The sequence below is a fragment of the Lagopus leucura genome, unplaced genomic scaffold (genome assembly GCF_019238085.1).
Source record: "Lagopus leucura isolate 7727_CA_CO unplaced genomic scaffold, USGS_WTPT01 Super-Scaffold_100044, whole genome shotgun sequence".
Taxonomy (NCBI): Eukaryota; Metazoa; Chordata; class Aves; order Galliformes; family Phasianidae; genus Lagopus; species Lagopus leucura.
In genome coordinates, this window is record NW_024962291.1 from 3,597,355 (window position 1) to 3,667,236 (window position 69,882).

The window sequence follows — 69,882 nt, forward strand, 5'->3', positions numbered from 1 at the left end:
GTCAACCAGTTATCCACATTTCTGACATAAATAGAAAATATAAGTTAGTATAACTCTTAAAAAGAAAAAAAAAAACGTTTTGTACAAATATACACTTGCTTCTTTCTTCTTTGTCCTTTTTTCTTAGGCTTTTTTTTTTTTTTTTTCTTCCCTCTTCACTGAGAGATCAGCAGAGATTAAACATTTCCATATAAATGACTTTTTTTTTTTTCTCCCCTCCTTTAAAGCTTTACACTTCTGGCCAGTGTACTCACATTAGGCATAATACATTTCTGTACACAACGTCACACATTGCACACTCGTACGTTAACACTGCTCCGTGCGCAGCCGCTCCCGGCGGGCGGGCGCTGCGGCTGCGGCTCCGTCCCCGCTCCGGCGGCGCTGCGGGTCCCGGGCCGGGCGCGGTGCGGGGGGGTCCCGGCTGCCCGCAACTCCGGGGCACGGCGCCTGCGGGCTGCGCGCCTCTCCCGTGGGTGCCGTAGTGCAAAATGCTGAAGGGATAAAGAGGAGGAGGGGAGTTAGAAGCGAGGGGAGAGAGACGTGGTTAAGGCTGCGTCCGCTCCTGCCCCTCCCTTTGGCTTCCCCGGAGCTCCTCACCTGGCTCAGCGGAGCCGCTTGCGGGGGGTGTGCTCAGCCGGCACGGCGGCGGGGGGCTGCGGGCAGCCCGCGGGGCGCTCGGCCGCCGCTTTGGGCTCGGCCGGCCTTTTCCTCCTGGCGAAGAAATCTGGAGGAGAGGGAAGGGGGCCGTCAGCAGCCGCAGAGAGAGCACCGCGGTGCCGCCACCCCTTCCCCCATCGCCCAGCCTCCCTACGCACGCACCTGTGATACGGGTCGTGGGGCCGCTCCGTCGGGGCCGTAGCGCACGTCGGCGGGGCGCGGCGCGGTTCTCCCGGCTCAGGCGCGCCCCCGGCCCCCCCGGAGCTTTGGCGGCGGCGATATTGGCGATGGACGGCGGGGCCGGGGGTGCACGGCGTAGGGGAACGCGGTGCCGGCCCACCTGCAGCGTCTCCCGGTAGAATGCGGGCACGGTGCCGCCCTCCACCTCCTCCCAGCGCAGGCGGCCGGGCCCGGGCAGCGGCGTGTCGGTGTGGAAGTTGTAGTCCCAGCGGCGCTGGTCGTCCTCGCCCATCTCCCGCAGGCGGCTCCGCAGCTCCCGGCCCAGCTCCTCGTGGTCCACCGGCCCGAATAAGCTCCTGCAGACCGCGCTGCGGCCGGGCACGGGCAGCGCTCGCAGGGCCGCCAGGCGCTCCGGAGCCGCCGCCGCACCCGAAAGGTGCACGTCGGACATCGCCGCGGGGTGGGTGGGTGCGTGGCCGCCCGCCCCCGCCGCTCCCCTCGCTGCCCGTCCCGTCTCGTCCAGTCCTGTGCCACGCGCGCTCCGGCCCTGCCTCCGCCTCTGAGCCCCTTCCCCCGGCTCCCGGCTTTTAAACCCCGCTCCCCGCGAGGGTGAGCAAAACAACCATTAGCATAATAGTATTTCCCCGCCGCCGGCCCGCCGCGATTGGCGGGTCCCCCCCCGCCAGCCCCCGGCCCCCAGCGGCAGCCCTCCTGCCCGCGCCCTCCATTGGCTGCGCCGGGCAGCGCCGCGCCGCCGCCGGCCGCATTGGCCCGGCTCGGCCCCGCCGCGGCCCGGGGGGGCGGCCCCGGCGCTGGCCCGGCCCCGGGGGGGCGGCACGGAGCTCCCCTCCCGCCGCGTCCCCGCGCCTTTGTCTGCCCGCGGCCGCTGCTCCCTCCCATCTCCTCCTTTCCTCTCCTCTCGGGGCTGCTCTGGGCCCCTCCCTCTCGCCTTCCCTCTAGAGGTGTGCGCGTTTGGGGCGTCCTCACAGTCAGTTTTTATCCTTTCTTTCTCTCTCTCTCGTTTTTCCTGTTCTTCTTTTTTTCCCCTGAGGAGACGTTGCTCAGCATCCACAGGCGCGGGAGGAGGACTGGGGTGGGTTCTGGCTGCGTGGTTTGGTTGCCCTGCCGCAAAACAAAGCGGGATGCTCGCAGAGTTCAAAACAAGCTGAGGGCAGCCTTTAAAAATAGCACTTCTCGGCTGCATGGAATTAATAAGCTGCAGCCTCGCTGAGCAGAGCTACATGGAAACCGCAGCATTTTCCTCTCCTAACTTTTAAGCCCGCATAAATGCTTCCCTGACAGAACTCAAGGCCAGGCTGGATGGGGCTTGGAGCAACCTGGTCTAGAGGGAGGTGTCCCTGCCTATAGCAGGGGGTTGGAACCAGATGGTCTTGAGGGTCCCTTCCAACCCAAACCACTTTATGATTCCATGATAAGACATGGTCAGCGGCACGTGAGCTCATCTCACCATTATGCTGCCCTCCTGTTTGAGCAGCCCTTGTCTTGGAGTGGGGTGGGGAGTGCCTTTTTAAGATACTCATCTGGATGGATGTGTGTCCATCAGCAGGGAGGTGTTCAAATGGAGATCTTTTGGAACCCCACGGTGGGAGGGGTGTTGGCAACACCCAGATCAATGGCCCATGCAACCTTATCAAGAGCTGGTGCCACGAGAAGTCCTCGTGCAGCAAACCAAGTGAGAGAGCAAGTAGGACAAAGAGTTGCAAAGGTGTGCGTGATCACAGGCAGTTTGCAGCTTTGCATTTGTACCAGTGGCAGTTTTGCATGGTACTTTGGAGTTCTGAACTCCAAGCTGTACCACCAGCTCCGCGACCTTTCGAGTTATTGCAGCCTGGGTACATTCAGAACTGTAATAAAAAAAAAATGAAGGTGGATGCCAGCCACGCCTCGAGGATGCAAAATCTAGGTTTAAAAACACAACAATAACAAAACTCCTCTCTTGAAGATGCTCGCAACCCGTGCCCGGCGCCGGCCCCGATGTGCGGGGCGATGGTGCCCTCTAATGTCGGCCGGGCCGGGCGGTGCCTGGCTGCGGGACGTACCGCCTCGTACCCCGCTGTGATGCACCGGGTGTCCTACTGCTGCAGGGGAAGGGGAAATGATTTCGAACTAACAGAGAGGAAGTTTAGAGGAGATCTAAGTACGATGTTTTTTTATGATGAGGGCAGTGAGGCACTGGCAGCGGTTGCCCAGAGGGGTGGATGCTTTTTCCCTGGAGACGTTCAGGGTCAGGCTGGATGGGGCTCTGAGCACCTGATCTAGTGCAGGTGTCCCTGCTCACTGCTGGGGAGTTGGACCAGATGGCCTTTAAGGGCCCCTTCCAACACAAGCAGTTCTCTGATGATGATTCTTTAATTCTGTGAGAATAAGAGAGTTAGCTTTAGGTGAGCGGGGCCAGGAGGGCTGGGTGCAAGAGGATGCACTCATAATGGGCTCACAGTGAAGCTTGATCTCATGAATTAAAGACACTTTCATCCTGATGCTGACAGATATCCTCCTGCTCTCCAGTGAGCAGCTTTACCAGCATGAGCAGTACAGTTCTCTCAGGCATGTCATGCAATAGAATGTTCTGCAGGGAGTCCCACAGTTTGTTTGAAGCCAAAGAGAGGATTGTGTCACAGAAGTAATGGTGTTTGTTCTGGAGAGAGCATAAACAAGCGCTGATTATTTATCAATAAGCACGTGCCTCACACAGCAAAGTACACGCACATAGTTTCACATGATAGCATTTTGCACTGACACAGTACAACTTCTGAAGAATGCTGTAAGCAATGGGTTTTGAAAGAGCGCTTTTGAAAGAGTGCTTTAAAGCCCCTGGAAATTAGGGCTCATTTCTTTTTGTCTGCAGCAAATTCATTCTGAGGGCAGGTGCGGAGGGAGCAGCGAAGGTTCTCCAAAGCCTTCCTGTGGTTCGAACCAAAAAGTAGCAGGGAAACCATCCCTCTTGTAAGTAAAACCAGGACTGTGAGCATTTAGAAGTGCTGATACAGTGATGTGCTGTTGTCGGGCCACCTCAGTCAATGTCACTGCCTCTGAGCTGCTGATAAATTCATCCCCGCTTTGCTATGGCTATCCCTCCTCCTCCATTCCACCTCATCCCCATATGGGCAGTGACCACATGCCACATGAAGTCGTTCCAAAGCTGCACAGCATGTGGCACATGGGGCAGCCATCCCCTTCTCTTTACATCCCAAGGAGAAACCAACCTGGGAACGGGGCAGGGTATGTATGCACATCTTCCCTGCCTGCATGCAGGTGGGGTTTGTCTGGGAGCATCACACAGACCTCTGTGTAGGGGACCAGGGTGGGATGGGTGAGGCCTTACTGACGTGTGCCTTGCAGCTCTCTGATTGCCCTACAAAGAAACCTACATTAGCAGGAACATTAAATACACATCCGTGTTTTGTTCTGTGCCGAGTACATCTTAGCTAGACAGCCAACCAGCAGAGGGACTGCAGTTACATTGTGTTACAGGGGTCTCTCAAACGTCTGAAAGTTATAAACCGGGTGATTGTCTGATTCTGACACAGGAAAATATTTTGGTAGATGCAGGAGGCTCGAGACCAGCTGAAAGCATCTCAGGCGCCCATTGTTTGCAGAATGTAATGTTTGCAGAGGAAATCTGCAGCATTCCTGCAACAAACCACAACAAGAGGCTTCATACAGCCCAAATCATTTACAATTCTCATATAAATTATAACGGCTTAAATGTTATTTAGATGATAAACAGCTTCTGCATTCCAGACATCGCTGTGATTCCAGGAGGTGGCTGTATGATATGGGCTGAATGACACATTGCACATTGAAGGCTGACCGAGAGGCTTTCTTTGTCTGTATGTGCGTCCATTTTTGTCACATCTTGCATATTCTTTGGATATAAACGTTTGGGCTTCCTATGTACTTTGCTCTCTACAGTGACCCAAAAGGAGGTTGTGGCAAGGATTGTCCTCTTCTCGTGGGTCACAACAATAGGATGAGAGGTGATGGCCTTAGGTTGAACCAGGGGAGGTTCAGGTTGGACATTAGGAAAAATTTGTTGTCAGAAAAAGCGGTGATGCATTAAGAACAAGCTGCCCTGGGAGGTGTTGGGGTCACCATCCCTAGATGTGTTCAAGAAAAGGATGGATGTGGTAGTTGGGGGCACGCTCTGTAGCAGTCAAAGGCATGGGATGATGGTTGGACTGGATGGACTTATTGATCTTTCCAACTGTCATTGTTTTGTGATGGTTCTGTGATATTTCTGAGACACACAGTATGTGCATCTTGGAAGCCAGAACTTCAGATGCTGTCCAGCAGCAAGTCTGGGGACAAGCATCCTTTGCCCGAAGGGGCAGAGCCATCTGGAGGTCCTGGGGAGGTCTGGGTAGGTAGAGGAGGCTGTGATCATTGCAGCCCCACGTGACAAGATGAGGAGTGACCTCAGCAAGGTGTCATTTAAAGCAGGCACCATTCTGTCCCAGCAGGGCACTGCCAGAGCTGATGTGATGGGATGAGTGCAAAGAGCCGTGTGTTCTCTGCCTATGTGGTCATGTTATTCTTGGTGTGACTCCTGAAGTCAGGCCACAGCATTTTTCCAAAACTCGTTCACAATTGACACAGTCTCTACCCCATCTGCATATGTGTTGATGTCAGACTCCAGCATTCAGAAATGTTCTCTTTTGGTTTGATTTATCCAGAGAGGAGAAGCTGCCCTGTGGTTAAGCAGCAGCACTGGAGGCCAAAGGATGACCAAATCTGATTCCAGTCTCTTCCACAGACTTCCTTCGTGATTTCGAGCCATCGCACCCTGCTGGCTGTCGGAGCACCAGCTGTGAGCCAAGGCGGATCCACTTCTTTTCCCTCATCTGAGTCTGGAGCTCTTGTTTTGCTTGCAGGGCACCAGACAGGGTTTCAGTATTAGATGGAGCTTTGGGGCTCTGCCATTAAAAAGTCAATTAGAACCAGCCCTATTTCAGATAAAGTGTGATTTGCAGTTTAATATGCTAAGTAACAAAGACTTTACCAAAATAATGAACAATGGTCTTTTTCCATTTCACAAAACAATTCGCCAGGCAGAATAAGCACACCCGCATTTTTATAAAAACAAATTACAAATAATTGCTTTTTGCAATTTAATACACATGTAGAAAGAGCCAAAAGAGTCCTGCAGCCACTGGGAATCTGATTTCATTGCCGATTTGGACCATTTCTGTAGTTCTTATGAAAATCCCCAAAGACTGTGCTATTTTGCTATTTTGCAAACTAAAGAAGGCTCTTTTTTTTCTTTTTTTTTTCTTTTTTTTTTTTTTCCTTTTTTTTTTTGCTGGCCTTGTGGATTCTTTTTCCATTCATTAGCAAGCTGCTTTTTTTTTCTTTTTTTCTTTGTGAACACAATTAGACAAAAGAATAAATCAGTCGACAACTGTGGGACATAATTCTGGCCATACCAGGGCTGTATGTGCTCTCATTTGCTCAACAGTGCAAATCTTTCAGCACAGCACAAGTCAGAGCCTTCCACTCAGGTTGGAAAGGGAATGATGCCTTGTGTGAGCAACATGAGCCCATACAGTGCTTTGGGTTCCCATTATCAGAGTGTTTCTCCACCAGGAGCATCCCAGTCTCCTTCCTGGAAAGGCCTGAAGGCCTTTGGGAATACTTCAGGAGGTTGCTTCCCTTTCCCCTACCACACTTCTGAGCTTCAGAAGCATCACTAGGAGGATGGTTCCCTGGGGGTTGTCTCCCAAAGGGATCTTTTGTTGTTGTTCTGGAGCAGAATCTGGATGATCTCACTGCTTTTTTTCACAGCTGGAGGGACCACCAACTCACTTTGACAAAGGATTTGATTCCTGAGAGCTGCCCTTTGTTGCTGGCCAGCACTTCTGTCCCTTTTAAAGGCCCTTCTGAGATTGTAAATCCTGTTCTGACAGGTGGATCCCACCCAGAGCTCTTGGCATTGCTGCAGGTCACATTAACCTTCCTCTGTCAAAAAAAGTCAGGTGAAGGGAAGGATCTAGGATGGATTTCCTCACGGTTTATCCTTTCTCAACCAACATTTCCAACTGCTGCAGTTGCCGTGGGTGGGTTTCCCCTCCCCAAGTGCTTTCAGCTGGCCAGGCTTCCCATTTCCAGTGATTTAAGAAAGATTTCTTCCCGAGTAACATAAACACTAAGTCTTTGCAAATTTCTTTTGTAAAGTTGTTCTCGGGTTTCCCCATCTATTTTTCCAGAGATTACCAGATAAATAGGCCTCAGGAAAGATATACCAGGGAGGGCAACTGTAAATACGCCAAAAATGTTGAGAATAATTGTCAAGGCTTAATGCATAGCTAATGGCCTAATCTGCAGTATAATCACAAGGCATTCACACTCATCTCCTTGCTTGCTTTCAACACAGTCTCCCTGGGATATGCATCTGTTTAAAGTTTATTTATCGTACCCAAGAAAATTCATCTTCTATTCTTAATGTGTTCTCCCCTGCTTTAAAAATCAGTCTCTCTTATTTCCATGTGACTCGTCAGTGACGTGATGACCCAGAACAGACCCCTTAGAACAAAATGCAGTACCAGTGTGGACAACCCATTGGGAATGATGTGTTAGCACTGCAGAGTAGCCGAGTCATGGCTGGATTGGGCTCCTGGGCAGGATGAGGCTGTCTGTGGAGGCAGAGGGTGGCTGATGGAGAGCAAAACGTATGCAAGTCATTGCCTCCCTGGAATCCCTTTCCAGTTGCTGCAGAGACAAATTTACCAGTCAAAATATTGCAGCTTTTCACGTCCAAGTCAGCAATGTTTCCTGTTAGCACTGTTTCACATTGTATTTCGTGAGCTGTTTTCGTGATTGTCTCAAAACCTCTGGAAAGAGAGCTCTGTCATTAATTTTACTCTTCTATTCAATGTTGGCAATTTGTGCATTGTGCCTGCCCAGTGCAAACCAGGAAGTCTTACTTGACAATGTTGCTGCTGTGTGCAGGAAACCCAAAGCGCAAAAAAACCCATTGTTTTGCACTTAGACAAATTCAATGCCCAGCACCAATCCTTTGCTAAATTGGGATGCACTCTGGGTAACCTTCCTTCTTTAGTAACAAATGCGACGTCTAAGCTGTCCTGAGCTGGGTCTGCATCGCCATAGGAGGGTCACTCTTTAAAAGTGCTTTTTGACTCATGCTCTCTCTGAATTTGTTTGCAGAAGGCTGTTCCTTGCAGCCTCCAGCAGCACAGCACCAGTCCCTGGTGAAACATTAAACCGTCGATCCTCCCTACATTCACCAGGAGGCGGAGCCTGACAGCCCTCTCCAAAACACTGGGCTCCCCCCCTGCACTCCACCATGAGGTGTGCCTCACCTTCTCATCATCTGGTTGTGTGCCATGAGAAGGTCCCTCGCTCCTCATCCCTCGGTTTGGCTGGGCTACCTGGGAGGTCAGGGGGTCTGCAGGACTTGGTAGAATTGTAAAATCACAGAATGGTTTGCATTGAAAGGGTCCTTAAAGATCATCTAGTTCTAATCCCCCTGCCCCCAATGTCTTTGGCAAAGAGTGGTCCAGGGGGATCCAACAGCAGCCTGCAGCTGCTCCAAGCGCTTGGAGGTGATCCAGCCAAATGCATCTTGATGGTGGCAGCTGATACCTCAAGGGACAGTGGCCACTGGCTGCAGTTTGAGAAATGTGGATTGGTCATTAGGAAAAACATCTCCCCAGGTACTGGAAAAGTGGCAGATCTCTTTCCCTGGGTGTTTTCGAAGCTGGCTTGGGGAAAGCCACAACTGAGCTGATGTGTTCAAACAGGAGGGAGGACATGATCTCTTGAGGTCTCTTCTCACCAGAACCCCATAATCTACAAAGCCAGGGTGCTGGAATTTCTGTTTTCTGTTCCTCTTTAAAATAAAGATAATACTGAACCAGTCCTCCAGGCTTCAGCAGATGAGCAAACAAGTAAAACTGAGAGCAGACAAGCAAGGAAACAAAAACCCAAGCAAGCAAGCAAACAAACAAACAAGGAACAACCAAACAAAAAGGACAAAAGAATTTTGTTTGTTTGTTTGAATTCCTCAGTTTGCAGTCAGCCTCCTAATTTGTGTGAATTTAATACTTTTTTCTTTTTATGTATGTTTTGGGTTGGGCTATTAATCTGTAGTCTTAGTGGAGTCACACGTGAGCACTTTGTAGTGCAGGCAGTCTCTCAATTTGCAGCATCTGGTTCAGGGGAGAAGGGGGTTCAAGTGGAGATTGTGGTGAGAGTAATGGTAATTCTGTGTGGGGTTGATGTTTGATCAGAGGCTATATGAGTTTACTGCAAGAAGCACAAGGACAGAGAGGTAGTTGCTTCACTGTAGGCTTTGCTTGCTTGCAACCTCCAAAACTAAAATTAGTATTCTTTCAATGAAGAATCAAAACAGTTATCTTTTCTGGGCCACTAGAGGCAACATTCCCTCCCAGCTCCCAGCCTTGGTTCCATACAGTGTTGTTTAGCAGCAGCTGTAAACATTGGTGTGTTATCAGCATTGTTTTTCTCCTAGAACTAAAACATAGCATTATACCAGACGGTCTGAAGAAAACAGTTCTGTTCCAGCTGAAACAAAGACAAAAGTGAAAGAAGGGAAGGAGTTAAGGAGCTGAAGAATTTGCCACGTGTTCTTGCATGGGGCAATGTCCAGGTTAGCCTTGCTGGCATTCCCAAGCTGGTCTCTGCATGGCCCTCCACACAGCGATCCCACCAGGACAAGGCTGAGCAGTGAGATCTGGGGCTCAAGTGAGAGTTTGCCTCTGATCCTGCTTGACAAAAGGGGAGGAGAGAAGGAAAAGGTAAAGACAGTCCCCGGCCTGGTGACTCAGCATCTTTACACTGTTAAGCTTTGGACTGTAAACACAGCTTTTGCACCTTTCATATTCTCTGCGTTCCCAGTCAGAACGCACCTCCATATCCTATTTCAGCCTGCCTTAAGTCACTCCATGAGCACAATGAGTGGAAAAAACAGTCCAGAGGGTGAAGAAGGAGCCGGGAGGATGAAGAGTGAGAGCTGGGGGCAGAGCAACGCTATGGGAGAGGTCAGGAGGGGCCAGGTGATCCTTGCTGCCTACCTGATTGTAACCCTGGATCTGACCTTTCTGTTCATGCAGTTTGGAGTCATACCTGTGAGTATGGATTGCTGGACACAACATTTCTTGTCTTTGGTGCAAATGGCTCTTCCAGGTTTACTTTGTTCTTTTTCTGAAGGCTGTTTAATACCCCATGCTTGCTGTGTTAGCTGTGTTGGACCGTGAGCATGAGAAGTGATTCTGATTTGTCACCTGGTGCAAAACTGATGGTTTTGATCACATCCTGCTGATTTTTCTTAGTAGATAGTGTAGGCCAGAGACTTAGTATTTATTCACCAGCTTTTCTGAGAGAAAGGTGATAAACTGGAACAGGCACAGGGAGTTGGTGGAGTCACTGACTCTGGAGGTGTTCAAGAAACATGGAGATATGGCACTGAGGGCATGGTCCAGTCCACATGGTGTGATGCATTTATGGTTGGACTTGATGACCTTGGAGATCTTTTCCAACCTTAATGATTCTATGACAAAGATTTCATGTGTAGATAGAGGAAGCTGAAGAAAGCAACTTGTCAGAATTTGGAGCTCTGGTCCTTTACATGGGCCATGAAACTCTTTATTCAGAAATGTAACATGTTTCATTTCCCCTGACCCATTGTTTTTTGTATTTTTCTTTTTTTAGTACTTGGCAAAGAACCTGGGTTTGGATTCGGTGGGGTTTGGGTACCTTCAGACAATCTTTGGTGTCCTCCAGCTCGTGGGAGGTCCTGTTTTTGGAAGGTGAGAACAATACTCATGACCCTTTTCATGGCTGAAAAAGGCCAATCTCTTATATTTTAATAATAACAATAAAAAGTTTAGTTCTGTTTCATGGCCCCGCTGAAATATTTGAAGATTTCATAACAGACCAAGGGGAAAATAAATACACTCTAATTAGAAATACTGCAACATAGAAGCAGCCTTTATGTTAACATAGCTATGTTTTAATGGCACACATTTAAGTGTAACAATATACTGGGAACAGGCTTAAGACATCGGAGTCCTCAGAGCCTAGGTCCTAATGGCTTAATCTTGCAAGCATTTTATAGCCACTTGTAACCTTAGAAATGTCCTCTGACTGGGGAACCTAGGGGAAAAAAAAGGGTATTTATTCGTGTTAAGTAGAGCTGTCAATGAAAAGACTGTAGGTCATGTTATTTCTATGGCCACATTTCCCTGAATTTAAGTCAGAGTTTAATAGAAAGTTAAAATTCCTTTGAGTTTATGTGCATTTTTAAGAACTGCTTTATCTACAAGCTCATCTACAGAAAGAGGAAAAAAGTGGGAAAAGCCTGTCTCATGGGACATGAGCTCCTGTTCCTAAAGTATGAATAGCAAGAAAAAACCTAGAATGACTGTAGGGAGCCTCTTCCCAAAGGGCAGAAAAACTTGAACAAGCAGTGTGGTGATGGGAAACTGAGGAAAACTAGCTTTTCTCCTTCGCCCTGCTACTGATCAGCTGATACATGTATAAGGTGCTGCTATGTGCTTTGTTGTCCCTTCATGGGATTCTGGTCTGTACCTGGCACATCCAAAATCTGTTTTCCCTCCAATGTCCAGAAAAGGCACTGAAGGGAATAGGAGAAGACAAAGATTCATATGTGTATGGATTGCCAATGGTGTAGATGAGTTTGAGGGTGTATGTTGCCAGACTGAAGCCAAAATTTTTGATGTAGGTTTGAGAAGAAAAGGATTTTCCTGCATGCAAGACTGCTAGAAATAAGCTGGAACAGCTTCAGTTATCACTGAATCTGGACTTAAAAAAAAAAATAAATAATCTAGCCTGATTCCTTGATCTGAACAGACTCAGAGTTGCAAAGTAAACTCACTCTTGGAGGCCCCATCAGCTCTTGCAGGGGACCAGTGAATGTGGCCAAGGTCGCTGAACAGCTTCATCCCCCTGGAACTGCACAATCCCACTCCTTACAGCCTCTCACCAATTTTGCTCTAGGTTTGCAGATCAGTTCGGCAACAGAGCTGCCTTAACTCTCTCCTGTGCATCTGCGAGTGCCTTCTTTCTGCTCCTGTCCATCTCCACCAGCATCCCCATCCTCTTTCTCTCCAGGCTGCCATCAGTGTTCATGCATGGGCTGCCAGGTAAGGTTGGTTGGGGATGAGGGACTTCCCAGTTTTTATTGCTAGAGTTCTCTTTTTGTGCCCATGTTACTGGAAACCAGCAGCATTAAAGAACATCTGTTGGGCACTAGGACTGAAACAATGAAAGTGTGAAAGAGCTATAATGGTGCTTGTAATGGAAATGCTAAGTCAAGGCCTGAAGCAGTGATTGATCACCTGGTAGGAAGGCAGGGCTAATCCAGGGGAGCTCATGTTTATGCAGTGCACCTGAGTGACTGGAAGGGGTGGAGCCAGGATCCACCCCTTCCCAGACCTCTTTTAAGGGTTGGCAATGGAGGCAAAGAGATCTTGTTGGAGATTCCTGCCTACCTGAGGGCTTCTGAGGGTAAGCAGATTCTTCTCTTTATTTCTGTGCTCACAGAAATAAATGTGTTTGAGCAAATTCTCACTTGCTGCAGCTTAGGACCTTGCTGCTCTGCTGTTATTGCTCCGTTTTCCATCACGTTACAGTGCTGTAGCACTGTAGAACCCAGAGTAGTGGCTCTGGAAAGCAGGGCTTCTTCTCTGTACGTCTGTTCTCAAGAATGATCTTGAGAATATTGCTTGGGCGTTGACATCTGAACACAGACAGCAAAATGTTTCCTGCAGCAGCCCTATCCTGAACTTCCCTGCTGCTTTTTTGCAACCAAAAGTTTTGTAGGAGAACTTTTTCATTTCTGCTGTTAAAATAAGTGAATTAGTCGCATCAATATGGGGTCACAAAAATGGCTTTTATTTCCAACACTTCCCACCAAGTTGTTCTGCTTTAGTCTGACTTTCCTAGATGTTTCTAGTAAAAGCTGTACCGCCAGCTTTAGTTGCTGGAAGACTGTGCTGGTAGAGTGTTAGCCTCTTATTGCCACTTGTGAAAGGGTTGGAGTGTCCCTTTCTCCAGCTTATAGATGGAATGAATTTCTTCTGGTGGTGTGTGTGAGAATAGGGCTTAAAGGACAGTTCTGTGGCATGTGCTGATGAGACACTGGCACAGGTTGCCCAGGAAGGTGGTTTAAGAGCTGTGGAGATGCAGCACTCAGGGACATGGTCAATGGGAATGGTTGGTGGTTGAGATTCATAATCTTAGACACCTTTTCCAACCTTAATGATTTTATAATCATAATTCATTTTGTTTTATAATTCAATGGCTTATATGCTTGTACACATTTCTTGGGCACTGCAGCAGGCTTCTTTGCAGTGATTGTTTCCTTACAGGTGCTCAGAAGGTCATCACAGATCTGACAGCTCCTTCTGAACGTGCTGCTGCCTTGGGGAGGCTGGGCCTTTGCTTTGGAGTAGGAGTCATCATCGGCTCTGCCCTGGGAGGGGTCATTTCCACCAAATTTGGGTGAGTTTGTTTGGTGTGGCCTTGCTTGCAACATGAACAAAGCTTGTAAGATTTAGAGCGTCTAGAAGGCTTCTCTAACTTGTGCTAACAGCTTTTTGCTAGCGTTTAGGGTTGATTAGGCAAAGAATGCTTCAAACCTGACCCCTGCTGAAAGGCATCTTTGTGTTCCATTGTGAATAGCACTCGAATTGAGTAACTCAGCTGTAGACCCTTCCTTGCCATGCTGGTGGCAGTAGAGGTTCACACCAGAACTCAGTATTTTGCTATCCATGTTGCTGTGAAGAACTACTTGCTGTTTTTATGGAGGCTTTTTATTATGATTTAAAAAACAAACAACAACAACAACAAAAACCAACAAAAAACCCCATGTTTTTCATAGTAGCAAAGATGTGTAAGGAAAGAAGTTGAAGTGAGAAGTGGAGCCTTTCTCCCTGCTTTTCTCTGGAGCTACGTGTGCTGAAAAGCAGCATGCACTGCATAGCCTACTTCTAACGATGTTGTACAATTGAGAAATGGAAACCCGATGCAGAGTGAAACTCTTGCAGGGATTGATGCTCAGTATGGAGAAAGATGTCAGGGAAAGGGAAAGCAAAGCTGGGATGTGGATGGGAAGAGATGGAGGAGGTCGAAGCACACACCTGTTGCTCTTCTGTATGCTTTCTAGTGCGTGGCATGATGTAGTAGGCTGTCACCTTCTGTGTGCTGCAATAGAGAAGAAATTCCTGGTTGTATTGAATTTTAGTGGTTGTTGTTTGTTATTAGTAAAATACGCAGGGAACTCTGCAGGCAGGGAAATGCATGTAGCTATTATCTTCTAGGGAAAGTCCCCCTGTATTTCTGTAGATGGTGAGGAGAAGCCTTTGCAACCTTCTGAGCATTAATTTGACTTTGTTTTTCTTACGCACTCTTGCTTTTGCAGACTCATTTTTAGCATGGAAATGGTTTATTTTTCAACCTCTGCCAGCATTGTAGCTGTTCGGTAGTGCAGGATGAAGGGTTTTCATGATATATATATATATGGACGTGTGTGTGCATACATAGACGGGTGAAGCCGGTTTCCAGGCACGGCGCTTACCTCTGAAGCAGGCTGTGCCCGCTAGGTGTCACCGTCGGCTCGTTCTGCAACTGATGTCACTAACAAATCCCCTCCCATCCAAGTCCGTGCGTCCGGCGGAGGGCAGCTTCAGCCCACAGTTCATGCGTGGCCGATGGACCATCCCATTACGGTGCCTTGGGGGCTGCTGCTCCTGCCATCTCGTAGAACGGCCCCTGCAGCATCAATAGTGACCTCCGGCTGTGTCTGTGACATTGTCCTGGAGGGAAAGGAGTGGGTGTCATGTTAAGGAATCCAGGGATCATTGTCCCTGTTGGTGCATCCCTTCCTGTTTCCCATAGTGAGACAGGAAGACTCCAGCCGTACTTGGAGCTGTGTAATCGCTTCCCTTTCTCGCACACAAATGCCCCAATTGACTTCTTTGAAAATAAATATTTCTGCCACATCACAGATGAGCAAAGCTGGAGAGTTCTGTCCATTTGGCATTCTTTGCCCTCCCTTGCTACAGAGCGTTCCCAGACATGCATGTTGACAGCATTATTCATATGTTAGTAGTGGTTTGTATACACGAGAGGGGGTAGAAGTCATTCTTGGTTCCTCGGCTGATGTCATTTTGCTATTATTCCACTGTATTGTATTTACCATTGATGTACTTGACCTAAAGAGCTGGTCTGTTATTGTTTTCATTGTTAGGCTAATATTTATTGGCTCTTATTTACCAAGGGAGCCCCAAGAAGGAAAAACTGAGTGACTTGTTCTGATCTGTTTGCCCTTTTTGGATGCCAAATCCAGATCTCCTCAGCTGTAGCCACCAGCTCCAGTCTTTCCTCTTCTCTGAAGTGCTGTGGTTTTTTTTCCCCCCCATTTTCCAAAGTTTTGAATGATGTTACAGCAAAGAAATCATCTGTGAAATGTAGCTTTGCCTTTTGCAAATGAAAGAGCTGCTTGCCAGTTGGTTTCACCCTCTTGAACTTAATTTTTAAAGGCTTACTCTTAATATGTAGCCCTGTCCTCTCACCTCTGAACAAACTGCATGCAGCCGTGGAGAATGAGCTTTTTGTGGGCAGAGTGATGGTCAGACAGATTTAAACCACCCGAGGATCAGATATAAAGCAATTAGTTAAAATTACAACTGCTTGTGATCATTGTTTGGGGAGTGTTTTTCATGTTGATGACTTTTTAATTGAAGTTTTCTGGTCATTTGACAGCTGGATGAGGATAGTGGATATAATACCCAGCTTGAAACCAACTCCTGTAGTTCACCTGAGGTCTTCATGTTATTAGCGAGCATGCAGAGTCCATCACAGCCCAGCCACAAAAGGGGCTGAGAAAAGCATCTCTGTGGTGCGCAGCACAAAGTTTACTATGCTCTGGGCACTCATTGGAAAGCTGCAGCAGATCTGTGTGCACCACGGGAGAGGTGACCGTGTACTTCTAGCAAGCTTTCGTGTTGGTGCTGCAGGTGAAGGGTGAGAGAAGGAGGCTGGATTAGTTTTCAAAAGCAGAAAGATGAGCCTAAGGTAGTTAATTAGAGAGATCTCATCCTTTCTTCTGAGCCAGTGATTAATTGCATTTGGCTCCTCTTTCTTCTTTCTTTCTAACAAGGACATACGGAAGCGTTGCAGCACAACCCAAGATTTGTTTGCTTTCTATGGACGAGGAGATGTTTCTTCATTTCAGTGACTCAGCTTTAGGCTTAAATCTCTCAGAGCAATTATTCTTTTGAACTTGGGATTTTCCTGGCCAAACCCCTTTGGTCTCTTATTTAATATTATAACAAGCTTTGGGGATGGTTGGGTTTTTTACTTCCCTTCCTGGCTGTGCTATTACCCTTCTTCCTCAAGGGGAAAGGAGGGAACTTGTTCACCCAGAGTAGGGAATTGCTTTTCTTTTCAATAACCCATTTGAACCGTGTCCTCTGGCAGGGAATTTTTCATCACTTAGCGGCTGAGTGGAAAGACTGTGGGTGTTGAAAGGGCTGAAAGTTGGGAGCTGGGAAGGCGGGTGGGAGAGTGGCGGAGGGAGAGGGGGGTGCATTCTGCTCCTGCACAAAGCCAGGCATTCTGCTGCCCAGAGCCGCTCCTGCTCGTTCCAGAAGAAACTGTGACATTTTCCTGCCTGGAATGATGTCGTTTGGTGATGCTGGCACAGGCCTTGCTTTGTCTTTTGTGCCAAGGGGCTCTGGGGAGAGGGAGGTGCCTGAGCTGCAGCGTCTGCCACCATCGGTCAGGCTCTGCGGTGCGTAGGAGGCATGGGGAGGGAATAAGAAATGGGCTGTTGGTCAGTGAGCTGACGGATTAGGGAAGGTGCAGAAAATAAATAGGAAAAAATAACACCAAAACAAGAGAACAACAACAAGGTCCAGGAGATTCAAGCCATTTCTTCTCACCTACTCTGCATGATGCTGGTTCTAGCTTTGGAAACCATCGTCTCAAAGACTGTCTGTACGGTCTATGTTAAACATCCTTGGACAGAGTATCCTGCACCTCATCTCCTAGCAACTTGTTGGATCAAGGCTAAAGTCTGGGCTGCTTCTCCCTTCCATCTCCTACAGCTCAGCTTTCCATGCCCGATGACTTGTTTAACCTATTCCTGAGCATGAGGAATGTCTCTGTGCAGGTGGAGTTCACTTAAGCTCAGACATCTACAGGGGAGGCAGCTATACCTACATCTACTGTTCAGGCTCTAGGTGGCCAACAGAGAGAAATGGGATGTTCCTTCTTAGGAAATGTGCCTGAAACAGCTCAGGGAAGTGTGTGTCTGGCTTATGGGCCCAGTGATCACATCGTGAGCTGGCTTTCTGCAAGGTTGTGTTGAGAAGGAACAAAACAACAGGATGCTGTAGGAAGGTACCGAGGTATTTTGGGCCTGACCTCAATAGAGGCAGCATGGAGGGCAGGAGGTGACCCTGATCGCTCTGCTTGTACAATGAGACAGTGTCTACTAATGACTCATTGGAACTTCATCTGCTCTTCCCAGTCCTGGAACTTTTCATGACTGGGCAGCAAATCCAGCAGTATCACTCAGGACTGAAATCCGGGGAAATACTGTTTTCTTTGTTAACACTAAACAGAAAGCACAGAATAGGCTGAGGTTGAGTCCCTGAAGTGGGATTTGGGACTTGGCTCTGCTGCAGTTTTCCTGTGATGTAAGTTGTCCCTTCCTTCTGCAGTGGTGCTCCTCAGGCATAGAATGGGGGCAATTAGATTTTTTTTTTTCCCCTCCCTCTCCTAATTCATATTCTGTACCGCTATTTGGATTACACAGCCTTTGGGGTGCTGACTCTTTCCATCACGAGATGTACGCATGCAAATATCTCCTACCTTGGAGGAACACAGCCAGTTTTTCTGGTTGTATCCTCTCCTGAGCGGGCAAAGCACAGCTGACATCCCATGTTTGGGACGCGTTTCTTTTTATTGTTTATGAGAAGCATGTGCCAGCATTTTGCTATTTCAGAAAAGCAGCAGAAAAAATGAATCCCAAACAGCCATAAAGCTCGGTGTGGTTGAGGCCGCCAGAGGAGGGGGCAAAAGAGCAGGGCTGAGCCCAGCAGGAGTTTGGAAGCACCTGGAGGGCACCGTGGGATGGTACAACCTTCCTCAAGTCATGCACGCACGCACCAACATATGCAGCGTTCTCCTTTACATCTCCTAATCCTACAGACTCTAAGGGTTGTGCTTGCACTGAGTTCTGACCTGCCCCAGTGAATGACCCAGCCCTGTGGTGGGAGTGTGGGGAGCTCAGGGCAGGAAGGATGTGTGGGAAGGATTGTTGGACAGGGAGGGGATGAAAGGTTGGGATGAATGTAAGGGCTTGGCATGGGAAGGTGGACTGGGTGGAACTGGGGTCTGCAGGCTGAGACCTCTGGCTCAGGGAGCTGAGGGATGAGGTGTGTGGGGAAAGGATTAGTGCTTTTAAATCTATCAAGGCCTCTGGAAAAGCAGACTGGGAGACCTGAGGGGCTGAGGTTGGGCAGAAGTAGCATTTCCTAGATGGGACCTTCATTGGCAGTGGAGGGAAGGAGGAGCTTCCTCCTGTTTTCTTGAAATAAAGCTGCTGTGTAGGACAACTAGAAAAGCAGCCCTTTGGGGAATCATGGAGTTGGGCATTAAACTTTTGGCCAGGCAGATGAGGCAAACAGCAAGCTGCTGGATGGACAGGAGGTGCAGCACCCTCTCATGTGTGCTGGGCTAATGCAGGTGAAGGTCAGACATGCTCAGGTGGAAATAAGTGTTGTGACCTGGGCATGAACTGTACCAGCTTCCGTGGCCCCACCCAGGGCTTTCATTTCATGGCAGGCTCCTTGTGAAACCCTGCTCACAGCCTCTCCACCAGCAGCAGAGCTGAAGGTATGCAAAGCATCCTGGCACGGAGCACTGCCAGAAGGCACAGGAGGCTTGCAATGACCATCTCCAGTTTGCTGGGGCTTGTCCTTTCATCCTGGCAAACTGTGCATTATCTCAACCAAAGGAAAAGGTGCTTCCAGTACCTTCCAGTCCAGAAATGACCACGACTTTCCTTCCGTCTCCTACTGATATCTAAGGTGAATTTTCAAAATAAGAGAATTCGGCACAGGTAGAAATCTGGTTCATTTTTTGTATGAGTTCAGGATGTAAAAACATTACCTATTTTTGAGCATCTGAGGCAACATCTGAATTTTTTTTTTTTTTTTTTTTTTTTGCTTGTTTGTCATTGCAGCAAGTATTGCCTGAACTTTAATGTATTTTTCTCAATGGCGATGACTTCATACATCTAATCCTTTGTGGTCTGTGTGCAGTATTATCTTTCTTGGTCTCACTAAATATTCCTTTATTCCCTGTATGTCCTAAGATGAAATTTTTGGATTAACTGCTTTATGAGATCTAACTCTAAACCCTTTCAAAATCTGCATCATCTCTGTTTTTATGGGATTTGGTTCATTTCTCTTTCACACTGGAGAATATGATCTGGGACTTACTGGAGTCTTGAAAGGGTTGCCTTTCAGTTTTATTCCAAATCAAGCTCTGGGTAAAGAAATTTGTAGAGGAGGGAATGAAACCTCCCAAACCCTAAAAGGTTTCTGCAGGATAGTTCTTTAAAAAACAACGCAACAATAAAAAAAAAAAAAAAAAAAAAAAAAAATGATTATAAATGGCTTTGGAAAAGCTATCTAGGAGCTTGTGAGAAATGCCTGTGGGAGGCCAGATTCTTAGAAGTTCAGGCTTAAAAAAGGTGGAACTACAGACACTAATGTTTATTAAAGCTGAGAAGAGTGAAAGGTTCGTGCATCAGATTTGCTTCCTATAGAAGTGTAGAAAGGCTCTTTCCTGACATAAAGCTGTGTAACAGATTATCTACAGCCTGCATTACTTGGACTTCTTCCCCTCCTTTTGTACAGACAAAACTGGATGTTAGATGAGGGAGAATTCTGGATATTTTCCAGTCTTCATAGAACCATTAAGGTTGGAAAAGACCTCTAAGATTGTTTGGTCCAACCATCCACTTACCCCCAATATTGGCTGCTAGCCACATCCCTCATGCTACACCTTCACAGTTCCTGAACACCTCCAGGGACAGTGCCCCCACCACCTCCTTGGGTAGCCTGTGCCATTTCATCACCACTCTTTCTGAGGAGAAATTTTCCCTAATATCCAACCTGAATCTTGTCCAGTGCAACTTAAGGCCATTACTTCTATTGCTTTTAGGAATTACTGTTCGTAGTAGGAAGAAATCTATTTCTATCTAGATCAGATAGAAATAGTTTAGTCTAGATAGTTTTCTAGACATCAGGACCTACTGATGTCTAGAAAAGATGTTTTTAAATCATTTGATGAAGAATGACCATAGGATAACCTGAGAAGACTGCACTGGCGTGCGGTGTATTTTCACGTTGGTGCTGGTAACAGCAGGCTTGCGCCTCGAGTTATGCTATGCCCACGTGTGCTCTCATTACATGTGATTGATTACACAGCCTGGGATGTCTAATTGCCTGACTATAATCTGCCTGCCCTACCAAAAATTGCCTCATTCTGCTTTTGCCTCGGTGTTTCATGACAAATACACTTCAGATGGAGTCTCCTGGCCTTCTAAGGATTCAAAGTTTTTCTCATGCTTTTAATACAAAACCTGTATTATATTTTTTTATATTGTTTATAAATAAAATTGTTTTATGGCTTTGAAATGGAGGTTTGGCTGTGGCAGGGAAGAATTCACAATAGCTAGAAAAGTACAGTAGTAGTGTAAAAGTGCTTGAAATAGCAGCGGAACTAAATTTTTCCAAAGGTTTCCAAAAGATGAGCTCTGCCTTGGCTATTGCAACACTCATTGTGAGCAAATCCAAATCCCATCTGTGCTTCAGCTATGCCTCATAATGTATAGGTGAGAGGCTAAGAGCCTAGTGGGAACGGGAAAGCAGAATTTAAAAAAAAATCCCCATGCCCTTGTGGAATATCTCAGCCTAGTAGGACCCAAGGTCAGATGATGCAAACCCCTCCTGTTTAACAACTACCAAGAATAGTCTGCGTGGGAGATAAGGCCTTGCATATCTGCAGGTCTGTGAGATGAGAGCTGCAGTGAGCTCGGCGCCAGGCAGCAGTTAGACAGTGTGAAATGTAAAGCAAAGGAATGCAAATGGCACGCTATAAAGGGGCAAGGAATTGATTTGATGGCACACCCAGGCACTTTGTAATTGTGGGCAATGATCTATTTCTGGACTTTGGAAGTGAGCCATCCAAAAGGAAATGTTTAGTCAGCCCAGTGAGTGGCCTGCAGTACATGACGTGTGGTGGCAGGGAGGTTTGGTGGTGATGGAGCTCACCTCTAAAGAGAGCACCAGATGGGATTGTGGTGTGAAGAAACAGAAAGGTGTAGATGCCCAAAGGGATGGTGGATGCCTCATTCTTGTAGACACTCAAGGTCAGTCAGGACAAGGCTCTGAGCACCTGATCTACTGTGAACGTTCCTGTTCATTGCAGGGGAGTTGGACTTGATGGCCTTTAAAGGCCCCTTCTAACTCAGATGATCCTGTGATTCTATGAGGTATAGCAGCTCTCCATCCTGGAGACCTTTGAGGAGATGGGAAGAAAGCAGGAGAAAGAGACCAGCCTGCTATTTGTGAGGCTTTGTACATGGCGTGGTGGGGCTTTCCCCACCATGGAAGTCAAATCTCTTAAACAAGCCCTAATTCTGGGACTTTCGCAAAAAAAAAAATGAGGATCACTGACAATTCTTGGCTTGCAGATGTGGTACAGCTGCTTGGCCTTTGATTGGGGTGGCTTTTTTTTTTTGGCCAGAACTGGGCAATGCCTGAACTGAGCATGGGGCTGAGTGAGAGGGATGTGAGGCAGCAGCTTGACCTTAGTCTGGTTGAAAGCAGGAAACTGGATCTCAAATCTTTGGCTGCTGGGGACCCCTGTGAGATTGCAATAGGAGGCTGGGATTTTATTCATTGGGATGGGAGAGTTACAAAATGTGGATCTGGGTTCAGGTTGCGCTTTGGCTCCCCAGGGCTCTTCCAGGTGTTCAAGTACAGACTTCTGGCTCAGGCCCATCTCTAATTAGGCATATTATTTAAAAGTATTTTCCTTCCTGAGCTCTTGGCTCGTCTCCACTAGCCTTTGCTGTGCTAGAGCCCAGTGTGCTGGATGTATTAATTGAACTGTTTACACACCTGGTTTCCCGCAAGAATAGACACCCAGCTCCTGCTTTTGAAAAGCCTAGCCCAGAGGCTGTAAACAGGAATTGTGCTCTGTCTGGAAAAGCTGAATGGCTGCCTATCTCCCCTCCCTGGAGCGGTGGGAGTAGCAGCAGCTGCAGACATGGGTCAGTTGAGCATGGAAACCAGCTCCAGCCCTTCCCACCAGTCCTGTCCTCCACCTGGCCCAGGTCCCCAGCAGCTGCAGAGCCACCTTGTCCACAGACTTATTCTCTTTGTTCCTCACAGTGACAGGAGAGGTCCCACTTGGGTTTTGGGGCAGCTCAGAGGCATTTTCTTCCTCAAATATGAAAGCCAGCTTAGTGGTTGAGCACTGTCCTGTGTGGAAATGGAGGTTTGACTTATGTCCAAACTCCCCAGAAGCAGTGGTAGGTTTTCCACACCTTATTTTCTTCAAACTGTGATACAGGGAAATCTTTCATAACCAAATGTGTAGCTCAAAGAATAGCCATGGCAAGAAATGTTGGTGGTTACAATAAGGCAGAATAGTCCGTCGTGATCCTTTGGGCTTCAAATGTGTGAGCAGGTTCTGGCGCACACCTTTATTTCAAAGAATAGGAGAAGAAAGGCAGCGGAAAACCCCTTGGTTGATGCTGTCAAGGAACTTTTCTTCTCAGCCAAGTAATATTGGAAAACGCCATAGATGCTGAAATGGGACTTCACATTCTGCTGGGGAGTCCCCCTTCATGCAGGCATGCGCTCTGTGCAACCTTAACGTGCCTCTGTTTTGTAAATCTGCTATGAGCTTCAGAATACCACTTTGCGGCAGCATAAGGTTTTATTTTTGCTGCTTCATTTTTTTTTTTTCTGAACATTCCCTCAGCTCAATTTGGGAAATAGTAGCTTATCCATGTGCAAGTCCCAGAGTATTGAGCACCAGGATTGGGGCATCGTGCTGTTGTGCTTCTTAGGGCATGGAGTGTGATGATGACATGCTGGGAGTTGGCATGGTTAACTGTCTGTACTTCTTGAGGTTTCTAGAGCTGTTGGTGTGGGGCCCTGGAGGAGTCTCCCCAGGGCAGGTCCTGTGCTGCTCCTTGGAAAGGAACGTCAGATGGCTGGGAACAGGGAAGAGGAAATCCAATACACCATAGGGCCAAATTTGCTATCCAAATTCCAATCCAGCTCGGAACTGGAATTGCTGTTCCCAAAGCACTGAGCTGGGCTGGGATTTTTCCAGCAAGCTTCCAAAGGGGCACCAAGTGGGGAAGGAAGGATGCTGTGATATCTGTTTATGGGTACTTATGCTATCAGAGAACCCCAGCAGCTCTGGCACAGCTCAGCAAGCGCTGATTGCTGCTTGGCTGTGGAGTTTTGGTTATGTGCCATAAGTGAGTGTTAAAGCTGCAAGGGCTGGGAAATCTCAGTTAGCTATGGAAAGGGCCCAAGGGAACAGACCAAGGTGGTGGGCACATTTGTCCATGTTTGCGTCAAAACTTTCCACAGAGAAAGAGGAGAGGACTTATTACATCCCTCAGTTATCTATCCCTCCTGTGTAATTGTGCCTGTCTGCCAAAAAAAAAAAAAAAGTAATCGGGGCTTTTTCTAGAAGCCATTGGCTAGCTGGATCTAGCACAAGGCAGCATGACTGCTCATGCTGCGCTCTGCACTCCTGCTAATGGTATCAAATCAAGCAGGAAATTATTTTTGAAGCAGCAGAGCATGTTGAAACCCAGCAGAAGGCAGCTGTTTGCGTAACTGGAGTTTGGGGAGAGCTGTCTCACTTGTTGCCAAGCGCTTGGCTTCCTATGCTGGTGAGAAATGGTTTCCCCACTCCCAGCGGCTGAACATACCCCCTGGGGCTCCAGAGACTGGGCTTGGTCCAGCACCATCATTCCCGCAGTGCCTGCTCTGCAGCTCTGGAAGTCCCCAGCTGCTTTTCCGCAGCAGGGCTGAACCTGCCTGCTTTGCATCACTGCTCAGCCCTCTGCATCACAACGAATGACCTACAGAACAAAGGGCTTTGTCCAGGGTCTCCAAAGTGTTTTTGGTGAGCTCTCAGCTGGGTTTCCAGCACAAGTCCGGTGGTACCAGTAGCGCTTGGTCTGCCTTCCCAAGGATGTGCCTTGGATTCTTTCCTCCCATGTAACTAGCAATAGGACTAGAGGAAATAGCCTCAGGTTGTGCCAGGGAGGTTCAGTTTAGGAAAGACTTCTCCAAAAGAGTGGTGATGCATTGGAACAGGCTGCCCAGAAGGCGGTGGAGTCACTGTCCCTGGAGGTGTTCAAGAAACATGGAGATGTGGTACTTAAGGGCATGGTTTAGTGGGCAATATTGGTAGTACACGTGGACAGTTGGACTAAATGAGCTTAGAGGTCTTTTCCAACCATAATGGTTCTATGATATTCTGGGTGTGATTGGCATCTGGGCTGAGCTGTGGTGTCCATCGGGGAGCTGCAGCCTATAGCAGTCTATTAAAAAAAAATAAATAAAAGGAATATTAATGAGGCTGGGGCTGTGTGAATATATATAATTTCCATTATCTGATTCTTTCTCATTCTGTTGTTAGCTGATATCCAGAATGGGAGCATTTATCAAATGGCATTTTTTCATTCCGGTCCCATCTGCATAAGGGGAAATGCTGATGCAGATGGGGCTGAAATTCCTGTCCCCAGAAGGAGATGCTTTGGCACAGAAGGGAAGGACCGAGTCAGCGCTGGAAGATTTTGAAAGCCGTGGTAGGGGTATAATGGCTTTTTTGTTTGCAGTCTTCTTATGTCATCACTCGGTCATGCAAATGTCGCCCCAGAAGAAAGACTTTTTCACACTAGTGCCTTGTTCTGGAAAGTTCCCTCCCTGATTATTCATGACTGCCTTCATCTGTAGGCCCCTTTCCTGACTGCTGTGGAAAGAAATTCCTTGACATGGGGAAAGGGAGGAAAAAGTCTAGTGCACAAAAACTGAGTCAGACTGAAGTATTTGCAGCTTTCCAGTGGGATAATGAAGTTCTCATTCAGCCTGGTTATAATTAGCAAAGTTGCCTGTATTTCACAGGGCTAGAGTTTATTCCTTTTGCATGACTGGAAACCAGTAGTGAGGCATCAGGGAGTCCTCTGGGGATACGCAGAGCTCCCAAAGGTACAGAGCTACTGGAGAGGGCAGTTTTGATGAAATAGTCTTGAAACAATACAAAAAGACATTGCTTCATTATTTAGTAACCTTACAACATAATTGCTTGATGATTTCTGGGCAGTTTAGTAATAGATTACAGGGCCTTTTATTTCTGCCTATCTTGTTCATTCATGTCTAGGGCTGTAGTGGTCGAATATTTCACTGTCTAGGGCTGTTGAGCGTGTAATGCTTTTAGTCAGCGGTAGAAAACCTCTAGTTCTGTTAAGCGATGAGATAAAGACACCTCTGGCTGCAATTCCAGTTTTTTTTTTTTATTTTTTATTTTTTTTTTATTTTTTCCCTCCCCTTGTTGCTTTATTGCTTCCTGGGGCACCATCACACCCTGCTCCATCAGTTTGTGTTAATCTAACTTGGGAGGGAGGTGGGATTGGGCAGTGCTCTCTTGGACACCTCACAGATGTTGATCCACCCCAAGCTTGCTCTTTGCTCTGCCTTTCACCTCTCCTTGTTTTCTTTATGGTGCTAAGCTGACCCAAGCTGCCCTCAGTCTCCTTTTTTTTTTTCCCCCTAAAAACTTGGCCATTGTAATTCTTGCGTGGAAGGGGCACATCTAAGGTCCTGTCCATTCCACCACTGAAGGTGAAAAAGCTGTACCATGATCATAGATGCCTGGTTGGGGCTCCTTATTTCTATGTAGAAGAGAGAATTAAAGAAGCAGTGGGAACCTCAATTTTGGTGGCTGCTCAGATAACTGACTCCTTCCCAAGATGTCTTGTGATATACAGAACTCCAACCCAAATTTCTCAGGACTGTACCCCCAGAAGGGTGACCCATCTCCTGGCAATAAAATACCATGTCTTTTAAAACCACAGCGTAGGTCCCACTCCTTTGAGTGAAGGCAGGAGCCACGTGCACAGCGGTGCTTTTATTTCTGCACTGCCATTTTCCCAGCGGCAAGCTGCAGGGAACAGTTTAACTTCCTTTGTCGCCTTATCTCCAGGAGTCATTTCAGTTCCGTTTCAGTGACGTTGCTGCCAAGCACAAGACTAAAAAGGGTTTTATTGTCTCTTTGAACTGCATTTTGCTCTGAGGAATGAGGATGTAATTGTACCGCGGCGAGCTGGGCCAAGAGCTGACGACAAAGCTGAGCATGTTGAGGCTTGTACTGCCTGATCTTTTTCCTATGTCTTTTTTGTTTTCTCCTTACCTCTTCTACTTGTGATTGGGAATTTCCAATGAATAGCCCAGGGCTAAACCACTCTCAGCAAAGGTGCTCTGGCCAGCAGGATGTGCTATTCCTTTAGATACCAGTCAAGGTCAGGCTCTGCATCTCTATCAATTAGTATTTAGCTGTTGGTATCCACAGAGGGACTCTCAAGCAGATATTTCCTCTGGGATATATATATTTTTTTATTTCATGTGCTCGTTGGTTTTTCACTACTCTTTTTTGGGTCATGCTTGGGTTTTCCAAAAATTAAGTCCATGGGACAAATTAAGAGCAAATTTTGACTGAAAAGAAAGAGCATCCCTAAAGTCTTTGAATACTATAGTGGCTTCCTTTTGATAAGTCTAGTTACTACTGTAGTAAGAGTACAGGGTTTGTTGGCTATATTTGTGAATACAGCAAGTTGTACTTAGTTTGCATCATTTAGCAAAAAACTGGCTTTGTTGTGAGGCCAGTGAGCAATCAGTCCTGATGTCAAACAGGGAGTAAAGACAAAGCTGTTGGTACTGAATCCACACCGTGTCTGTTCCTCGTTTCTTGCTATCTGATGACTTGCTAAAGAGGAATGAATTTCAAGTCCTTTCCTGCTGCTAATTCATATCAATTCATATCTCTACTCTATGGCTTGGCTCTTTATACCAAACTGCCATTTTGATGGGTTTTGGCAGCCATCCTATCTACGCGGTAGTATTGGGACTGATTCTGCATGTGTGAGATCTGTTTTGTTTAAGGGTTTTTTTTCTGCCACAATCTTTTTTTAGGACTTTGCAGGGGCACTTTTTAGTGCTTCATGTCCTTGTCTGTGCATGTGGGTCTTCGTGTCCTGCTTTGTCCCGTCACCCCTGGGGATGTTATGAAGATAAATTGTCAGTTTTTCAGCTGCTGCTGTTATCAGGCCTATCTCTGTATGTAAAGAAGGAAAACTTCAGTTAAGTACTGTTAAAAGGCATCGTGCAGATCCAGTTCTGTAGATGTCTATACTTCAGCCACCCCAGATGTGCATCCAACAGGCTTTTGCTTGATTGCACTTTGAAGTTTGTGGGTTTTTTTTTTTGTTGTTTTCCCCTTCTGAAAAAGAAACAAAGAGAAAAACATTAGTATCTTACAAAAAGTAAATAAGTTCCGCAACAACTGCTGTATGCAGAGCTGCTTGGTGCATTGAAAGCAGCCAGCTCCTGAATAGCTCCAAGATACCACGAGCCAGTCTTAATTAATTGCCACTAGAAGCCTCTGACCAGCACAGTCCCATGTGCTTCAGGTGCTTGTAACACCTACCCTTGTAAAAAGCAGGTGTTCTCTTAGACGTCCTAACAAAGAAGTGTGTGGCCTCTGGCTCTACCTCGAAGTCTTCTGGATACAGCAAAACCAAGCGTGCCATTGCTTTGCTCATTGAATGTTTCATTGGAGGTTTCCAAACTCCTCTGCAGACTGCTGGCTTCTCACCCTCCTAGTTTCCAGCTGCTAATTTGCAATTAAACACACTCAGCCAGCAATTTTCCATGAAAAGTCTACCAGCATGCAGTTGCTGCCATTTGGTGGTGAGCTGTGCAGGGTCCTGCTGTAAGCATGCTGCTAGGTGAGAGGCTGCCCATGAGGCTGCCTAAGATGTGGTTCCCAGCAAGTGCTGCTGTAAATAAAAGTTCAGCATAATGCAGCTGATGCTAATTGGCATCCCTGTAGGTGGTCTAAGTAGTGGGGCCAAGATTAAATGTGGTGCAGAGAATGAACAAGGCTCTTCTCCTCAAGGGGAATGCTTCCAACCAAGGGCTGAGGTGTGTGAGCTCAAAATGCAACAGCTGCAACAAGGCTGCAGATGAAGGATGTTCTTGTTCAGGGCTGTGGCAAAGCTGAAATCCAGAGAGGGATAGAAGACCTTGTGATTACATTTGACATTTGACTGACATGAAGTACTTTACATCTGTTTTCAATTCATTCCTCCAAAAATCACAAGAAAGTTCAGCTAATATTTAATGTACTTTTAGCCCAAATCAATTATTTTCTCTTATGCCAAACAAGTTTTCAGAAACAGATCCTTCCATGCCAAGTTTCTTAGCGGTTCCACAACTGGTGTTTGTCCTACCAGCTGTGAAGGAGGCCAAAGTAAACTTGCAAATGTACAACAAAGAGCAGCTTCCTGGTGGCTTACATTTAACATGCAGAAACCATCATCATTATGGGATGAAGGGAACAAAATACTTAATTGGGAGAGTTCATTAAATATAGTAACAGTGAGACCACTCACAATTTGAGCATACAAAGCCTGCCCAAGCAAGTAAGCTGCACCCTTAATTACTAGTTTCACCCTTCGGTTTCTTGAAATGGAGTGAGTCACTCATCTGAAGCAGATGCCTCTGAGGTCAAACTGTTCATGGAATCAAACCACCACATCCCTTAAGGGTCTGTCTTTGCTGGAAAAAGGATTGTTTTCCAGGGGCCTGTTGTGCAACCAGAGAGCTTGGAGCAGGGTGCTAGAAACGTTTCCACCCGATGTGTGAAGTGTTTAATTTGTCAGTTTGGGTATTAGTGTCCGATATCTTTACCCATACAAACTTGGTCCTAATGTGTCTTATTTTGATCTCATTACAAGGTCTTAAAAGACAAAAGGTGCTGGAGCCCTTGATGTAGCACAGCAAGACTTTTTGCACCTGGAGGTGGAAGGTGTTGGCTGCAGCTCCTTGTTGCAGGGCAGGAACAGTCTGTGCTGTAACACTGGTAGGCTGATGTGTGTGCAGTTTGTTTCCGCAAGGTAAAGAAGTGCCTCATTTTGCCAGGGATTACATAGCTTGAAAAAGTCCTTTGCATGAATGTCATACTGGGAATAGACCAAGTGCTGGTTAAGGTGACATGCCTGGCTTGCAGGGCTTTCGTCTTGCTTTATATACAGTCAAGTTGTACTCCTTCCCCTCGTAGGAACTACCTGGCTTCCTCCCTTCATCCTCAGGCAGCAAAACCCAGCTCTGCCCAAGCCAACCCTGTGTGAGTGCCACACGATGAGTGAGAAGCAGCAGCTCCAGCCAGGACCAAGCCTAAACGTTCTCCAAAGCCACCACCGACAGCAGGGACCTGGCATGCTGGGAGCATGGCCCGGGTTGCTATAGCAATCCCTCAGCAGCTTCCTGCCCAGCTGAGGCTTTTGGAGTCTGAAGCGATGTAACCTCATAAAAGCTAGCAAGACCTTGAATTCATTCACAGATCATTTCACCACCTACGGTATTCTATGAAGTCAGACATGCTGTAACATATGATTAACGATGCGTTCAGTGATGAGTCACCGGGTTGTCTAGCAAGTGCTGCTTACCTTCTAACCAGTCTGTATGTGGGAGTCTTTACCCAGCAACACACCCAAACCGAGTGTTTTAATAATTCTCTACTCTCTGAGTTTGGAAGGGTAGTTCATAGAATTGTTGTTTCATTAGAATAAGTATTGCTTTACCACCCATTAGAGTACAGTCTCCAATCATGAAGAAGTTGGGAGAGAAGGAATGTAATTTGTATGGCTTGGGTATCCAAGAATTCTTCAGGTATTGAGTAAAGGAGGACTTCACTTTATCTGTGCAAGAAATAGAGTTGCCCAAGATCACAGGTGTAAACGTTTTTGTACTGCATGTATACCTTTTACTTCAAAGTTTAACCAGGAGCCAGCTATGTAGTTTAAAGATAGTGGAAACATTACCACTTGCAGAGTGGTTCCTGTCCTATTGTTTCCCCTTGGAGTGCCCTCAGTCTGGTGTTTCTACCCAAGCTCTGCTGCTATACCTTTTTTTAGCATCAGGAGACCAGCTGTATATCCACATATAGGTGTCTAAAAGATATTCCTGGAAATGAAAAACCAGGCCTGCATATTGGCAAGGAAAGGTCTGGGAAAAAGTCTGTGCTTGAGAGATGGGGGTTTAAGTCTTTGTGTTATATTCGACAGTCACTTGATAAAATGCATGAACTTTCCGTGGCCTGAAATGTAGAATTACCCTTTCCTGCCTGAGTGTCCCAAGCGCAACATGAGAGCTATGGTTAATCTTGTTCTCTGGAATACTCAGAAATTGTAGAATAAAAGCTGTTGGTTGTTTTTTCTTTTCTTAGGGAATGAGCAAAGATGAGGGTGTCTGGTTTGTGAGATGTTGGAAGATATGGTTTTGATTCCTACTGAGAGGAGGAAATTGCACTCATGTATCAGTGTGACCCAGTACATTTTCTCCAATAAAAATCACAGTAAGATGCCGGGGGAAGAACAGTGGGAAAAACTTGCATGATGCTTCACCGATTACTTTTCCAGCCTCCAACTGTTTTCAGCTTAGGGAATTTCCTGACATGAATGAACGTGGTTCGTGACTCTTTAGTAATCTTCAGTGGATTGTTCTTCCACAGAATTGTCCAGTCTCTCCTTGAGCCTGTTTCAACCCTTTCCTTCTACAGCATTGGTAGCAACAACCTCTGCTGGCCTTCTATGTATTGTGAGAGATGAAGACTCTCAATCTTCTTAGTTATCACTGGTGACTGGAGGGAATCCAGGCGATTGTCATCAGAGCCTACACTGCCTGTCAGGTAGGTTTTGGAGAAGAGAGGGCAAATGTTGCATGTGCTCTACAGTGTAGTAGTGCACTGTACTACTGTGCTACACTGTAGTACAGCTCTTACAGTGCTGGTGAACCAGGGTTTTGATACAGTATAATGATGTTTGCTTCTCTGGTTCAATTTCTTTCATAGTACTCCCTAAGTGCTATATTAGCTGAGCACTTAGTGATGCCTTTGTCAAATTGCCTGTGCTCGTCCAAAGGTCTCAGTCCTGAGTGGTATTAGGCATTCAGAAACCATCACTTCATTCCTGAATTTAAGACTTGTTTTCCCCATGTGCATCACGTGATATTTACTCTGCTCTGACTTTTGAGTGCCATTTTATTGCCCAGCCTTTCAGTGCTGTGAGCACCCTGTGCAGTTCCCCGTGTCTGCTCTTTCTCCCAGTACTCTCTAAGCTGCATGTCCTCAGCAAGCTTCCTTACCTCATTGCTGTTCCAGATGGTTTGCAGATAGATCGAGCAACACAAGTCCCGGCCGCGCCGGTGGGATGTGCCTGTTTCGAGAACTGACCATTTACACCTACTTTCTGATCCCTATCTTGGCCTGCCCCAGCTCATCCAGGATTAGAACTGCTGGGAGTGAAGCCAGGTGTTGCAAGCCCTTGATCAATCAGTGAACTCATCCTCGGTCCTTGTCTGGACTCCTCCATTTGTAGACATAAGGATGAGGCCACGGAAGAAGCAGTGCCTTAGTCAGCCAGCTGGCTATGATTTTCTGGGGAGTGAATGTTCTTTCCTCCATTTTTTATAAATGAATGTAAATGTGCAGGTGTTTGGTGCACAGAGATGCCGATGGGACTGTGCAACAGGGAAAAGCAGCAATGACACAAACAAGTGCAAGCTTTGAGTAAGCCAAGTGAGTATTCTGAAGAAGGTTATTTTATCAGAAAAGAGCACACACAAACATTAATGACACTTGAATTTAATGGTGGATTATGGACCAAGTATGCAAATCCACCCACTCCTTTTTCATGCGTAACCGATATGCTTCTTCCGGTAATTAGCCAAGTTCCCTAGAAGAGTGCTGGCACCAGCAGTGTGCTCCAGCTGCCAAGAAATTAGCATCCTGCCCAGCTCTTCAGAGTGTCCCATAAGGGACATTAAACCCCAAGTAGCTCTGCTGGCCCTAGAGACAGCTGTGAGGTTGTGTCCCCATCCCACACCTGGTGTCCCTAATACAAGATAGCCCCAACATTCCTTTCCTGTTGCTGCTCACAGCTCTTTGCCCTGCTGCTGTGCTAACTTTCAGTGTCCCTCCCTGCCCCAGTTCTGGTGGAAATCAGTGGTGCATCATGCCCGTGTTCCCCTTCATCCTTTTCCCTTTCCTGCCCCTCAGATTTTCCAGATCAGAATTAAACAGTTGAGTGAGTACTTGTCTATGGATGACGCATTTGCACCCTTGAGGGACTGTGCTTAGGGTGTGCATGTGAAACTTCACTCCCTTCTTGGCCTTCCCATGACCAGGTCAAACCCACTGCAGCACAGAAGAGCCTCTTCCTTGCCGTAGAGCAGCAGCCATCTTGTGCTGGTCAGCTAAAAGCACATGAGGCAACAAAAGGGCATCCTGGGCATGGTGTCCTGTTGTATCAGGGCAATGAACGTGTGGGTGAAGGCAGGTATTGACTGGTTTTATGCTGTCTCTAGAGGAATCATAGGGTGCAAGTGAAATTTTGTGCTTGATTTTTAGTCTCTTTTGGTCCTGGAACAGAGGACTGGCCACTGCTCATTTTCTTAGAATCATAGGATCGCTAAGCTTGGACAAGACCACTAAGATCATCTAGACCAAGCCCAGCTTGGGGACACAGTGCTGCTTAATGGATGGTTTGGCATCAGGGTTTCACCTGGGGGGTTTTTTCATCTCAGTTTTTTGCCTTTCTTTTCCTTCCAAACAACCAGCTGTTCCCCCTGGCTGCCCCTCTCTTAGGGTGTGAGTGGATGAGTGGAGAGTGTGGCCGGACTGCAATCAAAGAAATATTTTGAGAGTCCTTTCAGAGCTCCTTAAGGAATCTGGGCTAGCTATGAATGCATGCTTTATACAGCATTGTTTTGAAGTAGGAGTGAGTCACTAAAAAGCAATCTGCACTCTCTCCATGTTCAACTTTGACTTTATTAAGAAAAAGAGAAAGAAAACAAACACAATCCCATTCACTTCAGAAATACACATTGATCCTTTAATCCTCAGGGAAGCATCGGGAACAGCTTCCTACTTGAAAGAATTGCTGTATTGATGCAACATTTAATTGTGCAATTACACACGCACATTTTCTCCCGTGCTTTGCATGCAGAGCAGGGCTCTGTGGCTGGAATGCTAATCAGAATGTGGCTGATGCTATCTCACTGCACACACAGCCCCAGTGCAGCCTCCTGGCCAGCAGCAAGCCTCAGGTTTTGTTACGACCAGAGGTACTTCCACCAAGAACTACTGCACACCTGCTCTGTAGGTGTTCACACATATATGCCCACATTAATGTGTATACATCCACATTTGTTTGGCCAGGACCTGCTTTCCAAGATCTGCATTGGGTATAATGTCCATCAGGTTTTTCTGATGCTTCTTGTGTGACCTGTTGTGATATCAGGGGCATGCAGCACTTGGGGTGAAGGTGCCATCTGTGGAAAAGGCACATGTTTGTCCTGCTGATTTTCCTTGTCCTTTATTTTTGGAGATACTGAAATCGGGCTGAGGGATGCCCTGTGCAATAAAAAGCATAATCACAGAACTGTAGGGGTTGAAAGGGACCTCCACGTATCACCAAGCCCAATCCCCCTGCTTAAATGAGTATCCCACAATAGGTGCTGTTTTACAGTACTTGACAGTAAATGCAAAGGTTGGTTGAGTGACAGAGGGGAGCAAATTCAACCATCTTTTAGCCAACTTCAAACACTAATATTTTTGCTGGGTTTAATCTCTTTACCGTGTTTTTATTATTCATGGTTTTGTCATTAATTCTGCTTTCCCACCAACGTTAGGGATGGAGTTTCCAGATGGGAAATCCTACCTGTCATTCTGTCATCAACAGTCACGGGCTACAACACAGGCTTTGAAATACAAGTGCTGCTTTCTTTTCTGGGCTTTGCATGGTGTCTAGGGGCACCTCCAGTTCTCCTCTCTTGGGTTGCTACCTCCATGGAAGTGCTTTTAATGCCACACTGTCTTAACAGTTTTAGGAAAATGGCAAAAGGTGGGGGAGGGAGGAGGGGAGAGGAAAAGCTTTGGTTATTGAAGAGTATTTGACTGATGTTTCTGCCAAGGAGAGCCATGGAGTCGCCATCCATGGAAATGTTCAAGAAATGTGCACATGTGATACTTAGAGACATGGATCAGTGGGCAGTGTTGGTGATATGTGGGCAGTTGGACCAGATGATCTTAGTGGTCTTTTTCCAACCTTAATGATGCTCTATGTTATGGGCTCCTGGTTTCCTGGAACCTCTGCTTGTGTTTTCATCATGTTTCTGAAAGCTTAAAATCAGAGCAAGCTATCAACACAGCAAAAATCAGTCTTTTAATGTAACAGCATTAGCTCTGACTGTGGCCTTCCTTGTTCCTGTTGTTCAGGAAATCTGCTTCTGTTTTTGGCAGGATGCATGCTGGCTCTGTGGCTGATGTGCAGGGACAGAGGGGGAGGCAGGAAGGGGAAGGGGAGAAGTCCCACGGCAGCAGCCTTGTTTATGTGCCTCATTTGTCTTAGTAGTGCCGCCGCTTCCTTTCCTGGCGGAAGTCCCTTTCTGATAAGCCAAACAAGCAAAGAAAGAAGCTGTTGCTCAGAGCTGTCACGGGATGCAGTCTATTCCATCCTCCTGACTATCAACACCTTCTTCCCACCCACCTGCTCAGGGTGCAGCACCACTCCCAGCAGTTCCATGGGTGCGGGTTGGGTTTTTTCCCATACACAGAGAAGCGTGCACCACCTCCTTGGGCAGCCTGTTTCAATATTCATCTTTCATTTCTATACCCCTACCTTAAAGCCTGTAAAAAGTACCCTTTGACGGTTGCCTTGCAGCTTTGGTTGGGTTTTCTTTGGTCAGTAACCCCACTGGTTGGTGGCACAGCTATGTAGTATGACACAAGTGTAATCATGCAAAGCCAGGGTCTATTCCCAGCTGCAGATCTTCCTTTAGAGAGGCTGTGACTTGGATGGCTCAGAGGTTGCTTTCCCCGTTCTCTTGCCCTGTGCTGCTGGGACCCCCAGTAAGAGCACAGGCAGAACTGACTCCATTCCTGATGGCAATGAGGTGCTCAGGTCTCTGTATTTAAAGCTGACATTTTACCGTTTGTATTGCATAAGAAATGGGCTCTTCAAAGTTTAATAAAGGCATGGAACAGGTGCTTCCAAGGGAAGCAAGTTCACGTGTTCTAACAGAAAAATCAGGAAGAAAAAAAAAAGTAATGAATGGCCTGCTGCATCAATACTGCAGTTTTATGACTGCTGGTTTTGTTTAATCTTTCTTAAGCAAGCAAACAAACAAATGAGAGAGGTGGTTTCCAGGACACGGGCACGTTACGTCCAGCCCCAGAGTTTGTCTCTGCCATGTGAGACAAGCTGTGTGAATCTCCCCTGTTACCACCAGGAAATGCTAATAATGCTAGTAGGTGGGCACTTGCAGAATGCTATGGTTATGAAAAGGGATCTTCAGATGGTTTTGAATGCTTCAGACTTTCTGGGAAATGTGGTTTTGAGTTCAGTGTTTTGCTGAATTTCCCTGAATTCAGGGTTTGAGTGTATGGAATTCCATGAATCTATGAAGGCAAGCCCGGGTTTTTCTGAATGTGCAGCATTTTGAGGTTCTCCCCTCCCTTTCCTAACAATGAATTATTGGTCCTTTGCTTTCAGTGAAGTACGTTAATTACATACTGGTTTTGTCAGGTGTTCCTTCACTGTTTGCTGGCCCTTGCTGCGGTTCTTCTTGGACCTGAGGAGTAGAATGTGTTTGTGTTGGCATGCGGGATATAGGGGAAACCTCAGGAGAAAATAGGACTGGAAAGGAAACGTTTTTTCTGCCCAATGAAAATTTTTGTGATGCATTTTTTCCACATCAGAATAAAACTTGAAATATGGAAGAAAGAAAAAAGAATCCAGCTGGAGCAGTTACTTCTCTTGATTCCTTTTATTTTTTTTTTTTTTTCCTCTTTTGTTAACAAAGTTTCTTTATGTTGCAATGCAAACTACAAATTCCAGATTCCTTGGATATCTGGATAACTTGGGTCAAAAAGTTGATTTCAGTGGATTGGGAACAGTTCAGTACATAATTTTAAATCAGAAAAGGACAATCTGCTGCATTAAAATGAAAAAATAATGACCCAGTAAATTACTAATTTTGTGGTCCAGGGTAATTAGTGGAACAGCTTGGCAGGTAGAATGCAGCAGGTCTAAATTACTGCTCTAAGTCCATTAGCAGGAAGATATTATCTACCTTTGTTGCTACTAACAGGAATACGTATATATACATACATATATATATATTTGCCCTTTGATGCTTTTCTTAGTTGTTTGCATCTCAAACCTTGGTTGTCTCCATAACGCTCCAGAAATTATTCACACTGCACCTTTCCTAGCGCAGGGGAAACTTGAGGCTTTTACAATTAGAGCTGCTGGCTATTCCATGGAAAACATACACCATGGTCTGACAAGGAAAGCAGCAGTAAAAAGCCACGTGATGGCTGATGTCTGCCAGCAGGTGCATGGAAAGCAGTGGTTCCCATCTTGCAGGTCTCTTTTGTGTCCCATTTGATGAGGTGATGGCACATTCACCTCCAAGTGAATGGAGGCATCTCCCTGTCCACACATTGCTTTGCTAAGGGCCAAAGTGCAATGGTCATATCGTCTTGTCCCCTTTGTGACATTGGCCTATTTCAGCTGGGAATTTCCACCCCAAATCTGTACCCTGAAATAGGCTTTAAGCATACATTTTACAAAGAAATCCCCTTTGACTTTCAGGATCAACATGATAGGAATTACTGCTAATGAGCTGGTTTGCTTAGTGGGTAGTTGCTCTTGCTGTAAAACACAAAGGATAGTTTTTCTTCGGTTTTCAACTTGAGTTTCCTGAGATTCAGTCTTCCAGCCCTAGGCTTTGTTCCAGCTCTGTTTGCTGGTATTAAAGCCATCAGTCTAAAATCTTCCTATGAGCCTTTAAAGTCCAGGAGGAGTTGCTTCCTAATCTCCTCTTTTAAGAGGATGGTGATAATTGAGGACTTCTAATTGACTCTGTTGACCTTTGCCTACTTTGTGTTTGGGTTTTATTAGATAACTTGCAATTGTTCTTTTTCATCATTATAACACTACTGTTAGTAATTGTTAACTGGATCTACATCTAAGGATGTGGCCCACGTTGGTCAAAGAGCAAAAGTTTGGGCCTCTGATGGACAGATGAAATGTTGTTGATACGGTCTGGAGCACCTTCAGAGAAAAGAAAACGCATCAATCCCTGTGCTACTTACTCACCTCCTCAGAAAGTTTTGTAAATCATGTTTGATATTTTTAGTGATTTCTTTTCAAGTGGTGATGTATCTCTGCTGTTTTCAGGTCTGCTTGTATGCTGGGCTGTATTCCACCATCTGTGATGGTCCTGAGCACTTCCTTCACTCCTGAACTTCATTTGATTTCACTGAGAAGTTGCAAGCAGTGAGATAATACTGAATGAAATTGGGATTAGATGGGTAATTAGATGGATCCTCACAGGTACTTCATCTGCATGTGCGATCTTTTATAGCCTTACATATTGCAGCTTCAAGGGAGTTGTTCCTCATCTAACACAGCCAATTGTTCTAGACTTTGCAGGATGGAGGAGCATCTGTCTTCTGTTTATTATGACTTCTTTCTTACCTGTATTATTTTTTTTCTTTTTGCAGCGTTTTTGTTCCCATGTATTTGGGGCTGGTGGGAAGTCTCATAAATACCGTTATATCAATAGTTTGGATCCCCTCTCCAGCTAAGCCGAAGTCAGAACAACGTAAGACAGAAAACAGTAAGTATTTAGTTATTTTATTAAATAGCACATGAATAGGGCAGCTGGAATGCTCTGATAAAGGGTTTGGGATTGTGTTTATGGACAGAAAGGTGCCCCTCTTTGCTCACAGTGCCTCATCCTCTTAATGCTTGTGAGAAAGTACTTCCCAGGAGAGGAGTTCGAGTCAGATGAGAAGGATTTAGGAATGCTGAGGATGCAGTCATCTAATTCATTTTGCATATGGACTGTCCACAGTTTCAACTCAGTTTTCTGAGCTCAAAGCTTTAACTGCCAAATTCAGTCCCACAGTAGAATTAACTCTTGCACTGTTATCTACACACTCATACCATTCCTATTAGGATTTGCCCTTCCCAGAAAGCATCACATGGAGAGTCATTGCCTGCTGTGTAGAACACTGTTATTACAAGCAACAAGTACTCACCATGATGGGGAGAGTTTCTTGTTCCCTACCTCTAACCTATTTATACATAACATTATTCGATATGTTATCTTCTGTAGGCAGTGTATTCAACGTCAGAGAAATCCTACGCGTGATGAAGTTTCCGGGAGTAATGGAAATCTTCTTAGTCAAGGTCCTTTCTGGACTTCCCATAGGTAAATCTCACTCTTTACCATGGTTGCTGATGTATTTATAATAAGAAGACATACACTGGAGACTGGGCTAGTCTGAAGTTACTGAAACCACACTGTGTGTAATCACGGAGAAGTGGGGATTTGGCTCGTACCTCAACACTTGTACTTCCAGATGCTCTCAGCTACACAGAGTCAAAAATCTGGAATTAATGTAAAACAGACCACTAGTCATAGGCTGCTTTTGTGACTTTTGGCATATCACTTAATTGCTCTGCCTCGTCCCATGGCTGTAAAAGGATAGTTCTATTGTCTGTCATTTCTGTTTAGGCTGGAACCTCTTCAGAGCAGAGGCAAGTTGAATGTACCCTGTCAAAAACACTGATGTCCCTCTTGATTTTAGTTAATGATTTTAAGAGGAGGGAAGGATGCATAGCCTAACTTTTCCCCAACAATTTAAAGCTATAGCTGGACAAGATGTGGTCAGACAGGTTGTTAATTTCTGCTGTGCACAAGGGAGCCACTTGCTTTTATTTCTTCCTTTGCTTGATGGTGGTAGTGCTTGTTCTTCTCTGTGAATATTCTTCTGATTTTTCTCATGTCGTGGTCATAATGCACTGCTTCAAACATACCCCAAACCCACCCGTCCCCCTGCTCCTGTTGATTCATTCACAGTCTTGACATGTTCCATTGTGTAGCACAGACCCAATGCTCCGTTAGGTAGGTAGGTGGAATGGTTGCCCTAGATGATCATAGAGGTTGTTTCCAACCTTGATGATTCTAAGATTCTGTGATCAAGTTGTGGTTTGTAAACTGTAAATTCAATTTACAAATGAAGGTAGATTTGACTAAAGAGAGTGGCTGAATGAGATGGGGATGTCGTTTCTGGCCATGACCAGGTTCTTCTAACATCTTGCCAAGACTGACTGGAGCTGTAGAATAACATGAAAGGAAGAAAAGTGTTTCTGATTTTTTTCTTTTGTTTTAGTGCATACTTGGCATTGGCTGAGATCAATGATGCCAGCTGGTCCTGCTCCCACCGCTAGAGAGAGAACAGGCACCTCTATGGACGGGTGGCTTGCCCAAAGTGTGCATCTCTTAGATTCTTATGAAACCTTTAAAACCGTGTTTTAAAGGTTTATAAAATGGCAGCATTTCATAGAAGAAGATAGCCAAGTGATGTTTTAACAGGGTTTTCTTTTCCAATTCTGTCTCATTTCTCAGCTTAAAGCAGTATTCTCTTCCCTGTTTAAAAACACCATACTGAGACCACATCCATTTGTAATCTGCACTGTAATTTCCTGTGCACTGTCCTTTTTCCAACAGATGGGTGAGATGCACCCTTGATTAGTCATTGCTGCTGAAATACAGATGCCTCTTTGTTGCAGAAGACATTCTTCTTTTCCCATGCACAGCAAAAATGAACACCAGACCAAAATAAACATCTCCTGCCCCAACTGCAAGGGAACGTGTAGGCAAAAAGGATGGAATGTAAGGCTGAGATTCATGGCAGGACATGGGCTACTTGCTACTGAAATGGGTGGGAGTAACTCATGATGAGCAGGAATGAGTTTACTGGAGGCATTCCTGCTACAAGCAGAACGGAATGCCTAGAAGTGATTACAATCCCAGGCACTTCTGTTCACAGGACTCTCTTCGGGTCGCTGACCCATAGGATTGCGTCCAGAAGAGGATTTGGACATCCCTTCCTCCTTTGCAACTTATGGCTGGAGGCTGAGCTCCTACTGGTCTCATTCACCTTTCATCTCCCTTCTGCAACTGTGTAATTAATTAGACCAGCCAAATTACAGACTTCTCTTTGTTTACCTTGTAAACAAGTGCGTGATATACACAGAGGAGAATCTCCTGTTCCATACAGATCTCATCGTTGTCCAAAATGAGTATGTTTGAGACAGAAAGAGCCTTCCCAAGAGGGCTGCAGGGTTGGGAACCTCCTCCCTGGTTTGCATCAAAACACAGGTGGCTCCATGCTCCTGCTGGAAGCTGAGCTGCCACGAAATGGAGGGGCAGTAGGGGTCTCCAGCATGGCTGATTTGCCTGCTCAATAACGTGAGTGTCATGGCCTTGCAGTAGATAGTAGACTGAAAGCCAAACATGAGGGCAGAAATGTCAAACAGCCCTTGGTGCTTGGAGATCACTAGGGCTTTGAAAATACTGATAATAGCTTCTTGTAGGAATCTATGGGCTTGAAAAAACCTGCTCCCTTCTCACAGTGGCTACCTCTGCAGACCACCCCCCACCCTGCTACTGAAACTTTGCCATATACAGCCTCCCAAAGCTGCTGCTTGCTGTCTCTTTGGTGCTCTTCCTCCCTTTTACTGCATCTTACAAAACGTTTACCTGCCTCATGCTGCATGCCCGTTATTATTTGCTGCTCGGTGCAAGGTTTTATGAAGGGTTCGCTCCTGGTGCGGGCATCCCCAGGAAGGTGAAGTTCTGAGATCCTGTGAGTCGCTGAAAGAAGAGGGGACAAGGAGGGTCTGCTTTGCCCAGGCACTTGTATGGGCATAGGGTAGCTCCCATCTGAGGGATGTTTGCATCCTGAGGTAGCCATGAAACTGAAACATAGAATCATTAAGGATGGAAAAGACCACTAAGATCATCTAGTCCATCACCATACCACTAAACCATGTCCCTCAGTGCAATGTGCAATGCCTATGAAGGAGCACAGCTACCTCCCTGAGCAGAAAGAAATGAGCTCCTTTGCAGCACAAAGATCAAAACCTAAGCTGGGTGAAGGACTTCAAAAGAGCTTAGCTGCAAGAGCTGCAAGCAGCATGGCACTGGGAAGAGGCAGCAATGTAGGAAGGCTGAGTCCTGCCGGGTGGTAGCGCAGTGAGGCTGCTGGGTGAAAGGAGATGCACCCTGATCTGATCTCCCTGTGAGTAAAGCCAAGTGTGGTTTTTCTTTCATTTCTTCACGTGTGTCTTTTATAAACATCTGCAGCTCTGTTGTCTGTTTTGGATGTGAGGAGAAAACGCTGCTGTTTGCATGTTACCCTAACCTGGTTTGAGCTAGGAGGCGTTTCAAAGCAACAGGATAACAGTGGGCCCTCCCCGCAGAGTGCTGTGACTGAGCCAAAAATCTTCACAAGCATCAGGCATACCAGCACCTTCCCCAGACCAATGGGAAGCAGCAGGGTGAGGTGCTTTTCATTTTGCCCAGCACCAGCTGAGTGAGGAAAGGAGCCCCAGAAACCTGCTGGACATGGGACAGTTGGGCCAATCAGTTTGGGTGTGCATCCTTCCATCCAAAGGCAGATTTTGGGCAGGTCAGTTGAGGACACTGCAGAACTGACCATTTCCCCATCATCTCACCCACCCCTGAAGCTTTCAGTGTGAGTTTTATCTTTTGTAGAATTTCACTGAAAAAGTGCATTTTGTGTCCAAATGGGGCATATATGGAAAACAGGTTGCATTTTCTGCCCGCAATGGGTGGATGTGGTTGTGCTTGGGGTGAATGAAACACACTGTAGTCAGCAATTGGAGATGGCTCTCCCCACACTTCCAGGAAATGCGGGTGAGAGCCTTCCTGTTCTGCGGGCTAGTGACTCACCTAGCCAGGCCACAGGCTGCTCTCAGTCCTCACTCCTTTCCTCCTGTGCTCTTTTGTCATTACAGAGAGGACTGCAGCTCCCAGCTCACCAGGTCTGTGCACCTCGGTGGGCCCTACAAAGCAGGGCAGGAGCAGACCCCTGCAGGTCGTTGGCTCTTTCCTCCTCTCCCAGCAGCACTGGGATGCCGACACACACAGTCCAATTTCCTGCTGTCTGTCCACCTGAAATGTGTTGACAGAGGCAGCAGGTGCATACCGCAAGCCCATTCTTCAGTGAGCAATGTTTTGTCCCAACAGTGGGGATGGGTAGATGGCTGGACGAGGTGATCTTAGTGGTCTTTTCCAAACCTTATGATTCTATGAATGTTTTTGATTTGGTGGCAATTTGTGTATAATGGAGTACACATACACATCTCTATGTTTGTGTATATTAGGTGCCGTGGGAAATGCACACAATTGCATTTTTAGGTAAGACTGAGTGGGCATTTTCCCCAGCACCCTCCAGAAACTGCCTTAATAGACGAGCACACCTCATGCCTGCTGTTCCTGTCCGTACTTCCCCAATTGTTTCTGTTGACACCACTCAAGCCATGGGAGTTTTCACGTGGGGCTGAAATTGCTGCTGGGGTGTGCAGTGAAACCTTTTTGTTTAGTCTGATGTCACCGGCTTGTTTCCCAGGCAGCGTTCCCAATGGTGAAAAGCTAAAGTTAGGCAAAAGGGAGGAGGAATCCAATCAGATTATTCTATGGTTACAGTCTTGTCTGAACAAATGTTTTCTTGCTGCCTTAATACTTAGTCTGCCGTGGGTGATAAAAATATTTACTAGTTTATTATAAACAGCTGAACCTACAGCCTACATAGTCACATTATTTCAAGATGAAAGTAAAGGGGATAAAAAAGTGAACATTTAAAGACTAAATTGCTCTACTGGCTTTGAGTAGGATTCTGCTCCTATTTATATCCAGTGCCTATAAACCCAGGGAGAGCTCCTGACTCACGCTGGGAGCAGAGGTTGGGCCAGTGCCGTGCTGAGGGCATACTGAAGTGTATTTCTCATTAACCCTCACTCTAGGTTTGTTCCTGGTTATGTTTTCCATCATCTCGATTGAGTTCTTTGGGTTGGAAGCAGTGGAGTCTGGATACCTGATGTCATATTTTGGTGTCCTTCAGATGGTAAGTGAAGTGCCATACTGCTGTCTGATGTGTACCTTGCCACATTTTTTACACATATTCTCTCAAATCCAGGCATAATATTGACACGCAGATCATAAATACACTCATAGCTCTGCTATGTGTAATTCAGCTTCAAAAAATTAAAGTGCCTCCAAATTTATTCTGTTCCTTGGAATGGAAAGCAAGTAAAGTGAGCAATGTCTTGGAGACCTTCTCCCCTTGTCACCTCTTGTGGATCTTTAAGCTTTGGAGCCAAGATTTCCAATGACTGGCATGTCATCCTGGTTCCTGCAACAAAACTTACATTGAAGCTAACAGGCCTCAATTACAAGGTTTTCAGTTCTGTAGGTTAGCTCATTTACATTTGCTTAGTAGCACCTGTGAATTTGTGTAGGTAGGTAGGTGCATTTACTGGCATTTTTGCAGATGCCCTCAGTGTAGAGGAAGGACTCGTTCCTTCTGTGGAGGACTGTGGGGAAACTAGTGCAGCGAGCTTGTACTTTCAAAAAAAAAAAAAAAAAAAAAGGATGGGCCATGGAACACAGTTAGGAGATTGGCAAAATGGACAAGAGTGAAAAATTAGCTGAATTATGTCATAGCACAACCAAAAATAATGGTGATAGTGCAGCCCAAAATAATGGTGCTGTGTTATTTGGAGAAAGAGGCTAATAATTCTGCAGGAAGAGCAACAGATGGCTATAACGGAAGGCAGGAATGCAAGGCAAGCAATATCCTGAAGGAGGGTGGTCTTGTTAGAATGCCTTGCTTTCCTGGGCAGTGCCGCAGAGTTCCTGTGTGATTCAGAAGATCTCCCCATCTGTGAAATAGCAATTTTAGTCCCTTGTGATCTGGATCTGGCATTGTGTTGGTCTCACACCCTAGCAGAGCAGCCAATAGGCATGGCTGTGCATCCATGAGTGGGGTCAAACCTCTGGATCTGAGCAACCTTCTCTGTTGCTGCTCTGGGAGGGGGATGTTTGGTGGTCTGTGCCTCAGTCCCATGTGCGTCACACTTGCTGTCATTTGCATTGGGTAGGAAACCAGTTTTGCTGCTGCAAGTGAGATGATCAGCAGCTGCTTCCCATAGCACACATCTGGCCCAAATATGAGGTCTCATGGAGGCCTGCTCTACATTAGTCTTCATGTGCCACCTCCTAGACCAGGATCTCTAGGATGCATTCAAGCCTTAGAGTTGTCCTCTGAAGTCTTTTTCCCCCTCTGAACGTAGAGAGCACTTTAAGAACTCTTTACGTAGATGTAGCAGTTTAATCTGATGGTTGGACTAGATGATCTTAAAGGTCTTTTCCAACCTTAGTGATTCTCTGATCCCTACGATATATGTCTGCATGAAAATCACATTGGGGATTTCTGCATGGTTATGTTGTTGTTGTTTCAAGCTGGGTATCACAGGTGATTATAGCAACAAAGGTGAAATGATCCTTGTGCAACCTGGAAGGGACAGCTTTGTGTTGATCGATAGAGCCAGAATGGTGCCGCTGGGTCTGGGATTTCTGTCTGTCTTCGTGCTGCTGTTTCCCAGCTTTGTTTGGTTGAAACTGCTGTAGATAAGGTTACCTGGCGTGCTGCGCCAATGAGCCCTACAAATGGACACGGTCCTGGAAGGCCGCCTTCACTTTTCTCCCTAGCAAGTAATCAGATGTCAGTGCAAGCCAGGGACTTGGCCCTTCCCACAGTTCCAGGAGTTGGGTTTCATCCCATAGTGCCAGCCATACCCATAGCCACGCTATGTGATCCAGCAGTGCCTCCAGACTCAGGTGCAGTATCTGCCTTACTGGGAAGGCTTTGCCCCAGGTGTTTGGCACAAAAATTGGCTGCTGTCAGCCAGGCAGCTCACTCTCATCTTGGCATGCAGTTTCTGTCCATTCTGTTCAACAGCATGTGGCTCTGGACTTCAGAAATGCAGGAGTGAAGCAGTTGTAAGTTACAAAGAAAATTCACTTTTTTAGGGTGGTGCTTTGAGGTTTGTAGTCCAGGCATAGGTTTGTGTCCTGACTTTCTGATCGGGACTCTGGTTGGAACAGCCTGCCTCAAAGGCTGTGGCTGAGCTGATGTTTTAGGGGTGCTTTCTGCTACGACCACACTGGTGGGAGGTGCATGCAGGAGATGTACTGCAGTGACTCTGTCCCACCCCAGGGCTGCAGCCTCCATCGCTCCTCAGTTGGCCTTTCAGGTGTGTTTGTCTCTGTTGTGCAGCACACTGATACTGCAGGAGATAAAAATGCAGATTAGGGTGCAAGCAAATTCCACCCGACAAGGTGGGTGAATGTGATTAGTATCTGCTGACTGGCTTCCCCACTTCGCTTGCTAAATTATAGCTTTATTCATAACAAATATAATGTTCTTTTCAATGCATTTCATCAAGCAGATCCTCAGCTCTGATTTCTCATTCCTCAGTTTGCCCTTCTATAGAATATTGCAGGAGGTTTTCTCCAGATTGCTCTGAGCCCCTTCTCATTTGCCCCCCTCCTCCTGCAGCTGGAAATGGGCCACATCTGAGGGCCTTTAAAGATAGGTGTGGCTGTTGGAGAAGTGAAAAGGGGAAATAAAGAGTGAGCTGCATCCTGTTTACACCAAACATCCCTGTGGACATTGAACACAGCACCCAGATCTGGTCTGCAGGGCAGGAGGGCATAGTCACAGCCTCCTGCTCTCAGCACATGCCACCAAGGGGCTCAAAAGCTGCACAGGTTTCATAGAATCATAGTATCATTAAGATTGGGAAGACCACCAAGATCATCCAGTCCAATCCCAACCCATTCCCACCATTCCCATTGAGCCATGTCCCTAAGGGTCACATCTCCACGTTTTTTGAACGTCTCCAGGGACAGTGATTCCTGCTTTCCTCTCCTGCCCTGGGGGTGTTACACTCCAATTGCTTAACCTAATTTTTCAACTTCTCAGCCTCATTTAACCTACTGTAGTGAGAGGCAGCCAACGCATCGCCAGCATTTGAGTTTCTCACCCTTCAAGCCAGCTGCAGAGAGCCTAGAGAGCAGATGTGGAATCGCACTGAGTCAGCCTGTCTACCTTCAGATAGGCAACCCAAGAACTTCGCCATGGGTATCCCAAGGTCCTTGTTGTGTAGGGGAATCAGCACAGAAGCAGTTGCCCTTTGGAAGGTGAGGGCTTTGTCTCCTGTGCAGACGGAGGACATCTGTGAGCATCTCACTTCCAAAAGGTGGTCTGGGGGACCTGAGTGGCCCAAGCTTATGCATCTATTTAATGATTACCTGGGAGAAACCATCAGCTGCACCTATTTGCAGTTAGGCAAAGAGCATCTTCTGATAGCAGAGGATATGGGGCAGGCTGGGAGCAGCCCAGGGAAGGTAAGGTTGGATGGTGCTGGAGAAGCAGAAAGCAGAGAGGGTGAATCACACTCTGCACCCCAACAGCGTGTAGCTGGCTGTGGGCAGGAGGAGATTTCTCATGGGAAATAATGAAATGAAGATGGAAGGTAGGGAGTAGAAGGAGTGCAGTGCCTTGCTCTGCAGAAATCCCCTTTGCTTGTGATATGTTTGAAGCAGTTTTGTCTGTTCACCAGAGGGTCTCCAGTGAGAGGTCTGAGAGCCCATCAGGGATGTAGTGCCTTTTGTCCTCCAGAGCTGTGATCCCAGGGCCTGTGTGGACAAAATCTCCCTCTTATTGAGTGCCTAGGAGGAGTGTGGGATGTCATTCATTTTTCTTCCAGAGAACGATTAATTTCATAATCACGTAACATTTAAAATAACTGCATAATAGCCAGAAGTTGACCTAAGCTCCATCTTTTCTTGGAGTTGGGAACGCAATGGCATGGAGGACTTCCAGATGTAGTACTTGTGTTTGGGAAAAGCTGCCAGAGGATTAGGCAAGGAGAATACCTGCAGTCCCTGGTTAGAATATGAAGTCACATCTGATGCTCAGATTTCCAGGCATAGACAGGAGGAACTTTCCTGTAAGGATTTTTTTTTTTTCGTAAAGCACACAAAACAAAAACTGAAGGTGGGACAAAGGGGTAGGTGTTTATTACCCTGAGGACCGAGAAATCATAAGACATCTGTTCTGTTTACTGAGCTTAATAGGCATTGTTGTACAAACCCCACCTCCAGCCATGCAGCTTCTGGAGGGACAAGTTTGTACCAAGTGATTCTGGAAAGATGAGAGAGATTCCTGGAGGAGAGATTTACATTGCCTATCATCTTATCACCAGCCTGTCCCTCTTGCTTTTTTATTTCTCTCTGCAGCAAGAGGGATGATTAAAGAGCTAGGGATTTAATTACAGCCAGATTCGCCTGGGGGGAAAACCCACTCGGTGAAAGGACCTTGCAACAACAAACAGAAAGTTCTCCAGTTTCCTTGCTTTGAAGGATTTAGATGTGTGCAGGGGGGTGGAGGTGGGGAGAAGGCAGGCGATTAGGCTGCAGTTTGCAAAACACACGCTGCCTCTGCCCTGTGAGGCCAAGTGCTGGCTCAGCAGTTCGGCCCTCCCCATCTACTCTCCTTGCAGCCCAAACACCTTCTGTTCTTGTAAGGCGTGAATGCCTTCTCATGTTCTTTCTGGTGTTGCAGTCTCCATAAAATAACTTCCTCCTTCTTCCACCCAGACCAGCACATGGTTTTGTAACCCTTTCAGCCCAGCAGGACCGGTCCCCACTGTTTGGTGCCCACTCAGGTCTTCCCCAACCTGTACCCAGCTGTGGTTCTGCCATCCAGCACCACTTTGGCCCTGGGAACTTCTAGGCTGGAAATAGAGGTCTTGTTGCTGGGCTCTGCCCTCTGCTTTTTTCAGTGAGTGCTTCTGAAAGAGTCTGTAGGAACAGTCTCCTGTCCCTTGACCAGAGGTGAAAGTGGAGGACCAGCCAGACATCTGCTGGGCTTGACGGGACAAGGGGAAATGGTTTCAAACTAAAAGAGGAAAGATTTAGACTGGATGTAAGGAAGAAGTTTTTAACAATAAGGGCAGTGAGATACTGGCAACCACTGGTTGCCCAGAGAAATAGTGGATGTCCCATCCCTGGGGACATGCAAACTCAGGCTGGAGAGGGCTCTGAGCACCTGATCTAGTGTAGGTGTCCCTGTTAATTGCAGAGGAGTTTGACTAGGTAGTTTGTAGGGTCCCTCCCTATTCAAATGATTTTATGATTCTATGGACTTAAATTTTTTCTACATAAATACCTGGGGATGAATGCTGGTCCCATGCAGCAGGGAAACTGCTCTGCTGAAAGGTCTGTCAAAAACTAACACCTCAAACTTTCAAACAGCAAAAACCTCCTCCACTCTGTAAGGGACTGAGGAGAGTTGTTGCTGATATCAGCACGTTGGCTCTCCCAGGTGAAGAGGAGCTCTATTGGATGAGGTGATAGCAGAGGTAGTTTTCTACATGAGCATCTGACCTAGTCTAGTGGAAGGAATCACTAGGGCTAAGCCAGCAGAAGGACAAGGAGATTTGGCTGTTCTGCATTCATCAGGAGAACTTATTTGCCTTGACAGAAGGAGAAGGGGAAAAAATGTGTTGGTTTTTCCTGCGACATGTGTACACAGCCACGGGCAGTGCCTGTTATTTCACTTGCAAACAATTTCCTCTCCTTTTTGTTTATTGATGACAGAACACATTCCAGCCAGGTACACCATCTCTGCCCGGCACTTCAAAGGAGGTCAGGTTACAAAGCAAGCACCATCCCTGCGATTAACTGCAGCAGGGACAGCCTGTGGGAGCCCAAGTGGAGGCTGCAAGCAAGGAAAAAACCCAGAACTCTCACCAGCATCCCCACGTTTCTAGGTTTTTCTTCCTCTTCTTCTTTCTCTACAGGTTTAGGGAGCTTATTTGGTTGGACTAGGTGATCTTAGTGATCTTTTCCAACCCTGATTCCATGATTCTGTAATTCTATACATGGCTCAGGAAAGATCTCTGCTGGAGGTGATGGGTTTTCAGATCTCATTTCTGGCTGGAAACGTTTCCTGAGTGCCCAGCAACCAGAACTATATCCAGCATCTAAATTCAGATGCAGGTAAATAGAGTCCAAAGTGTGATGGGTCTTTGTGGCTTACGGATACATTGGCAGTATAACCACACTGGGAATGGGCAGCAAAAGCTGAGGGGGCCCAGTAAGCATTCGGGAGGCTGGGGTCCATATTGCCCAAGGATGGTTGTGTGGCCTGGAACAGAAAGCAAGTGACGTGGGCTGATGCATGCCGCTCCCATGGTGATCCGAATAGGCTTCCCTTGATGATATACTCCGTGACTCAAGGACGGGCAGGGCCCAGGCTGCGCCTCATGGTGAATCCCAGTTAAATGTACCGTTCAAGCCCAGGCAAATTGAGAAACCTTCCCTCTGGAGGTGCAGCAGAGCCAAGCCACGTTTGGGTGATGCCACCGCCAAGCGGAGTCACGCTGAGGGCGGGCTGTGCCCCATCCTGTGACTTGGCGTAGCCTGGGCAGGAGGGACCGAGAGGCTGCAAGATGTTAATGATGCTGCTTCTTTTGTGAGTTCTCAGCTTAATGAAGCGTGACTCAGCACCTCCTCCACCCACCTGAATCGAGTAGGAGCCACCAGGGCTGGCCTACTCTTCCTCCCACCTGGCCCATGTCCATGGCAGGGTATGCGTCCCGCATGAATCAGGTCACCCCATCCATGTCCCAACCTCACAATGTACAGTCCCCAAGCATACCAGGTGGGTGGCACAGCCTGGGAAAGCCATGTGGGACTTGTGCCACTGTCACACACATGAGCTGAGCTCCTCAGCCCTGCCCAAGGGTGGGACAGGGAACAGCAGGAAAAGCATGTTCTGGGAACCCAAATTTCTGCATGGCAGATGTGTCCCCGTGTCAAAATTTGCTTGTGTTCTGAGGGAAAACTAAGGGGTTCGTTGTAAGATTTTTCATTAAGTTGTAGCTTGTGGAAGAAATATTCAAATGGTACCTATTGCTCTTTAAGTCAACTTTATTATATTTTCACCCTGTTGCTATTTGCTTTTTACCATTTGTTCTTGTTTTAGTATTTATACTCTGTTTTCTTTTTTCTTCCAGACAGTTAGCCATAAATTAACATTTCTTTTTAATAGCTTCCTTCCTTATTTATTTTGCACCAGTTTCCCTTTGGTGGATTTTGGGTTCCTCCCTTAGGATTAACACAGTAAGGCTGAGTGTGGCATAGTAGTGGTCCAAGTCAAATCTGAGCACCAAGTTTTTCTTTAGGCTGCTCTCCAAAGCTATGTAAAAGACAAATACTCCTTGGGATTTACATTTTTACTCCTCCTTTCCACCCCCTCTCCCCTGGTTTTTGCTTAAAATCTGCAAAACCAGTTCCCCATCTCTTGTGCCTGCTTGCACTGCTGCGTCTGGATATTAGCATCTCTGTCATTCTTGTTTCCTGTATAAAATGATGAACTGCTCAATTTGTGTAGTTACAGTGTAAAATAATGGCAAGAGAAGGTCCAGGAGAGGAGGTGTTCTCCTCTGCATACAGTAGTGTGGTTCTGCTTTGGAAGATCTCACCAAGTGATTTCACAAGGAAAATCTCAAGTTAAAAAATTCAGTTTTATCAACAGGTGCCTTTAAGTAGTTTCAGTCAACACTGTTGATTGAGAAGTGACAAAAAGCTCATGCAAGCATCACTCAATAGAGAGATCATCATCTGACTTATCACTAAGATATAAAACGCTCAAAATCATGGTAAATGTCTTCAAGTCATTAAATGCAACAGTAAAGTCCCTTTTTCTCTTCCCAGGAAAGCAAGGAAACAATGCATTTTCTCTTTTTTATTTGCACTCTTAGCTTGTTTCCATCAATATAAGCAGGACTGACGCTGCCTATGTGCTTCTTCCTCAGGTTGTCCAAGGCCTAGTGATTGGAAAACTCACAAGCCATTTCACGGAGCAGACCCTGCTCAAGCTTAGCGTCTTCATCTTCGCCGGCGTGGGGCTGGGCATGGTAAGATTTGCTGAGGAGTCATCCAAGGGGCATTTCTCCATCATGGTTTGCAGGTGGGCAAAGAGCCTACTTGTCACTGGCAGTGCCACCATGGCTTTGCCAAGCTGTGCTTGGGGGGAGCCGGCTGAACTGGGCCTCTGCAAACACACAGCGTTCGACAACGATAAGGAGCTGTGTGAGTAATAGCTGCAGGGATTACAGAGCAATAATCCCGCACAGAAACCCATGCATCCGTCCTGAGTCACTGGATTTGCACAGAGGTCCTGCCTTCCGTCCTCGAGTGGCCCCACTTCCTGAACTGCCCAGAAAGTAAATGCAGATTATGGGGAGGAAAACCACTGCGGTTGTGCTATACCCTGAGACAGCTGAGGATGTTGTCTCATCTTTTTGGCTTTGTTTTACTAATTCCTCCAAGCTTAGAGCTTTTGGGGAAGTAGGTAGCAAGGAAATAGCTTAGCTCCTCTGTTTTGGTGTTACCCATCGCCGTTTGTGTTTGGATGGGTGAGAAGCAGCCTCAGAAGTCAACTGGGAAATCCCGTTGACAGGGGCAGCTCTACCAGCAACACTGCGGCAACCAACAATGCTGCCCAAGGGATGGGATGATCTGGGAAGAGTAATTCCCATTTTCCACCACAGAGCCAGTGGTGGAGGGACACATGAAGCCAATGTGGCTGTGTAGAAAAGGGAAAGCAGGGAAGGGAAGTTGTTGGTTTGAGAGTTGACAATTACACCATGCCTGGAGGACTGTGGACATCCTGACAGCACGGCCTGAGGACAGGGGTCAGCAATGACATCCCACGAGAGCTATTCATAGGCAGATGCAGCTGCTGGCCCCACTGAGCAAAGAGTCCTTATAAAGGATGTGACGGAAGTCCTTTGCTTTGTCCTAAGGCATGGTTATGCCCCATCCTCCCTCCCTCCTGCCCTCTAGTTCCCAGGCACTGGCTTTTGAGCCCAGCTGCTGAAACTGCAGGATCTGCCTTCCCTGCCTTGGCAATTCTCCCAGATCTGCACTGGTGGAAAAGGCTGATTTCTGCTCAGCTGAGGGTGGATGGCCAGTAGTACACTTCACCTGACCCAATCCTCCTAAGGCAGTGAGAAGATATTTCCCAAGACATTCAGCCCTGGGTCTGCTCTTTCTGGCTATTTCCTTCAATCTCCAGCCCGTGAGGACGCTCTTAGAAGGAGGGGGATCATCACTGCCTTTTTTTTTTTCCTACCACTGCTGTGTTGTCCTGCAATGACATTTGCCCTAACTAGGACTTACTCTCTCCCTGTCTGGATGTTTATGTACCAAATACCCGCTTCTCTGCCTTTGTTCTCCAGTTCCCTAAGCAGGAATTCCTAGTTCTTAAGCAAAACATAGGTAAAGTGCCCCTCCAAGGAGAGAAACCTTGCCATGTACGAGTCCAGAGGGGAACTAGAAATAAACCTCGCTATTTCCAAGTCATTAGTTAGCGATGGCTCTGGGCTGCTCCATCTTCTGTAGCCAAGAGGCACAGACCAGATTTTATGAGCAAGAACCCCAGAGAATGAAAGTTCTGGCTTGGCCAGTGACTGAGTTGTTCTCCAGCCACAATAACACACCTTGAGACGCGGGTGAGGGCAGAGACTTGCAAGGAAGCAGGAGTTTCCTTTTCATGCCCCAGAGAAATCTATTTATTTGACCAGCAGGGCTGAGAGCCGCTCCAGCTCCGCCGCTGAGGGATCCTCACCACTTTTGTTTTAAGTATTAAACAGCTGGAGGGATGTCTTCACTAAGAATATGTGCAATAACAAAATCATTACTCTCCCTAATTATGCTCGCTAATGTGCGCCTTATGGCCGGAAGACCTATTCCAGATTACTGAATTTGATGAATTTATTAGTAAGGAAGCAGAAGAACAGGATTAGAAATCCCAAAGGTATGGTATTACATAATGCTCCAGGTTCATTTATTTTGACAAGCTTAGTTTGGTTTTAATTACTTATGATAATGAACTGAAATGCCTTCTCTAGGCTGTTTTGTGTAAGTAATGGAGGCTTCCTGAAGTACACTGCATGCATCTGCTGCAGAACATCTCCTTAGGACTTGGACAAGAGACAGAGTCCTGGGGGAGGGCGTGGGGATGTCACTAATTCCCAGACACTAAAAATACCCACGGCAGTGCTGGAGAATATACTGCCAGATTACAGGGCAGGGGCTGCTCCTTGTGCTGCATCCTTAGAATGATTCCCAGCACACAAATGGTGGAAAAATATTGGAAAGGAAGGAAAAAAAGAAGGGAAAAGAAATAGGCAAAAATGAGAGAATGCAAAGGAAAAAAAAACAGGGAAAGCAAAGAAATCCAGGGAAAACCGTAGAAAACAAGGGAAGACCATGGTGAACAGGGAAAAGCAAGGGTAAACAGTTTGATACAAGGGAAAAGAGAGGAAAACAAGGAAAAACAGTGGAGAAAGAAGAGAAAATGGGAAAACAAGAGCAAACAGGTTAAAACAGTGGAAAATAGGAGAAAACGGTGGTAAACAGTGAAAATAAAGCTAACACAACAGAAAACAGGAGAAAACAGCAGAAAAGAAGGAAAAAATGGAAAAACAATGGAATGCAAAGAAAAATCAGGGAAAGCGAAGAAATACAAGAGAAAACAAGAAAAGATCATGTAATACAAAGGTAAAGAGTTAGATACAAGGGAAAAGGGGGGGGGGAAGCAAGGGAAAACAGTGGAAAAAAAGAAAGGAAAATGGGAAAATGAGCAAACAGTTGAAAATAGTGAAAAATAGGGGAAAATAGGGGAAAACAATGGAAAATAGGAAACGAAGAAAAGGAAAAACATGGATAAACAGGTGAAAACAATGGTGAAGAGTTGAAAACAAGGGAAAATAAGTGAAAACCAAAGAAAACAAGGGAAATGTGGTAAAAGGGTGGGGATCAAAGGAAAATGTGGGGAAAGCGCTAGAAGAAAAAGGATGGAAGACCTTGAGATGGCCAAAATGGCACCATCACAAATCAGTTGTGTCTCCCACAATTTGCCTAAAAGTCATAGATTCGGCTTAAGATAGTTTTCTGTATTGCTTCTTGCTGCAAAGCTGCTCTCTGTGCTCTCTAATGATCCATGTTCCACTGTGTCTTGTCACTTAGGCCCTGATGAAGACCATATGGCATTACTGCATCATCGTGGTGCCGCTGGTGTTTGCCTTTAACGTGCAGGGCACCATCACTGACAGCATTCTCACCAAGGCCGTGCCCTCCTCTGACACCGGTAAGGCTCATCACAATCATCAAACTTGTCTTTTTCCCTTCTTTGGGTCCACCAGGTAGTGGTATTTGAACAGTGCTGAGTAAGCGTCTTGCTCCCAGGCCACCAGGTACTGGGCACCTTCAGCACCATTTGGCCTGCACAAGGTGAGGTCCCCAACCCAATAGGCATTGCTCTTCGTGAGCAGTTCCCTCACAAAGCAGACACTGAGTCCAGTGCCATCATCCCTAACTCAGCACCAAGCCATCTGCTTTACCTCTCTCCCCTTTGGCCATGTTTCTGTGAACAGTCACTGCATTTCTCTGTACACTGGGGCACAAATCTTCACACATGCAGTATTTCTGCAGTCGACAAAGATACTTCCATGCTTCAGGATCGTACTGAGAATCAGATTTAGAGTCCATTAATGAAGTTTATAAAGCACTTTGGAGATGCTTCTGGATGAAGAGCTTTTCTAAATGTCACTCCAGAAGTTTATTTGTAGAATTGAAGATTGCCTCTGCTTGTCCTTCATGGCAGGGGAGTTGGGCTAGATGACTTTTAAAGGTCCCTTTCACCTCAAATGATTCTATGGTTTTGTTATGAATGCTGGGATCCCACAGCGTTAAGGGACAGCTCTTCCACCTGAGAGAAGCCCTGGGTCTGCATGGAGGCAAGGGATGGGGTGTGCCGGGAGCAAATCTGCTGCTTCATGGCTTGGAGCAGCACTCATCAGGGAGGGGGAATGTTGGAGGAAAGGCACCAAGGGGCTCTAGGGCATGAAGCAAGGCTGGAACTCATCCAGATTCTGCTCAAAGGGGCTTTGTGAGGAAAAATGGAGCATTGCTCGGCTGTTAAAGCCAGCCTAGAGGTGAAATTCAGTCAGAGAGGAAAATGGGCTTAGTTGCCTCACCCTGGTCCTCGCTTGCGTATGTTGTTACGACAGGATGGGATGGACGCAGATGGGCGGGATGGAGACAGCCCATGAGGTGGCAGGAGGACATTTTGGGACACTGGGAGGGTATGGGATCTATTGTGCCCATCCATCCCAGGCTGATGCTGTGCCACGTGCTCCTGGATCAAAACCAGGTATGATGAGGAGGGGCACAGCTGGCATGGAGGATGGCAGCATTGGAGGAAAGCCATCTTCATTGGTCCTTCCTGCCCCTTATCCTTACGACATGCTTCCTCCTCTCGGTGTTCCCCAAGGAGGAGGCTCTGTTCCCAAGCAGGACAGGAATGTCTGACACAGCAGAGCCGTGGCCCTGCAAGCTGCCTCCCTGCAGCAGCTGTGGCGTGGGTGTCCCTGGGGGCAATGCCGCCATGCAATGACGCTCCAGCACAGGGGTACTGCTCCAAAGGGACGGCAGTTAAAGCTCCTTCCTCTGCCAACCCAAAACTGGCTCTGCAGAGGACCCATTTAAGGCCACTCCTACAGAGGCTGATGAATTCCACAGAAGGAAACAGAGTGAAAATGATTTCATTCGTTTCCCTTTGATATTTTTTTTCCCTCCCCATCTTCAAAGGCAGGAAGGGAAAATGTTGCACGGCACACATGTGTGCTGCTCCACTGGGTGTGTGAGCTGGTGGGAGCACAGCCCCAAGCCAAGGCGGGCCCACAGCCACACAAGCACTCCTTGTCCCCCGAGAATGGGGGTCTTGTTACTGCTTTATGCATGGAGGCAGGGAGGAAGCAGAGCAGGGCAGCATCCTGGACCTATGTCTCGTGATTTGATTTGCACATCAGGCACAAAGCCTTAGGAGAAGAGCCTGCAGCGAGGCTCAGCCACCATCCCCACAGCCGGGAGGGGAGAGGAGGGGAGGGGAGGGGAGAGGAGAGGCTTTTTTACTGGTGTGATGACTTGTTACTGTTAAAGTTCTGAAGTTGACTGGGATCCATCACATGAGCGGCTTGGAAATGGAGCAAGGGCTGATTTACAGTGTCTCAAAGCTCCGGGGCATCCGACACGAGGGATCTAATTTAAACCCATTAAATAGAAATTATCTTTCTCAGCAATGTGTTACAGGCCTGCTGAGGAGAGCCCAGCCTTTCAAGAGGACGGATTTCAGCTCAAAAAAAAAAAAAGAAAAAAGTGCCTCCTCAACCATGAGAGCCAGTTTGGCAATTGCACATAGTAATTAGTTTAATTCAAATACCCAGAGGGGAAAAAAAATAATTGCAAAACCTGCCCAGAAAGTTTAGTGGTTGTGGGATTGTTCCCATTGGCAAAGGGTCAGGCTGAGGTCCCACCCATCGCTGTTCCCATGTGCAGGAGGAGCTGGGCAGCTCTTCAGGGAGACTTCCCTCTCTGTATGTCACACCTACACCCTCCGTTTGGGCTCACTGCACAAGTATTTTAAGCATTTTTGACAGAAGTGCAACAGTTGCAGGCACCAACCCATGTCTGCCTGTCCTCCCTCCAAGCTGGGATCATTTCTCCATGGTCACCATACAGGTAGCACACTGGGATCTATACCTTGCAAGCAGGACAGCTTTTCCCCTCTCCTGAATGCCATAGGTGGTGATTCAGTCATGTACTGGTGAAAAATTGATGCCAATAGCTCAGAATTGGTAGTAAGAATAATGATTGAGAACACCATTTCCAAGCAGGACCTAAGTTCCTTGCCCATACTTAGTGTGGGCTAATGGAGTTCTGGCCTGCATGGTGAGAAGCCTAAAGTCGTGGCTGCATCCCGTGTGACATCCTGGTGGAAAAACCTGCCCTTGCCCCAGTGGAGGTACTTCCTCCTGTTCACCATGTAAATGCATGCTCTACTGGAAGGAGAACCGGCCAAGCCAGGTGAAAGGCTCCCATTGCCATCCAAATGGAAACATCCACTCCATTTGCAAGGCTGTGTGATCTCACAGGGGCTCAGAATCTTCTTCTGCTTTTAGTTAGCTATTCTTACAGATGTAGTTAGACCTTTCTAGCTCCTGATGCACTCCTAAGTGTCTGTTTTTCTGCTCCATGAGAGAGAATACATAGCAATAGCTGGGACCCTTAGCTGCCCACAGCTGCTAATTATGATATTGAAAATAATTGTATGCTTTTCTTTGGAAGGCTTCAGAGTGTCCCTGGAAGCTGCCCCCATCCCACTCCACCTCACCCCATCCCATCCCAATGGGTTCAGGAGCACCTGCCAGTGCCAAAGGCTCCCATTAATGGTTTGAGGCTGCTTCCTACCGCAGCAGAGGGAGGCTACTAACCCTCATCCTGACATCTCTGCTGTCTCTCCTAGGGACCATGCTGGGGATCTGCGCCTCTGTCCATCCCCTGACGAGAACGGTGGGCCCAACCCTCGGTGTCATTCTGTACGAGCAATATGGAGTCTCCTCCTTTGGCTACTTGCAGCTCATTGTCAATCTCGGTTTGTTTGTTTATCTCTTAAAGAGCAAAAACCCACTGAGAGAGACAAAAAGCCACTAATTCTCCAAAGTTGCCACTTCTGTTTTTCCACCGAAATAAAGAAAGGAACGTTGTTGTATGTTCTCGGGCATTCTTGTGCTGGAGGCACAACCTCACACTGAGCCCCTTCTGCTCTCACTGCAGGCTGCTCATAACTAAATACCTTGCAGCTGCCTCCAGTCTCATTCAAGAACTAACTGATAGTGGCAGCAGGAAAGTTACCCAAAGGGAATTACCAAGCTTGAAGAATTTGCAGAGAGCACTTTGCAACCCTGCCTGTCAGTAGAGCTCAGCACTGCTGGATGCTCTTGAGCATACAGGTCAGTTAGTAGGCATTGAGCCTCACAAGACAAAACTTCAACAGGTTGTATTCCCCTTTCCAAAAGAGCACAGCTTCTTGGACTGCAGGAAAAGAGCACCTCATTCATTCCTAGGCACTTTATCTAGAGCTGGGGCCAGGCACCAGCAGGCAGAACATGGTATGGTTACAGGGAGATTTTGTGCCTCCTTTAACTGCCATTACTCAACTATACAGAAAATATCCCAAAAAAGCCCTGATTGGGCAAACAGAAGGCTCCTGCATTCCCTCCCTGGCCCTCAGTGCGTTTTTCCTCCATGCTCTCCCCCTGCAGATGGATTATCAGGGGCTTCTTCACCCCACAGCCACATCCAGGCCACTGCTGCCTTACAGCCCCCACACCACAAACAGCACCCACAAAAATCACCACACCACCACGTGTAGTAATAAAAAGTGAACATTTCAAGTAATTTATTTGGAATGGACATATTAATGCAAAAGCAATATTAAGACCAATAACTGCTGAAAGACATTCATCAAAATAAATACAAATATAGATACTACAAATAATTTAAATTGTGTCAAACACCACCAGTCAGTGTTGAATCTTCCTTGCGTCTCATAAATAGAAGAGAACCGTTCGCGAAGCCGCGCCACCCAAAGCACGTGGGCGCTTCGCTGGAAGTCCCGTATGAAAGTCTTTGGTTTTTTCTTTTTCAAAATGCATCTCAGGCAAAGCTCAGGGCTCTTTGCTCAGCAGCCTCCACAGGCCTGGAGAAAACCAAGCTGCTCCCAGCTATCTTCCGCGCTTTCCTTCATTGGTACCCTGTCCCTTTTCAGTCCAAGACACTTGCTCTGGTTTACCATCCAGCAGTATGCTCTGAAGGCAGCAAGAGGAAGCAGGTTAGTTAAATGAAAGGGCAGGGGAAGAATTAAAATAAAGGGCTCTGAAGGGACAGGAAGCACTCAGCACTCATCGCGGCATCTGCGGCGTCTCTACAGGGCGTTCGGCAAGGAAAGCGCTGCTGAGTGCCATTTCCTACCCCGATAACTCCCCGCCACAGACACGTGTCTGCCTACCGCTCAGCATTCCAAGCACTGTGCCCATCTCCCACCCGGAATTCCCAGCACGGGGTTCGGGAAGGGTGAGTGAGCCCCAGGAGCTGGGCACAAGAGCTGCAGGCACAGCACACGCTGCGCTCAGGGTGCCGCACCCGGCTCTGCGCTGGGAAACACGAGGAGCGGCCGTGGGAGCCCCACTGCCTCGCTGTGGCACCCAAAGCACGGTGTGCAGGGGATACATAGGTAAGGATTGTTGTGCAGGGGTTAGAGGTATCTCTGTGGGTTTGTTAGAGGGGGGAGGAATGGGGGTGTGAGCTCACCTGGGGGCTCAGGGCGCCCGGGCCAGTCGCCGCTCCTGGGTGCCCGCTGCCTGCTCCATCTCTTGACGGCTCTTGAAGTCCTGGATGGCCCTCTTGTTCTGGAAGTCGATGAGAGCCATGGTGATGGAGGCGTTCCAGCAGCTCTGGTCCGGGCACCGAAAGTCAATCTCCTTGCGGTCTTTGGTGACAATGGTGAAGTAGATGTATTTGCCCGTGCGCTCCACGCAGTCCACCTTGAGGATGGAGCCGAAGCCCAGCTCCTTGCCCTTGGCCCGCTTGTGCCCGTCGGGGAAAAGGCTGAGGCTGTCCTTGGTGAGCACTACCAGCTTCTTCTTCCACAGCTGGAAAAGGCTGTCGCTCCGCTTCTCTAGCTCGCCCTCGCGGATCACCTCGGCTTGCATCTTCATCCTCCCTCCCTCGTTCCTTCCCTCGCCCCTTCCTTCCGTCCTTCCCTCGCTCCCTCCCGGCTCCAGCTCCCCGGGCTGCGTTGCTCCCACTGCGTCTCGAACGGCAATGACTGAGCCCGGCCTCGCCGGGACCAATTTATTGCAATGATTCAGCGCCGGGCGCCTTCCGGTGCCTCCCCCGGGAGTGCGCCCGCCGCCCCCTCGCCGCTCCGCCTCTCGCCCGCCTCCGGCCGCGGTGTGCTCCGCTCCGCCCCGCCGGGTTGGGACCCACTGAGAGCGGAGCCCGATCTGTAATGCTGCGTGGGACGCCAGCCTCGCCGTACCCTCGTGTCTATGTGTTTCCGTGGTGGGGATGGGGTGGCTATGATGGACCCCACCTTGCAGCTCTTCTCCTCTCCAAAGCACGCCCAGTCCCAGTGCCATCTCCCCCCCTCCCCAGAAGCCCCCAGACGCCTGGTTTGGACCCCAGCCTCTAATGTGGGTCCTGGCCAAGCGCGTTCACTTCAGCTCCACATCCATTCAGCATCACCACGAAGCCTTCCCTCACCTTCTCCTTGGGGTATCCCACCTACACAGCTCTGCAGCAGCACTGCCCACCCTTATCGTTCTCACTGTCCCCTACAGTCAGTCTGTTTACCCCATTTTCTTCCTCTTGACCCACTCCCTCTTCCCAGTCTCAGTTCCATCATTTCGTAGGGTCTGACCATTGCACACCGCCAAAGGGCTATTGGAGAAAGCCACAGCATCAAGAGGTGGCACCCAGCAGCACTGGCATCCCTTCCTCTGTGCCACACTGATTTTGCCACTCTTTACAACTTCCTGATCCAGCGTGATAGCCAGCAGCAGCAATTTATCTAACTTCAGCAACATTTAGCTTTTTCTTGCCAAAGGAATGGTCCAGATTGACACTGTCTGGACAAATACTCTGGCCACTGAAATGTCAAAATTCATGCCCAAGAGATTCCATAAGAATAAGGGATCTGAAGCAGGTAGGACCAGAGACAGAGCCTAAGCTGAGTTTTCATTATTATTACTGTTATTATTATTATATCATTCTAAAAAGGGCTCCAAAATGCAGCGGGGAAGGGTCTTTGTGCACAGGAAATGGGACACCACTTCAAACAGAGCAATCTGGCAGGAAAAAAGGAGAGCTACAAGAAACAGCTGCAGGAAGGCCCCCGGTCTGGAAAGCTACAGGACGCAGCATGTCTGTGCACACCTTGCTTCAAACGGTCCGGTGCAAAGCAAAATCTGCTTTTCAGTGAGGCTCACACCTGCAGGTGGGGGTCAGCAGCCCCCTTTGGGGTTCGTCTTCCTGCTTTGGCTTTCATCAGGGTGATCTGCACCGAGCCATGGGAAGCACAGAACCTTTGTTGCCACAGCCATCAGCTTGTCTTAGCATGGGGGAAAAAAAGAACACTCAAAAACTGTAGATAAAAAAAATGGGTTCTTGCAGCACCAGTCCTGGTTTTCACTGTATGTCCATTATAAGAATTCTCCTTCCTTCTACATACACTGGGCTTGCTACACAGATAACCACAGAAAAGAAAAGCCCAGTGCGTTAACATACCATAATTTGCTGTCATTTGCATTGTGGCCGTGCAAAAGTTGCACAGGAATGGTCTTAAAGCAAAGCAATGGTGACATCAACTGCCCTCAAACCAGGCAGCTCAGCTTAGGAAAAGAAGAAAAGTGTCTTCATTGCCTTTAAAATAATATGAGTTAATGAATTGGGTGAGGAATTGACCAGGAGTTAACAGCTCTTGGCACCGGAATCTAGGAGAAGTGTGATGTTCCCAAGCACAGTTTGACTACACGTGGGTGTCCCTTACTAGAATAAAGCAGAACTGAAGCAGCATCCACATCCATCTCCCACCTGCAGAGCCCAGCAGGGTGCCTGCCACCTCCCTTTACAGTTTCCCTCTCCCAGCCCACGAGAGGCCCTGTTGCTATGTGTGGTGGTGCAGTGCATGCTCCACAACTGGGCTTTTGCTCATCATTTCAGGTTTTTGGGTTTGTGTATCCTCCCGATAGCAGAAGCGGGTTGCCTTAGTTACATGGGTCATGGTGACAGCACAGCAGCTACATGGGTGGGTCTGTGAAGAACACTGCAATCAGGGCCAAGAAAAATGAAAAATGTGTTTTTTTGAATGAGGAGATGGTGATTTATCTCTGCAGCTGCTCACGCACCCTGCAATGGTGTCTCCAGCGGATGGTAGTGATGCATTCAGCCCAGCCCAGCCCAGCATTTCCCCCTGGAGATGCGGGGCTTCCACCAGACACATCACCCCTTGCTCACACCCTGCATGCTATCAGCCTTTCCACTGCTGTAATGTTATTTTTCCCGTTGCTATTTAGCTGCTGTGATCCTAGCAATGTGTGCAGCCCCTGTGATGGGTCTGTGCTGGGCAAGGACCACAGATTCAGCCAGCATTACCCCTCTGCAGCAGGAAGTGAAGAATTGAGGCCATATGACTTTTTTTTTTTTTTTTTTTTTTTATCATAATGATTTCCTTTCCTTTAAACCTGACATCTGTAGGAGAAGAAAAGCTTGCTTACAGGCTTGAGGTTGTAATCCTGCCAGCTGAAGTCGATTAGTAATGGGGAAACATACGCTCTCGCCTCATAAACTGCTGCCTTCCGAGTTTCATTGTTTGTGTCAGAGGGAGGCTGTCCCCACAGGCACCCATGGCAATAGATTAGTGAGCACCAGGTCCCTTGAAATCCTGGATTAAAAAGAGCAACACACAGAATAGCTGCAAACTGGCAGTGTGGAACTGGAGAAACAGAAGTGAGGAACAGCATCTTGTCATGCTTTTCACATATATTTTCCCTTTTTTTTTTTTTCTTTTCATTTTTTTCACATTTTCATATTCCTTCATACATATATGTACGTGTATATAATGTCATGTGAGTATTCCTCAAGTACACTATGAAATTTAGGGTTATGGTTTATTATCATCCTTCACCCTCACAAACTTGCTGGCCCAAAGGTGCCATCAGCTCTCAGCCTGTGACCCGGGCACAGCATCTCAGGTCTCAGGGCAGAGCTGGGCGAGGCAGGGGCAGATGCTTTTGTCCTGGGGCACCTCACTTGGGAAGGTCTCAACAAGACAGATGGAGGCCACCAAGGCTGTTTGTTTAATGATTACATAAAATGAAATGCAGCAGGGCTGGAGCTTTTCAGCTGGTTCGGGGCTAACTTAAACAAGGGCAGCAGCGGAAGCATCTTTCCTCAATCTGCGAGAGTTCTTCATGCCGTACGCAAGCCATGTATTAATCAGCAATATCACGTAGCCCCAGTTGCTCAATTTACTAATATTTATCTGACTAAGACTCCTTTTTCCAAAGCAGCTTGAACATGTTTCATCCCACTGACTCAGTGTGTTGCCGCTGTGTGCTGTAAACTGCTGCACACAGTCATGAAAGCATTGCGAGGGGCCAGGGGCAGAAGGAGTCATCTCCAGGAAGCCCATCCTTCACCAGGCTCCCAGTGCTGCAGCCATACAAGGGCAGGAGCACTGAACCCACACGGGCATGTTGGGTCAATACAGCAGTTACAGATGTGTGACCATGTTTGCTTCTGCCCAGAAGTTGTCTCACCGTCCGTGACACACTGGGTTACTAGAGATAGGATGAGGGGTCATGGCCTCAAGTTGCATCAGGGGAGATTCAGGTTGGATATTAAGGAAAGTTTCATCTCAAAAAGAGTGGTGAGGCACTGGCACACCTCCAGAGGTGGAGTCACTGTCCCTGGAGCTGTTCAAGAACCGTGGCACTGAGGGCCGTGGCTCAGTGGGCATGATTGGGATGGGCTGGGGGGTTGGTTGGACTTGGTGTTCTTAGTGGTCTTTTCCAACCTTAATGACTGCATGATTCTGTGACCCTGATGGAACACATTCTGCACGCCTGGACATCATGCTGGTGTTTAGTCTGAGTACAAAAGCAACAAATGATAAAAAAGAGGCTCACGTTTCTTGGTCTCTTGAGCACTGATCATATTGCATGGATCCCACTACACAGTGCTCGTATCCATGGGTCTTATCCCATGTGGGACCTGAATACTTTCAGATATTAACCTGTGCCAGTAGGTTAGCACACAGCCCTGGCTGCCGTGGGACGGGCTGTGAGCCAGTGCTTCTCTTTCAATGAGAGCCAAAATGGTTGAGGATGAGGGAGCACTGGTGGCTTGCCCTGAGATACACCATGTTTACTGGAGTGCTCTGGACATTTGGTCACTCAGTGAGCCCAGGAGATGCTTTGGGCTACATCTCATGATTTTAACAACACGGGACATTCCCAAACCCCACCCTGGTAGCGTAAATATTTGGGCAATCTTTATTTTGCAGCAACAGTAATAAATGTCGGAGACCTCAGCATTGATCGATGTTGATGTGCTCTCTGCACATGAAGTCTGTGGTGGTCCCACATGGTGCCAGTAGGCTGCAGCTTCCCATCATGCTGCCAGCTCACCTTTTTTTACCCTGCTGTGCTGCAGTGATAATATTTACTGGAGACCATGAGGAGCCAGGCCTCGCAGCAATACAGTGAATTGTAGGTCACTGCTCCAGGCACCCTGCCCCTTTACTGCAGCCAGTAAGGTGGCTTTGAGTCATCTTTGCCTTTTTTTATCTGTTTGTAGAGATGCTTCTCGTGGGAAATCCTATGGGTGGCATCGGCCAACAGCTGTGAGTGTCACTGGCTCTCTCAAGGCTATCCTCTGGCCATAATTTGTAAGGAGAGGAGTTAGGCTAACTGAGCTGCACATCAGTGCTTCCGTATGTGTGAGCGCATTAAGCTGGGAGGAAAAGGACATCCTGTCAGAGATGACACAATTTGTAGTGTATTGCAAGTTTATTCTCTGGTGTAGAGATAACTGCAAACATGCCGAGCTCAATCACAGAATCACAGAATGGCCAGGGTTGGAAGGGACCTCAAGAATCATGAATCTCCAACCCCCCTGCCACATGCAGGGCCACCAACCTCCCCATTTAATACTAGACGAGGCTGCCCAGGCCCCCATCCAATCTGGCCTCGAACACCTCTAGGGATGGGGTAACGGCCAAGCAAAGGTGCTGACACAACCCTGAGTGTGTCCCGTTTCCTCGTAGGTCCCTGCAGTGCCACCCACAGCCCCCACCAACACGCTGAGGTCATATGGACACGATAAACATGGCTGCAGACCTCACAGCGGAGATGAGAAAGGGTGGTACGTGCTCCTGGGGCCGTTCAGCACGGCCAACGTCAACGGCTGTGTGCGAGTGAGACGTCCTCACCGCCACCACACGTCACATCCTAGTGCAGTGTGTGCCCCAAGTCCCCTCCCAGCTGTCCCACTCAGGGACTGAGCTTCTGTGCTCAGTGCATCATCCCGGCTGTGCTTTTCGCTTTGCTCCGTTTTTGGCTTTTTTCTTTTTTTTTTAATCAGCAGTGAGTAAACTTTACGGGGAAAAAATGAGATCAGTTGCCAGATCGCCTAACCAAAACATCAGCAAACGCGAGGCGGGGGGAGGATGGTGAGGTGCTGTTACTGCCAAGATTTGGATTATTTCCCATCTCCAGCCAGGCTGAGGATTGATCCCAAACCAAATTCTCAAGCACATTGCTGCCAGCTATCTCTCTTTCTCATATATATATTTACATATGCTCTCCATGCATCAGCTTTAGTAGCTTCATGAAAATCATAGAATCACAGAATGGCTTGGGTTGGTAGGGGCCTTAAAGCCCACCCAATTCCAACCCCCTGCCATGGGCAGGGCTGTCCCCCACCAGATCAGGCTGCACCATCCAACCTGGCCTTCAGCACCTCCAAGGCAGGGGCACCAACAGCTTCTCTGAGCAACTTGAACCATGGGAGAAAAAGAAAAAGGAATATCAGTGATATGTACTTTCCCTGACTTTGTTTGACTTTCCCAAAGCTCACCTGCCCCAGCTGCGTAGCCTGCTGGCTTCCCACCGCCCCAGCTAATAGCTTCTGATGGAGCTACCTTGTGAAAGCTGGATCTGTCTTCTCTTCCTGTCGGTTACTCAGATCCTCTCATGTTTGAACACCCGACTCCACCTTGACAAATATTTGCAGGAGGTAGCACAGGGCATGTCACAGCACCGGGTCTGGGGCTGTGCTGGGGTGAGCTCAGTGCTGGGGGCTGCAGAAAGCAGTGGTGAGTTGTGATTACAGCATTTTGCTCTACACAGCTCTCACTTCACGCAGCTGTGTCATGGGTGGGAAACTGTAGCCTGGGTTGGGTGGGTGGGATGGGACCACCTGGTCCAGAAAGTGACACCTTAGACCAGCTTTAAACGCACAAACTGTGCAATGGCCTAAAAAACTCTTAATGCTGGTCCTCTGAGTGCTCCGACTCACTGGGCCAAATGTCATTAAAAGCCTAGCCATTAACCCCCAGTTATCAGCTTCCTTTAAAAGAGGTTTCCTTTAGGGCAGCACTCACAGAGTAGAACTGAGCTAGCATTACCCACCCTGCAGTGGGTTTAATCCAAGCTTTTCCAGAGGCGCTGTAACCAGAGGGGGTTCCTGCAGTAGGAATAAAATGCTTGCAAATCCCTTGGCTTTAATATTCAACAATTAATTGAATTGTTATGGTTATTAATTATGTTGCTGACATTATTAAGTCACTGTTGTTGTTATTATTGAAGATTGCAACTACTGAGCTGCTATTCAGATCAGAGAGCAATACCAACGCGCTGGTCCCACTGGCTGCCGAGCCTCGGAGCTGGGAAGGAAACTCCGGGTGGAGAAAAAGGAGTTAAGGCTCTTGGCAGGCGTTGGGATGACTCAGGCATTCCTTCAGCTTTAATGGGGCAAGAGTCAAAGTCACAGAACTGGACGGATTTCCCATAATTGGACAACCTTCGCCAGAAATGAACGCTCAGGCTTGCATCAGCAGTGGCGAAGGCTGCGGCAGGGTGCGGGTGGCCATGTGGATACGGGGCTAAAATGTCATGGCTCTTGATGCAAGTACCAGCATGGGGAGGACAAGGTGTTCTGGGCATGGACTGAGCCTGGGCACCCCTCCACAAATATGTGTGTTTGTTTGTCCTGCTTAGAGGTAGCCAGAAAGAAGTAACTGAGAGAGCAAATAATTCAATTGTCAGAAATAGTGCCAAACAAGGATGAAGCTCCTGACACTAACCCCACTGGCCCAGGGCAGCAGGCTTCACAGCCAGTCTCAAGACCCCGAGCAGAGCTGCTCAGAGGCAGGAGGAGAAGTGCCTGCTTTCAGTGTGCCCATCTCTTTCCTTCCCCCTTTCTACACCACCTGCCACTGCCAGAATGGCTCAGTCCCTAATCCTGGTCTTCCCTGCTTGACGAGCATCATCTCCCACGCATGATGATGGCCACAGGTGCTTGATGGAGCTCTGCCATCCAGGATTCATTTAACCACCCATCAATTAGCACCATGCGGCTCGTGGCTCTGCCAGCAATCAGCAGCAAGGGCTGTGCTTTGTCAATGCCAAGAAAAACTGGTGTTCCACAGGGCTTTGGCTAGACAGGTTGGTCCCAGCACGGTGTCCCTGGCACTGGGTGTTAGGGACTGGCCATCCCGTGAGCACATTTCTTTGCAGAGTGACAAGCCCTCAGCCCAGCCCTGCCTGCACACCCGTAGCTGATAAGAGAAGGAGCCTGTCCTTTATCTGTCGTGACTCAGCTGCTTCTCCTTCACTCACCCTCCAGAGGCTTGGAAGGGTCACACCTACTGCTAGAAATCCCCTTTTTTCAGGGACTTCAACCTCCACTTGCCACTTATTTCCACTCACTGCTTCTCCTTCCTCCAGGACTTTTTATTACAGCCCCACATAGCCTCCTCAATTGGCAATTATGTCACAGTTATTCAGGAAAAGGTAATCCTCTCCAGCAGATCCCTACACTGGGTATTTTGTTGCCATGGAGGAGAAACGCCTTCCCACGCAATGTGTGCCCACTGAGTCACTGCAGCCACACCATAGTGGCACCACCGAGGGGGAGGTTGTTTTATCCCAAGAAAAGGTCCCTTTATTTAGCAGCACCTTCACCCTCAATACGACTTCCAGAACTGGGAACATTCCTACGCCATGTCTTCTCCCAGAAACACTTTATTTTTGTGAACACACTCAGAGGGCACCACCGTAGGAGCCCGAGACCTGTCAAATCATCGTGGTGGCCACAAGGGGTGAGAACATTGGGTATTCCAAGAGGGGCACCAGGATAAGGATGCAGATGGCTGTTTCCTTGGGTGGCGCCCAGGAGATCAGCAAGCTGTGGGGTGCAGGATGCCAAATCCATTGGCCCCTCCACCATAGCAAATTGAGGGTGAGCACTGAGGCTGCAATCAATAGGAAATGGGGGTATGGGGCTGATGAGCTTTGTGGGAGGCAGTGACATGCGGAGAGGAAAGCCAGAGAGCTTTTATCTGCCCCACCCCTCTGAGGGTGGAGGCTGCTGGATCTGGCCCAGCTCTCGCACGTTGCTTCCGTTCAGGCTTTGTTTGAAAAAAAAAGAAAGAAAGAAAGAAAGAAAAAAAAAAAAGATCAGGTTTCACTTCTTGGCCCAAGGAAGCACTCTGGCCCATCGGGCACGAAGCTGGGCAAGCAGCACAGTGTGACTCAGCCCTCCCAAGTGCAGCCTGCGATGTGGCCCAGCTATATTTGCCAAGCAACTGAATCAATCATTGCACAGAAAATGCAGAGAGACCTTGGACCTCGTTTCCATTCCTTTTTACTCTCCTTCCTTTCCCTCCTCCCATTTTATTTTTTGCTTTTCCATGCGTGACCATCCCTGGCTCCGTGCTGGGGAGCCACCAGCCTGGAAATCACCAGTAGAGAGAGTATGTGCAAGAAAAACCCCAAAATCAGGATGGGGGGATACGCTTGGCCACGGGGTTAGCTGTGCTGCTGCTCGAGGCAGCTCCAGTTGCAGGAAGAAAAAGAAACCTGGGTTGCAAGGCCCAGGGAGGAAGGGCTGCAGGGCTCTCATTGGGGCGCAAGACCTCCGATGGCATGGTGTGGGGCAGAGAGAGATGCGTGGGCATCATGGGAGCCTGTTGCTGCGGGCCTGCAGCTCCTCCCCTAGCAGCAGCCAGCCCGCGTTTCACCCAGATGTTTCTGGGCTGTGCCGTGTGTGGGGAGGCATCGGTTTGGCTCTGCAGGGATTTTTGGTTGGTTTTTTTTTTTCCCCTCAGCCGTTCGCTGCCCCTTTGATGTTCTGCCTCCGACACCACGGCTCGCCCGGGGCACCAGGGCTGGATCCGAAAGCCCCGGTGGCGTGTCCAGAGGCAGCCAGCTCCCATCCGCTCCCCCCGCACCCCTTGAGCAGGGCTGGGTGGAGCCCCCCAACACCCACCACGCTCCCTGGCATCGCCGCGGGGCCACGCTCGCAGGAGGCCGGCCCCCCTCCCCACCCCACCGCCCCCTTTAATTAAAAATTGAAATCACATAATTACCTCTTCATTAAAGCCAATTAAAGCTGGCTGACGAGGGAGGTAGGCGGCACATTTTGCAACTCGCCGCGGAGATGAGACAGTGCGCAGAGCAATTACGGCGTCTGTTTGCTTCTCCTCAACCCCACGGCTTCAATGGGGCTCGCTTTGAAAGCTGCTCAGGGTGGTCGAGGAAAAGGCCGGTTGGCCTCACCTCCTCATCATTATCTATGTGCCCCTCCTGTCTCTGCAGATGCAGGAGGGATGCTCCAAAGCCACGGACAGCAAAGCCCAAGCAGCGATCCCCACCCTGCTCAGTGTTAGGAATGTCACCTTGCTGAGCCATCCAGCTCAGTGCCCAAAGAAGTGGGGCACCTCTGCAGAGGGGCCTCCTCCAGAGCCCACAGCAGGAGGTGACACAGTGTCCCAGCCCTGTCCCCTGCCTCCACCACCCCTTTTGCTCAGGCAGGAGCTCCCATCCATCCGACAGCCCCAACACTTGGCAGCCCACTGAGCTCCAACCAATCTTGCAGTTTTAGATACAGAGCCGAAACCCCAGTGCCGTGCTTT

General features: G+C 47.6%; 3 protein-coding genes across 5 annotated transcripts; 1 reads left to right on the forward strand and 2 right to left on the reverse strand.

Annotated features, from left to right (window-relative positions):
• Positions 1–417: 417 nt before the first annotated feature.
• CDKN1C (cyclin dependent kinase inhibitor 1C) lies at positions 418–1,288 on the reverse strand. The gene is made up of 2 exons (XM_042884475.1): positions 820–1,288; positions 418–724 (listed from the first exon to the last, which is right to left on the reverse strand). The coding sequence occupies exons 1-2, from the start codon at positions 1,286–1,288 to the stop codon at positions 603–605; spliced, it is 591 nt and encodes a 196-aa protein (XP_042740409.1). The 3' UTR covers positions 418–602.
• Positions 1,289–9,461: 8,173 nt separating this feature from the next.
• Positions 9,462–57,891, forward strand: SLC22A18 (solute carrier family 22 member 18). Of its 3 annotated transcripts, none has more exons than XM_042884622.1 (11): positions 9,462–9,632; positions 9,762–9,962; positions 10,546–10,643; positions 11,854–11,999; positions 13,227–13,359; positions 37,825–37,940; positions 38,442–38,537; positions 43,163–43,263; positions 51,089–51,190; positions 54,309–54,429; positions 57,646–57,891. In XM_042884622.1, the coding sequence occupies exons 1-11, from the start codon at positions 9,477–9,479 to the stop codon at positions 57,831–57,833; spliced, it is 1,458 nt and encodes a 485-aa protein (XP_042740556.1). In that variant the 5' UTR covers positions 9,462–9,476; the 3' UTR covers positions 57,834–57,891. The 3 variants fall into 3 exon arrangements, with proteins under 3 accessions (XP_042740556.1, XP_042740559.1, XP_042740557.1); XM_042884623.1 differs by having other exon boundaries at positions 9,555–9,632; positions 9,733–9,962; XM_042884625.1 differs by lacking the exon at positions 9,762–9,962.
• A 660-nt stretch (positions 57,892–58,551) lies between these two features.
• On the reverse strand, positions 58,552–59,997 carry PHLDA2 (pleckstrin homology like domain family A member 2). The gene is made up of 2 exons (XM_042884626.1): positions 59,493–59,997; positions 58,552–58,990 (listed from the first exon to the last, which is right to left on the reverse strand). Exon 1 carries the CDS (start codon positions 59,897–59,899, stop codon positions 59,501–59,503), a length of 399 nt encoding a protein of 132 aa, XP_042740560.1. The 5' UTR covers positions 59,900–59,997; the 3' UTR covers positions 58,552–58,990; positions 59,493–59,500.
• Between the last annotated feature and the right edge of the window lie 9,885 nt (positions 59,998–69,882).

Excerpts from the sequence above, each read along its gene's own strand:
- PHLDA2 (XM_042884626.1), bottom strand. The coding sequence starts at position 59,899 with ATGAAGATGCAAGCCGAGGTGATCCGCGAGGGCGAGCTAGAGAAGCGG.
- CDKN1C (XM_042884475.1), bottom strand. The coding sequence starts at position 1,288 with ATGTCCGACGTGCACCTTTCGGGTGCGGCGGCGGCTCCGGAGCGCCTG. Across the intron at positions 725-819 it reads CCCCACGACCCGTATCACAG|ATTTCTTCGCCAGGAGGAAA; the intron begins GTGCGTGCGTAG and ends CCTCTCCTCCAG.
- SLC22A18 (XM_042884622.1), top strand. The coding sequence starts at position 9,477 with ATGTCCAGGTTAGCCTTGCTGGCATTCCCAAGCTGGTCTCTGCATGGC. Across the intron at positions 10,644-11,853 it reads GGAGGTCCTGTTTTTGGAAG|GTTTGCAGATCAGTTCGGCA; the intron begins GTGAGAACAATA and ends ATTTTGCTCTAG. Across the intron at positions 43,264-51,088 it reads ATTTTGGTGTCCTTCAGATG|GTTGTCCAAGGCCTAGTGAT; the intron begins GTAAGTGAAGTG and ends CTTCTTCCTCAG.